The sequence below is a fragment of the Mobula hypostoma genome, chromosome 8 (assembly GCF_963921235.1).
Source record: "Mobula hypostoma chromosome 8, sMobHyp1.1, whole genome shotgun sequence".
Taxonomy (NCBI): domain Eukaryota; kingdom Metazoa; phylum Chordata; class Chondrichthyes; order Myliobatiformes; family Myliobatidae; genus Mobula; species Mobula hypostoma.
In genome coordinates this window covers 72,169,418-72,241,506 of record NC_086104.1, presented here as the reverse complement: position 1 = coordinate 72,241,506, position 72,089 = coordinate 72,169,418, and the positions used below count along the sequence as shown (strand labels likewise).

The 72,089-nt window shown below is 40.1% G+C and overlaps 1 protein-coding gene across 3 annotated transcripts; it reads right to left on the bottom strand.

Moving 5' to 3' along the window:
• Positions 1-25,764: 25,764 nt before the first annotated feature.
• On the bottom strand, positions 25,765-52,758 carry LOC134350633 (ewing's tumor-associated antigen 1 homolog). 3 transcript variants are annotated; one of them, XM_063056114.1, is made up of 6 exons: positions 52,165-52,439; positions 43,288-43,425; positions 42,012-42,088; positions 40,834-40,934; positions 30,124-32,351; positions 25,765-28,028 (listed from the first exon to the last, which is right to left on the bottom strand). In XM_063056114.1, exons 1-6 carry the CDS (start codon positions 52,349-52,351, stop codon positions 27,901-27,903), a joined length of 2,859 nt encoding a protein of 952 aa, XP_062912184.1. In that variant the 5' UTR covers positions 52,352-52,439; the 3' UTR covers positions 25,765-27,900. The 3 variants fall into 3 exon arrangements, with proteins under 3 accessions (XP_062912184.1, XP_062912186.1, XP_062912185.1); XM_063056116.1 differs by lacking the exon at positions 52,165-52,439 and adding an exon at positions 47,176-47,830 and having other exon boundaries at positions 25,766-28,028; XM_063056115.1 differs by lacking the exon at positions 52,165-52,439 and adding an exon at positions 52,475-52,758 and having other exon boundaries at positions 25,767-28,028.
• Positions 52,759-72,089: the final 19,331 nt, after the last annotated feature.

Genomic DNA, 72,089 nt, shown 5'->3' with positions numbered 1-72,089 from the left:
TTGCTTCTGAGGGGTGCTGTAGCAGTGCACTAGAGTGGGCTTATACTGTGGTATTCTACAAAGTATACTGTAGTAGTTTATGTAGAAGCAGATTTTCAAATGAGAGCCCATGTTCAGAAATAATTAACACGCCTTGCTTTGCAGAGTCTAGAGAAGACAGAGTGCCTATCCTTGCAAAGGAATGCCACAATATCCCACTCCTTGCTAGTCTCCACTGCTCTTCCAATAATCCTCCCAAGTCCATCTCTGCTCCTCTCTTTTGGAAAGCAGAAATAACAAAAGATTGCCTAAACTTTTACCTTGTATCTGACAACTAAATGCTTAAATCCTGATGCATGGCTGGTTTACTGAAGGGAGAGGTTCAATAACCCCACAAGGGAGTTGTGTGTGTACAGCTCTTCCCTTACCCTATCAGTCCCAGCCCACTTAGCAATATCCTTCTGTCAATTATATCCTTGAACATTCATGAGGGGATGACAAAGGTTCTTCTTATTCCAAACACTCTGAACTCCATTTTTTACCCCTTCACACTATACATTTTACAACCATGTCTTGGCACATGATACTACCCACACAACCAGCACATCCTCACTTGGAATTCCACACACTCTCCTTCCTTCATTACTGATGCTACTTCCACCTTCCTTTAGCTCAGCTCTTTGCAGTTGCACCATATTTATTCGTCCCTGGTAAGATACTGCAGGGCCGGTAGGAATAATGTTAAAGGCAAAGCTGTTCATTTTTTCATTTGCTTATTGATGTTTGTGAGAGTTTGCTCTGTGCAAATTGGCTATGAGCTTCACCAGTGTTAGGAAAACAACTCCTATTCAGAGACACTACCCTGAAAGTATTGTAAAATAATATGCTGTGTACTTATGCTCGACTTGGGGCTTCTTCCAAGTGCAGCAGATAATGGAGGAGTGCTAGTTCATCAGCTGATAGAAAGCAGTGGGTAATCTAGAGAGAAATTCTTTGTTCCTGCTTGACTTGTTGACATGAGGTCCAAAGTACTTTTGAAGAACATGGGCTACCCCCTCTCAGCAGGTGTGCTGCCAGGTGGGACAGAGAACATCCAAGCATTGTGCAGTAATCTGGGAATGTATTAAATATTTGATGAAGCAAGGGTAGACAATAAATGTTAAAATTCTTCATTAGACAAGCAGAACATTTCTTGTGTCTCTTGTGTCTCTGAACTTCATCATTCAAATAACTGACAAGAAGTTTGCATCTTTGCCCATTTCAGACACACTTCAATTGTTTTACAGTAATGTAAGTGTAATGTAGGAGCCATACATCTGTTCTCTATCTGAATTGTATTTTGTGTTGTGTGTTTATTATGTTTATGTTGGTAAGTTGTCTCCTGAGTGGGGTGGGGGGGAGGATAGCGTGGTAAAAATGAAGGGAATAAGTTACCTCTTCATGCTTTGTTCTAGGCAGTTTGTAGCTTGGGGACTGGCGGATACTGACCACTTGATACACCTCAATAATGCTTAATTATGCTCAGTTTACACCTGGATATGCTTAAGTTTCATTGTTTCAATATTATAAGTTTGCTAATTGCTAATAAAGGATCAAAATACATATCCTCAACATTTGCAGCAATCACTACAAGAGTGAGAGTGCAAGTATAACAAATCCATAAGGTCCCCAGCTGTGGCCATTACTTTGGTTTCGGTTTAGTTTGGCCATTACATGTAAGATATCCTAAATTATCAAATTGCTCTCTCCCTAACCCCAATAGTTCCCCTCAATTCCCTTCCTGCACCACTTATCCTACCACTCTGCAGCTCCTCCACCATTTCCTTATCTGGGCATTGTCTAACACAGGTTATGTTCAATTTAGTATCAGAGAATGTATACAGTATGCAACCTGAAACTTTTACTCTTCGCAGGCATCCCTAAAACAGAGAGAAAAATTAATCCCAAAAAATTAAAGACAGAAAAATGTTAGAAACCCAAAGCCCCCTCCCCCACACACAAGCAGCCCCAAAAGCATTAACCCTCCCCCTTCCCACTCTTGCTCCAGCAAAAGCATTAGCCTCCACACCACCCCCCATGGAAGCAATAGCTGGCCCCCAGAGACCATGGTCTAGAATTCATCAAAAACTACTCTCCATGTCTCTAACATTTCTCCTGAAAGTTATGGGGTTGAACTGTCAAAACTGAGAGTTCAACACGGAGAAAAAAAAGTTGATTTTCTTTCTATAGAATGAATGCAGAATTTCCAGCATTTTCTGGTTTTTCTCTCAAATTGACAACATTTTGTTTTTGTAATAACTTGCAATTTGTTTACAATAAATGAAAGAAAGAAATAAAGGAAAAATTGTGATGAGTGACAATAGCTCTGGCAGTGGGGACATGGAGAAGCCTGTTCATTGTAGTGCTCTTCTCAAGAAAGAAATTTGAACAAAGCCACATTGACAAGTACAAAAAAATTGTGTAATTGACAAGTGATGCAGGCCATCAATCTTACTTGCTGACAGGATCTGGCTCAACTATTGTCTAGGGTAATTTTATCAAAGAAGCAAGAATACACTTGGCTTTAAATATATCCAAAATAACCTATTCTTAGAAAATTATCAGAAAGTGCAAATTTGCCTCAAGGCGAGACAAAATGCAACTGTTATGTTGTCAAGGTTAGCTGATATATTTATACAAAGTCTTAATCTAGCAAAATCATGTATTTTACAGGACAATTATTTAGCAGAATCTATCACTGAATAAAACATGCAATATTTCTGCAGGTGGCTGAAAGTTTGGTCAAATGTATTTATTTTGAGAAAAATTTTAAAGGTGAAAATGAAGTAAAGAGGAGGAAAATATCCAGAGAGAATTCCAGAGCACAGGATGCAGACAAGTGATGACATTAACTTTAAGAATAGATAATGAACTGTCAGCAACACACACAAAATGCTGGAAGAACTCAGCAGGCCAGGCAGCATCTATGGAAAACAATAAACAGTTGACATTTCTGGTCAAGACCTTTCATCTTAGACCTGATGAAGGGTCTCAGCTGAAAAGTCGACTAGTTACTCTTTTCCATAGATGCTGCCTGGCCTGCTGAGTTCCTCCAGCATTTTGTGTGTGTTGCTCGGACTTCCAGCACCTGCACATTTTCTCTTGTCAATGAACTGTGGGATTCATGAAGACAGGAGTGCAAGGTCTGAGTGAGTCAAAAAGATTCAAAGATAGGGATGGAGAAGGTGTAATGGAATTTGAAAATAAAGATTTGAAGTTATATTTTTTCATAAATGAGAAGGTGGATTAAGTTATCTCAGCAGTAAATTTCTCTGACTTTGATAATGTCTCCCAGCTCAGTACCAAAGTGCCAAGCTAGATTTTAATGCACAAGTCTCTGAACTGGGTCTTTAACCTAAATCACAAAAGTGTGTGGGACCTATGGAACAACATTTGCAAAAACTTTGGCTACTACAATTGTCTTTATTTTAATATTGGTATCAATATTGATCTAAAAAGTAAAAAGGTGTATGTGATTTACATGGCTATTTCTCTTGAACCCAGATTATCCATGAGATGTGCATTAAAGAGTCAACATGATTACACGGACATGGAAAAAATAATTTACTAAACAATTATCCCTGGAAGGAAGACTTCATGGTTCAAATTTTCCATCTATATAGAGAATTAAGGAATATGAAAACATAGAACTAGAATAATTGGCAATAATCCAAAATAAGATTATGGATATTGCATACATTTGGTCTTTTGCAAAGTGAAATCTTTCCTTGTGTCTGAAAAGATTTTCCTTTCCTGCCAAAGACCCCTTTCTTTCATTTAGTTCTGTAGGTAAAAACAGAAACAGATGTCAGAAACATGCCATGGAATCCAGGTATTACCTGAGAGAGGAACTTAACAGTGCTATTTAATGTTCCCAGTAGTTACAGTAAGATAGCAGTGAGTACAGTATTCACTTCCTATTGCAACGTATGCAAGATATTCCAAATCTTCTTTTCACTTTGGTTAAACAGATAACATCCTCACATGTTTGGTGGTGCTCAGTGCAATATGGTTATGTTGAAAGATCCATCAAATTTGTCCACTTCCTTTGCTCTTTGCCCCTTGGCTCGTCACATGTTTGCCCTTTAGGTGTTGATAGATATGAATAGTGAAGTTGGAAAAAGGGCAGAGAGCAGCATGAAGATTTTCAGTTGGAAATGGAGACAGAATGGAGGCAGAATTTGTTTTCCTTGGAGTGGAGGAGACCTGATTTGAGGACTTCAAGATTATGAGGATTTTTTCTTAGCAGAGATATCTATGACAGAATGCATGCGTTTAAGATGTATGGGGGGTTTTGAAGAGATTTGAGGAAGAATTTTTACACCCAGAGGATGGTTGAAGCCTTTGGCACACTGCCTATTGTTGTGGGGCAGACAGGTATTCTCACAACATTTTAAAAGTATTTAGATGAGCACTTGAAATGCCATAACCTGGAAGGCTATGTCTGAGTACTGGGAAATGGGATTAGTGTGGATAGGTACCTGATGGCTGGCATGGGCATGGCTGGCCAAAGAAACTGTTATTGTCATGTATGACTCTACAACACTAATTCCGTTCTGAAATTATTAATGATTCTGTTCCCCTACCTTTATTCATTTCGGTTTATCGCACCTACAAACTCCTACATTAAACCCCTGCCCCTCCCAAAAGCACATCCTCAAAGCCAGGTCAAATCAATCAAAGCTGGGAGTTTCTGCTAATTCTGATTTTTTGGAGGCCTTTCAGGAGATTCTGCGTCTTCTTCTTTTTCAGTCCTTGAACATTGACATGTACATTGAATGGTTTTGCATGACTTATTTTTAAATTTACAATAAGATGAAATGTTCAAATGCAGTGTATCTGGATTTCTAATTTTAAAGGGTATCTTCTGTTCTTTAAAATTATGTTATTCGTGGGTGGTAGATTGGCACAAAAATGTGAAAGGTTTATTTTTTTACAAACCTATTTTCATTAATTTTTTTAATCAACTCCAATGCTAAATTCTTGAGTAAATTGAGGGGTACTGGAAAATGATTTTTCATCAAGTTTCAATTAAAACTTTGTTTTGATGTACATTTCCAGTGAGATTGAACAGAAATCCATGGTAAAAAGTGGGACTTCTTTTTTGCCAGAATTCTTAATTCTTTCCAAAGCAAGAAATTCCAAAACAAAAGAGAACTCACTTAAATGGAGCACATATTTCACAAAATCTTTTAACATTCAAAAAAATTCAACATAACAAAACCTTCAATATTGGAAGAGGAAATCTGAAGGGGTGACTGATTTAGAAAGATCTAAAAAGATGCTAAGTTGCTACAGCAACTCATATATCAAGCTGAAAATCTAAAGGCTATCAAGAGATGCCATCAAAGAGGAATTAAATGTTTTCAGAAATCTGAAGCAATTTCTATTGGGTAGCGGGTCAGTCAACTGGACTTTATGATGATAACCAAGTCCTTTGATTTCTGCTTATCTTCCTGAAAGGAGATCTATGAAGAATCAAAACAGTCACTAGTCAATGCAAATAAACTTTACACAGGTGTAGAATGACCTTTTTTAGGTGCTAACATTTTAGCAGTTTACTATCAGAATTGGAAGTGGTTATAAGAAACTCTATTTATTTGTTCCATAGAGATCTGGTTTGAATCACAAGGAAATTTCATTTTTAGCCACCCAAGACTAATTCCTGCAGCTGTTGATATTGGAAAGCAGGAGCCAATGATTGACCAGACTGGCTAATGCAGGAACCCACACATTGAACCAAAATAAGCATCTGTAGCAAAGCAGATTTCAATTCAGGACTTCAATAAAAGAGCAAAGTGCACTCAATAGAGAATATAGTTATGTACCAATAAGTAATCAAGAGCCACTGAAGCCTTGGAATTGCTGTATGAAATAGCCCATGAAATGGTGCCAAAAGAGAAAGCACTGTGATGTGCCATTATAACTTTTATTGCTCTTTCAGCAGCAACATTCCAGCTTCACACCAGGCACATCATAATGGTTGTAAAATAGAAAAGGATGCAATTTTAAACTGCAATGAATAACCCATATATTTGAGGCGGATTAATCTTAAGGTTCTGTTGATATACATAAAATATTCACTTGGGATTTATAACAGTAAGGCAAAAACATTGATGGCCTGCTGTTTTGTGTCTTATTGCCTCCCATCAACAGCCTAATGTAACTCAACGAGCGGTGGCCTTCCACAAGTTCAAAAAAATGTAAAGACCTTGTTTTATGCTCAGATTTACTCACAATTTTTGCGGTATATAGAAGTCTGGATGTGCCTTTAAGAACTGAGCATTCCATATTTTGTGATGTTTGATTCATTGTTGTAAGTTGAGTGCTGTCCATCTTCATAAAAGGAAGCTTTGTTGACAGCCCAACCTTGTCACTGTCAGCCTGCATTGTCGACAATTTTGAGAATGAGGGTAAGGCAGGGCAGTAATTGAGGGTAAAATTGTAGCTGTGCTACAACTAAAGACTGCAGTTTCCTCATTTTAAAAGAAATGCATCAGAATTAAAATATTGTGCCTACTGAATCCACGAAGGCCATCTGTTCCATATTTCAATAATCCCACATTAATTTCAATTTTTATTCTCCCCCTTCACTCCCCCCTCCCCCATTTACACATAATGAGCAATTTACAATGGCCAACTAATCTAACGAGCTGTTAATTTTGAGGATTTTGGAGGAAACCGGAGCACCAGGAGAAAATGCACACACAGAGAATGTGCAAGCTCCATGCAGACCATATCCATGGTCAGGATTGTACCCAAGTCTCCATTACTATGAGGAAGAGGCTCCACTCACTGTCCCACTGCTAAAGCAAAATTTAAGAATCAAAGCGTAAGTGAATATTCTGGAGCCGGTCATGCTTTGTGTCTTTGGTCATGTGGGTTTGACAGATGCCAAGAAGTCTAGAGCTCAACTCAGACCAGACCAGCCCAGATCTGGGGCTCCAACATGGAGAACAGATAATGAGAAATTGATGGCATTTGTTTCACTGCCTCAAAGGTAATTAGGGAAAAGACGATGGGAAAGTTAGATGGCTCCCTCTACGGAAGTAAGTGCAATGATCCAGTTATGAATAGTGATGGACTAGCAGCATTACAGCCAGTGTTTAATGGTAACTCATTTGTAAGGGAAATTAAACCCCAAGGTAAAAGGCTTGCCAAGCAGCTAAAACTGAGTTTCCCAGAAGAAGCAAGCTGGAAGTTGGGCCAACAGCTGTGTGCCAGTTAGTTTGCCAAAGTATTGAGTGATGCTGGAATTGAATTCCTACGATGGAATTGCATATCTATGAATTTAAAGATGAGGATCCTGGAAGTGGGGTAGAACAAGTTGATGTTATCAGTGAAGAATATACCTGGGGAATAAATGAATACTAACTAAGACTGTTTTCAAAACTCAGGGTTTGCAGTGTTGAACTCTTATTTATGTGGCTCTGAGGCAACATGTAAATAAAGAAGCTGTTGTGCGGTTGAATGGTAGCAAGACACCTCAGCAGGAGGTAATCATTGTGGAAATACCTGCTGAGGCGGAAAGGCAAAGTTACAGAGTATCCATCAAGAGAGGCAGAAATTCATGTCAGAGTGAGTATTTTGTGGTGTCAGTCTCTGACAGCCAGGCTGAGTTCAGATAATGGCCTGGATGATGCATGTGGCCCAAGTTCAAGTTTAATTGTCACTCAACCATACATGAATGGTGGTTTGTCCATCGTCGTCAATGAAGACCTCGACACCATCAGTCACTTTGAGACTGGATGCGGTGTGTCCAAAGATGACTGGTCAGACCAATTCGGGCACGGAATGTCCTGGCACATGTTGGGCAGACACGTGTAGGCACTGCAGTTGTCGCGCTGGTGGGTCTGGACTTGCGTAGCTCATGCTTATGTTGTGTTTCAGCAATGCACCTTGCTTGGTAAGCTTGACAGCCCTCGTGGGTGAGGCCGCGCCAGGTAGGGCGGTTTTGTGCCAGCATTTCCCAAGAGGTTGTGCCTATGTCAAATGACTTCAGGGGGGCCTTTAGTGTGTCTTTGTAACGTTTCTTCTGCCTTCCATGCGAGTGTCTTCCAGCAAAGAGTTCCCCAAAAAGGAGCCGCTTGAGTATTTGCTTGTCCGGCATGCGGATGACATGGTCTGTGCTCTCATCAGCAGTGTGTGGACTGATAGTAGACTTGCTCTAGAGAGAACTTCAGTGTCTGGTACTTTGTCTTGCCATCTGATGCCTAATATTCTGCAAAGACAAGTCATGTGGAAGTGGTTGAGCTGTCGAAATAGCGTTCCTCCAGGTCCGAGGTGCAAAACACAATACTGACAGTCACACACAGCACAGGGCGCAGCCTTATAATTACGGCAGCAATAAATATGCAGTGTGGTCTCAAAAAAATATAGCCCGAGTCTTTGAGTGTCATGTCCATTTCGATTGATTGTGCATGGATGATGCCAGTAAAACAAGCCTGCAGTAGACCAGTCATCAGGTGCTAGTGTATCCAGCTTGTCTTCCACTGAGTGAACACTGGAGGGACAGGAGGGGCCAGCCCCCGACCCAGCTTGGACACCTGCTGCTCCACACCGTTGGAGGTCTGCACCAGTGACCCAGGGGCACGAGGGTCTGGACTGCGCAACAGCTGAGGCCATACAGTGAGACCCCCGCTGTCGGTCTCACCAATGAACCAGTGAACCAGACGCAGTAATTACCAATGTCCAACAGGGTCTTGTGATGAAAAGGAAGACGTCCGAGATAATTACTTGCGCTGCTTGTTGGACTGCACATGACCTCCGTGCGCTGCCTCTGACGCCTTTTTGTAGTCCAGCTCCGCTCCTATCAAGCTCCTCGCTAGTGGGGTAGGCCTGCTGTGACTGATGTTTTTAATATCCAGCAGGGTCTTGCGATTGTAAAAACAATTAAAGGGTGAACAATTACATCTTTCTTTGGACCCAGAGAGGCAGCTGTGACTGGGGGTGCCACCATCTTACCAGATGTGATGAGCAATAGATATAGCAATATTTCACAAATCTGTTTTCAAAGCAACCCACTATGTCACTTAATCACATATCATCAGCAAATGGATATATTATGCTGGGTCCCTTCGTCACAAGCATTATTATAACACTATGGTGATTATGAAAAAATAAAGAAATGATGCAAGTGTAATATATTTAGTCTATCAGCAGGTCTTTGATAAAGTCTTACATAAATGTTATTGTACTTAGATGACATACTCCTGTGGATTGAGTATTGGTTAATGAATAGAACACAGGATCAGGAATAAATGGGTGATATTCTGGCTGGGAAATTGTATCACAGAGTTATTCAGCTTTGAACCAATTCCTTCAGATCACCACACTTTCTCTGATCATCAAAAACTCAACTAACCCTACTTAGACCATAAGATATAGGAGCAAAATTAGGCCATTTGGCCCATCGAGTCTGTCCTGCCATTTCATCATGTCTGATCCATTTCCCTCTCAGCCCCAATCTCCTACGTTCTCCCTGTATTCCTTCATGCCCTGACCAATCAAGAATCTATCAATAACTGCCTTAAATATACATAAAGACTTGGCTCCACAGCTGCCTGTGGCAAAAAATTCCACAGATTCACCACTCTCTGGCTAAAGAAATTCCTCGGTGCTTTCATTCTAAAAGGATGCCCCTCTATTCTGATAGAATTATCTGGTCTTAGACTCTCCCACCATACGAAGCATTCTCTCCACATTCATTCTATTAAGACCTTTCACCATAGGTAAGTTTCACTAATGTCACCCCTCATTCTTCTGAATTCTAGTTAATACAGGCCTAGTCCCATCAAATGCTCTTCATATAACAAGCCATTCTATCCTGGAATCATTTTTGTGAACCTTCTTTGAACCTTCTACAGTTTCAGCATCTCCTTTCTTAGACAGAGGACTCAAAACTGCTCATAATACTCTAAGTGAGGCCTCTCCAGTGCTTTATAAAGTTTCAACATTACATCCTTGGTTTTATATTCTAGTCCTCTCGAAACGAATGATAACCTTGCACTTGCCTTCCTCACCACAGACTCAACCTGCAAATTAACCCTTTGGGGAATCCTACACAAGCACTCCCAAGTCCCTTTGCAACTCAGTTTTTTTGTATTTTCTCTCCATTTAGAAAATAATCTAAACTTTCAATTCTTCAACCAAGGTGCAGGACCATACTCTTCCAGACATTGTATTCCATCTGCCATTTCTTTGCCCATTCTTCAAGTCTGTCTAAGTCCTTCTGTAGCCTCGTTACTGCCTCCATCTCTCTCCTCATCACTTGCAAACTTGTTGGCAGTCAGGTGTGGAGCAGTTGAGAAACCAAGCCATTTTGCATCTAGATAGGAAGCTTTCCATTGTGCACCATTAAAAATTGGCGAAGATCGAACAGGACATGCTAAATTTCTTTACCTCCTGTGGAAGTAAAAGCACCAATGGATGTGGGAGGGATATTATAGGAAGGCATAATTTTAATGAGATTGGAGGAAAGTATAGGAGGGATGTCAGAGGTAGACTTTTTCACACCAAGAGTGGTAAAGTGCATTTAATGTGCTTCCAGGGATGGTGGTAGAGGCAGATACATTGGAGATATTTAAGAGACTTTTAAATAGACACATGGATGACAGAAAAATGGAGGAATACAGTATATGGAAGCATTAAGTTGATTCTGAATTAAAAGATTGGCACAATTGTATTAGTCAAAGGGCATGTACTGAGCTGTACTGATAAATGTTTTATTTCTAAAAGATTTAGAAGAATTTGGGTGTCTTTGTACATGAATCAGTGCCAGTTAATATGAAGATAGAGAAAGCAATTAGGAATGTAATTGAATGTTTGTCTTTATGGCCAGAGGGTTTAAATATAAAAATGAAGACATCACTCAGACATATTGTAGGAAAGGCAGATGAACTCAGGGCATGGATCAACACATGGAATTATGATACTTAGCCATTAGTGAGACCTGGTTGCAGGAGGGGCAGGACTGGCATCTTAATATTCTGGGATTATGTTGTTTTAGATGCGACAGAGTGGGAGGGATAAAAGGGGGAGGGGTGGCATTACTAGTCAGGGAAAATGTCACGGCAGAGCTCAATCAGGACAGACTAGAAAACTTATTTAGTGAGGCTTTATGGATAGAACTGAGGAATAAAGAAGATACGACCTCATTAATGGGGCTATATTATAGATCACCCAACAGTCTGCGGTATTTAGAGGACCAAATTTGGAGAGAGATCACCGACTGTTACAAGAAACATTTACTCAGGAGTTGGACACAGAGCCTATAGAAGTAAGGCAAAGCAGCACGTGAGATCATGGACTCTATGAAGATTAGAGAGGAGGAGGTTTTGGCTGTCATGAGGCAAATTAGGGTGATATATCCCCACGGCTGGACAAGGTGTTCCCTCAGATCCTCTGGGAGGAAATTGCAGGGGCTCTAGTAGAAATATTTAAATGATCCTTAGCAAAAGGTGAGGTACTGAAGGATTGCAGGATAGTTAACGTTCTTCCGCTGTTTAAGAAAGGCTGTAAAAGTAAACCAGGAAATTATCGGCTGGTGAGCCTGACATCAGTAGCAGGAAAGTTATTGGAAGGTGTTCTAAGGGACTGGATATATGAGTATTTGGATAGACAGTGCCTAATTAGGGATAGACAACATGGCTTTGTGCGTGGCAACTTATGTCTAACCAATCTTATAAAGATTTTTTGAGGAAGTTACCAGGAATGTGGATGAAGGCAATGCAGTGGATGTTGTCTTTGTGAACTTTAGCAAGGTATTTGACAAGGGAGGTTGGTCAAGAAGGTTCAGTTGCTTGGCATTCAAGATAAGATAGTACACTAGATTAGACATTGGCTTTGTGGGAGAAGACAGAGAGTTGTACTAGATGGTTGCCTCTCTGACTGGAGGCCTGTGACTAATGGAGTACCTTAGCGATCGGTGCTGGGTCCATGTTGCTTGCCATCTGTATCAACAATCTGGATAATAATGTGGTTAACTGGATCAGTAACGTTTGTGGATAACACCAAGACTGGTGGTGTAGTGGACAGTGAGGAGGACTATCAGGGCTTGCAGTGGGAGCTGGACCAGCTAGAAAAATGGGCTGAAAAAATGGGAGATGGAATTTAATACAGACAAGTGTGAGGTGTTGCAATTCAGTAGAACTAACCAGCATAGGCCTTGTACAGTGAATGGTAGGGCACTGTGAGGTGTGGTAGAACAAAGAGATCTGAGAATGTAGGTCCATAATTCATTGAAAGTGGTGGCACAGGTAGATACGGTCATAAAGAAAGCTTTTGGCACACTGACGATCATAAATCAAAAGTACTGAGTACAGGAGGTGGGATGTTATGTTGAAGTTGTTTAAGATGTTGGTGAGGCCTAATTTGGAGTATTGTGTGCAATTTGGTCACCTACCTACCGGAAAAATGTAAATAAGCTTGAACGAGCACAGAGAAAATTTACAAGTATGCTGCTGGGACCGGAGGACCAAAGTTATAAGGAAAGATTGAATAGGTTAGGACTTTATTTCTTGGAACATAGAAGACCGAGAAGAATTTTGATAGAGGTATACAAAATTATGAGGTTTATAGACAGCTTCAAAAATGCAAGCAGGCTTTTTCCCCTGAGATTGGATTGGACTTCAACTAGAGGTCATGTGTCAAGGGGGAAAAGTGAAATGTTTAAAGGGAACATGAGGGACCACTTCTTCACTCAGAAGGTCGTGAAAGTGTGGAATAAGCTACCAGTGCAAGAGGTGCATGCAAGCTCAATTTCAACATTTAAGAGAAGTTTGGGTAGGTACATGGATGGGAGCAGGGCTATTGAGGGCTATAGTCTGGGTGCAGGTCGATGGGACTAAGCACTTTAAATGGTTCGGCCTGGACTAGACGAGCCAGAGGGTCTGTTTCTGTGCTGTACTTTTCTATTATAACTCTGCACTGCAATTGCATGTGGTTCATATAACTGCAGTGAGACTGCAGCTGGAAAATTGTGTACAGATCCCGGCACACTACCTAAGGAAGAATAGATTTTGCAATAGATAGGGTTCACCCGATTGATTTCTGGTAAAGGGTTGGTTTAATGAGAAAGGATTAAGTTAATTGGGTCTACACACTCTGGCTCCTAGAAGAATTGAGTTAATCTCTTTGAAACATTCAAAATTTTCATAGAGATCCTCAGGGAAGAGGCAGGAATGTTTGTCCCCCTGAATGGGTGTTCAGAACATTAGGCACAGCATCAAAATAAGCAGTCACCCATTCAGAAATCTTCATCACAGGGTAGCAAGCTTTTGGAATTCTCTACTCACCAGGAATGTGGAGGCTCAGTTATTGCCTATAATAGAGAAAAAACTGAATTTTATGAGGATCAAAGGGTCTGGAGTTATTCCCGGAAGTTGGCACAAAGATAAAAGGTCAGCCAGCATCTTACTGAATGGCCATTTCATTCAAGTTGGATGCGACTGCACAAGTATTAAGAAACAACATGCTTTCTATCAGGTTTCTGTATTCATGGATTTAGTAATTGGCTGAATCAATCTCAGGTTGCACTGGATGCCCCAAGGGAAGAATGTATTGTGTTGTGTAGGTGAGTCAGGATTTCCATAGGTTCCCAAGAGTGATGTTACTGTAGGCCTGGACTTAGTGATTTTGGCTGGATACTGTGTACCATAGGTACACTGAGAGAGACTGGAAAGAGTTACATTCAAAGTGCAAGCACTGGAAATAATCAAAAGCAGAAAAGTCAGAGCAGATGGTCTTATAAATTCAAAAGGGGCCCAAGTAAAAATATCCATCTTCACCTGGCTGTCCATGGGAAGCCAAACTAGAAGACTCTTAAGTCTGAAGCTGGGGAGACCGAAGAGTTACCTAAGTATCAAATAGTTATTAAATAACAATTATTAGGAGATGCTATTATTGAGTTTATGAAGTTTGGGAATATATTAGAAACAACATACATACAAGATTATATATTGAACAAGCATTATAAGCCGGCATTAAGCTTAATGTTATAGTTGATGTTTGGAAAGTACACGATACACTAACTTCTTTGAACAACAACTGTCATATGGGATGTGAAATTGTTCATGGATAAATCTTTCTTGGAGAAATGATCATATGAAAATTTTCAGTATTTGAAGTGGTTACTAACGAGTTTTAGTTTAACTTATCGGGTATAGTTTATGACTGAAGGACCAAAGAAATAAACTTATGTTTATTTAAGTTTAAGAACATTATATGTGGATCATTATAAACAATTATTCATTTGATTAATTTCATATTTATGTCAATAGTTACCCACATACAGTATGCAGTTTGTGGTTTACTTGAGTTTGCTATTCTTTAAAGGATATTATTATGGTATAAATTACTGTGACTGTGCTTTTATGAAATGTGTGAATCGTCTCGTATAACTTTTGATACTTTGTTGTGTCAGCCACTGGCATTAGTTGAATGTTGCCTGATTTCAATCAAGTATTTTTGGTAACTCTGTCCTTATTAGTTGCATTATTGAATAGCACCACACAAGGGCCATCATGTAATACATTCTTCTTTAATTAGCATGTACACCATTCTCATTTTTCATATCTCTACCTCACTGGCAATTTGTGGGCTCTGGTTCTGTACTATTACTAACTTTAGTCAATACTCTCAAGAAACTTATTACAAAATTCCTTGGGACATTATTTGCTACCAAAATGATAGTGAGCATAATTATATCAATTAAAGGGCATGAAAATAGTGTTTTAAAAAATTCTGAACATCTTTTAAACTTACAAAGAAACTGATCCAACATGACAAGAAAATATTTTTGTGCTTTTAAAAATAATTTTCAGTACATTGATAATACAACTTAAAACACATTTTTGTGATAATTCCATTTAAATATCTCAAGGAATATGACTTAATTTTATTTATTTTAAAGTTCGCTTTAAGTTTAAAAATTACCTCCCAATTACGCCGGCTCATGGCAGATTTTGCTTTTGATATAACACAAATGCAGAAACTGGAAATGGAGAATATTCAAAACAGACAGGATTTGCATTGAAACTGCTGACTGTGCCTATCACAGAAACTCTGCTCTCTAATTCCAAACAGATCCAAAGTCTCTACGCATGTTGAACAGAAGCTGGCCGGCACTCCACCTTTCTAGCAGAAGAAACTTGGTAAAATTTCCTTTCAATACGTTGATCATATTTCTGACTTGGATAACCTTCATTCTATGCCTGGTTGTCACTCAAAATACACTTGCAAATCTAAGTTCATCTTTTAAACTCCAGCTGAGCGGAGCCCTCAAGTCACTGGGTCAGTGAGAAAATGTTTCTTAAACAAATTTTACAGTTTGATTCTTCAAAAATTTTGACCATCTGGAAAGAAAATGGTCTGCAGGTGCTTCACTTAGAGAAATATCTGGCCTGAAGCATCTGCAACATCATTGCTCTCTGCTCAAAACTTGTTTGAGCAGTTTTAAGCCATAACCACCTGAAACTGATTGCACCCACAGTAAGTTTAGTATAAGGTTTTATTAAAAAAAGGTACAGGATTTTTTCCCTTGCACATAGCTGATGTTCTGGATTCCAGCTGTCCCATTATTTGTACTATCTTTAGTCCCAATGTGAATGGGTGAATTGTTGCAGATTGTAGCATATTAACTCTATTATCCATAATACAATCCAAGGCTTGACTTTCAAATCTTCAGGGACTTTCCACATTAATTGACATAGCTAGAATGGGGTACAAAAGAATCTCAGCAAGCCTACAAGTTAACTTTCGGAAACTTTGCTCCTTGTTATGCTTCGTTCAACCTGCACTTTAAACCAGCTGCCAAAGCAAACTAATACATACTAGAAAGTACTACAGAAATGAGCTAATGCAAATAATTAATTGACAACAGAGGTTAAATATATCGTAGTAATTTATAGTCATAGAGAAATATAGCACAGAAACAGACCCTTCTGCCCCCTAAGTTCATACCAACTATCAGAAAAATGTTTTTATACTAATCCTGCTCTCTTCTAATGCATCTCCATTTCCTAGATATCTGCGGTCAACCCATCTTCCCCCTGCCTTAACATAGATGGAGGTCCTTCTGTCCTCACCTACCACTCTCCTGAGCCTCTGCATCCAGCATATCATTCTCCACAACTTTCACTATCTTCGATGGGATCCTACCGCCAGACACATCTTTACCTCTCCTCCACTCTCCACTTTTCACAACTGTGATTTCCTTGTCCGTTTGTCCCTCCTGGCACATGTCCCTGCAAAAGGCAGAAATGCTACACCTGCCCATTCACCTCCTTCCTCACCTCTATTCAGTCCTTCTAAATTATACAACGCGTCACCTGCGAATCCATTGGGGTTCTCTATTGTATCCAGTGCTCCCAGCGCGGCCTCCTCTACATTGGTATGATATGACATGAATCGGGAGACCTCTTTATCGAGCACCTCTGCTCCATCTGCAAAATGCAGAATTTCCTGGTATCCAACCATTTTAATTCCCGTCCCCATTCCTGTTCCGACATGTCAGTCCATGGCCTCCTCAGGGTGGAGGAGCAACACCTCATATTCCATCTAGGTAGACTTAAACTTGATGGCCTGAATGTTGATTTCTCTTTCCGGTAACATTTTTTCTCCCCACCACCCCCCCCCCATTTCATTCCTCACTGGTGCACCTCCTTCTTCCATTTCTCCCACTTTTCTCTCCTATTAGATTAAAAGCCATTGGTGTGGTACAGTAGTTTTGTGCTGTCAACGTCAATCCTGTGGCCATTGTGAGTGTAATGTTCTGCTACCACCAATTTCTCCCAATGTGGCCTCCACTACATTGGTGAGACATGACATAAGTTAGGGGACCACTTTGACGAGCACGGCAGAGCAGCGTATATCAGCCAGAAAGGACGCACAGTGGAAACCCACATCAAGGAACACAGAAGGTGTATCAGTTTACCTTACCTGGAGAAATCGGCAGCAGCAGAACACTGCACTCATGATGGCCATAGGATTATCTTCGACGGCACAAAACTACTGCGCTGTGCCAAAGGTTTTGGGACTGCCTGGTAAAGGAAGCCATTGAAATAAACCTAGAGGAAAAGAATTTTAGCAAAGATGAAGGTCTCGTTCTAAATAAGAACTGGAATTTGATTGTAAATAAGATAGGAGAGCAGAAACCTGATTGGATGAAGACTAACCTATCAGGAGGGGACTTCTACGGTATATAATACAACTGGACTAGACATACCCAGGCATCATCCCTGATGAAGACGGCAGAGTCTGTCATCGAAACATTGGTAATAATCCATACCTGTACCAGGCTGGAAGCCGGAGAAGAGTTTATTCACCTTCTAACTTGTCCTCCCTCCCCTCCTCCCACCTTTTTATTTTGTCATCCTCTCCCTTCCTTTCCAGTCTTGATGAAGGGTCTTGGCCCAAAATATCGACTGTTTATTCATCTTCGTAGATGCTGCCTGACCTCCTGGGTTCCTCCAGCATTTTGTGTGAGTTGCTCTGAACTTCCAGCATTTGCAGAATCTCTTGTATTTAATCCTGTTCAACCTATTTAATCTCCTCATATTTCCATCAAGGCCCCTATACCACTCATCTAGTTGATGGTGTTAACTTAAAATGGTCAGTTAAACAAATGCCCTGTGTATTTTTGGGATGCAGACAGAAAGCAGAGCACCCAGAAGAAACCTACATAGACACAGGGAGAACATGCAAACTGCACAAAGACAACGCCCGAGGTCAGAATTGAACCTCTTTCACTAGAGCCGTGAGGAAGCGATTCTACACTGCACCATAGTTTTGCCTAAATGTGCTTAAACAGGAAACATTCATAAAACCACAACTCAAGATCTTCCAGTTTTTTTTTGCATTACAACCTAAGCCAGAAGCCCATGGACTCAAATCCCATTTTAGAGCATGAACACTCCAATCAATTAGTGAGGGAATTCCAACCATACACAATCCTCTGTTTTGGTTGAAATTTTGAAATAAACACACTGTTACGCCATGGCGTGATTTCTAAAGGGAACTATTCCTGTTCTCCTTACATATATTTATCCCTGAATCAACATTATTGTTATTGAAGCATTCAATTAATCCAATGGCTAACACAACAAATCATTCAATGTCATACCATATGGCTCACACAATTCACAATATCTAGTCATTAGCACATTTCTGGGTTAGAAAGAGAAAATACCAGAAACATCCAAACTATTCTGCAAGTCAGCTGGCAGAAAAATATGAAGGATACTGCCCAACTTAGCTGAGTGTTTCTGTGTGAAGCTAGACCCTGATAATCAATAAGATACAGGAAAACATAAACCTTATCTAATTTTTAGGAGCCTCTATACGGTAGGTGCAGAATTTGATGGATGAAATTCACTATTGCATTCAAAGCAGCCTTAGCTTATCTTAGGAAATGTGTGTTTGAATATCAAGACCAAATCTTTTGCAAAGTTAGAGGGCTTTCAGTCAACAGTGATTTGTCATCCTCCTGAGACTACTTATAGCGAGTACCTCAAAGTCCCGGACACCATTGTCAACAAGATACGTGAATCAATGAATCATGATAGCCAAGTCATCAACAGTGAGACCTCAATTACATTTAGTCAAACAGGCTACATGCATATGCTTAACAACAGATTCCAGTGTTCCAGAGTCATAGCTAGAGGTAGATAGTGAAAAAGAATCTAAGGATATTCTCAAAGTCTCCTATAAGAAAATGCAATATCCACACTGACTCCTGGAAAAATCTGACCCATGATTGTTCAATGTGGAGAGGGAGCATCTGAGTTAAAATTGAGAGAATCCAATATAAAGGACTGAAAGTACAAACTACCTCCAAAACTACTCACATGGAATAGCCTGTCAAGCCACTTGTGCCCCACCTTTAACAGAGTTTGTAGAGCCCACATTGACCTCATCAGTCACCTCTGAACCCATGGAAATAAATCAGAAGCATGTTATTCTTGATTCAGAGGAACTGCGTTAGAAGAAGCAGCTATAAGGAAAATATACTGTATATTTGAATTTGTTTTCCTCCATAGAGCTTACAATTTATTGTAAATTTTATTCTGAGCATATGTGGCTCTACTAGGTATAAATGCATAGGAAAAAGATGCTCTAAGTTGGGCTGGAAAATGTGTATCAAAATACAAAGGATCATTGTTAAAGGACATTATCAGTTCTAGTATTGTGAAATTAGCATGGTGAAACAACATTCATTTCAGTAGAAGAATGATTGTTTTGTGCAGTTACAGTAAATCTATTCACCTTTGTTGTGGCTTTCTTATTTATTGATAGTATAAATGTTTGTTCAGTCATTTTTTAGCCAAGGGTCTGGCAGAATGTCAAATCTGTTTTCCAGCATTTAGGCAATGATAAGTGGGCTTGTGATATACACAGTAAGTTGGCAGCAGTAACTAGGGTTTCTTTTTGACCACCAGCATGCTCCATTGCAGTGAAAGTCTGCTGCTAGGTCTCAGAGTAAAGGACTATCTAAAAGTGCGGAATTATAGATTAATAAGATTAAATTAGGAGGCCAGTACATATAGATTGGATTGGCGTTCCCTTGTTTACCTAAAATTAATGAGTGATATAATTGAGGTGTTTGAAGCAATTAAAGAATTTAAAAGTTTAGATAGAAACATTGTCCTCCAGCAAGAATCCAGAACAAACAGGAATAACAAAACTATAGCCAGACCGTTCAAGTATATCTGAAGCATTTCTCTGCACAAAAAGTAGAGGAAATCTGAACGTTTTCTGCCAAAAACCTGTTGAGATTTGGGCCAAATATAAATTTCAAAATTGACAGAGTGTTCCTTATTGGCTAAGGTTATTAAGAATGATGATTATCAACTAGGTGGATGGAGTTAAGGTACAGATTAATCATGATCTCAGTGAATGGCAATTCAGGTTTGAGGAGCTGTGTGACCTCCTCCTGTTCCCACAAGGGTGATCTTTGCCAACAAGTACAAGGAAATCTTGAATACTAAGATCCAGAATGATAATTATAGTTGGTTTATTGAATGAATACATTATTTGTGAGGCTGGAGTCAAGTTTCATATATTCTTGCTACACCTTCGCTCTACTAAGTATATATTTGTTCAATCCATCATGCACCCATCTTCCACCACCATGACTACCTGTGTTTCTACTATTTTAAATGAGAGTTCTTGTTTGGTATATTGTGTTTCCAGCTTTGCAAAAAAATCATGTTTATTTTGAGCCTGACCTAAAGTTATGATTGCTCTTCCAAAAACATGCTTGGGCAGTGATGTGCAAACTAATATACTTCTCCCATCAGGCAAGGTCATGTTGACCAAAATAAAATTTCTCACTAGTGTTTTCTCTAGAATCTTCACTTGTTCATTAAAAAACAGCAAGGAAAATAAGCTACAACTCTGCATTTAAATTTTTTTGTGATAAAGACAAATATAAATGCATTATTTTCTTGTTGGAAGCCAAAACAGCATTGGAAAGCTTCCCAAAGTAAAGTCAAATTCTGAAAAAAGTGCCTTGGGCTCAAGTTTAAGACATATGATTAATTTCAGCATTTCGTTAAATAGAGACATTTGGATTCATTTCTTTTCATGAAACTGGTTTTTTTTTAGTTTGGCTGGTTATCAAATGGAAATTATTCAATTCCTTTCAGAACTGTTTCAATGAATAAGGCTGTCCATTCATTAATAACCAGTCTTGTTTACTTTACTTTATTGTCGCCAAACAATTGATACTAGAGCGTAAATCATCACAGCGATATTTGATTCTGCGATTCGCACTCCCTGGAGTACAAATCGATAGTAAATAGTAAAAATTTAAATTATAAATCATAAATAGAAAATAGAAAAGGGAAAGTAAGGTTACTGAGATGGGGGCTTTCTAGAACTGAAAGATCTTTTATTAAAATACTTGAAATGTCCTATATTGTACTTTGATAGAACATTAGTATCTTTTGCTGTTTTGAAAGCGCACACTGTCAGCGGACCTAAAAAAGATTTCAAAATCTGTCAAACTAGCACCTTTGTTCTTTTTAATTTAAGTCTTTAACTTGACCTCAATTTATAATATTGTCTCCGCCTCATGAAGAAATAGAAGGAAGTGGGGGAAAAAAATTGCATTTATTAAGTAGTACCTTTCACATCCTCTGGCATGCCTTATATTGAGTGAAATACTGTAAGATTTTGTGGTTATTCTGTAGGAAATGTGGCAACCAATACTTGCATAGCTCACACCCACAAATGACAATCTACAGTAAAATAAAACTGTAAATGTTGGAATGCTAAAATTAAAACAGAATTTGAAGTCATGCAGTATCTGTAAAAACAGAAACAGAGTAAACTTTTCAGGTCTCTGACCTTTCATCTTAATGTGGAAAAGTTAGAAATTTAATGTCTTTTAAGTTAAAGAGGAGGAGGGATGGAAAGAACCAAAATAATGTCTGTGAAAGGGTGGAGTCTGAGGGACATAGTGCTAGTGCCAGTTGAGAGAGGGTCTTAAAGGCTTGTGTGCATAAGACTGCGAGCATATCATATGCTTTCTTCACCACCTTATTGATATGTGTTGCCACTTACAGGGAACTATGCCTTTGATTCCTGGATCTCTCTGTTCATCAACACTCCTCAGTATCTTATCATTCACTGTATATGTCTTACCCATATTTGACTGGCCAAGATGCACCACATTGCACTTCAGATAAATTTCCATCCACCAATGCTCACCCTAACTTTCATTTAAATTATATCCTGCTATAGGCTTAGACAGCTTGCTTGCTATTCACAGCCTGGCCAATTTCTGCATCATTCACAAATTCACTAATAATACCTTCTACAGTCAGATCCAGTTCATTAATATATCCAACAAATGGCAATGATCCCAGTTCCAGTCTTTGTAGTACGAGTCACACACTTACAATAAGAAAAACCTTCTTCCACTATTACATTCTGCCTCCTATCTCCAAGGCAATTTTGATTCCAGTTAGCCAGCTCATCTTGTCACCATGTGCTTTAACCTCAAACACGAGAAAATCTGCAGATGCTGGAAATCTGAGCAACACACACAAAATGCTGGAGGAACTCAGCAGGCCAGTTAGCATCAATGGGAAAATAAAGTAGTACAGTCAATGTTTTGGGCCAAAACCCTTCAGCAGGACTCCTGCTGAAGGTTTCAGCCCGAAACATCAACTGTACTTTTTTTTTCCCCATAGATGCTGCCTGGCCTGTTGAGTTCCTCCACCATTTTGTGTGATGTGCCTTAACCTTCTGGGCCAGCCTACCTGTGGGGCCTTGTCCAATGCCTTTTTAAAGTATATATAGACATTTACCACCTTGTCTTCATCAATCTTTCTTGCTACCTCCTCAGAAAACTCAAGCAAATTAATTAAAGAGTATTTCATCTTCAGAAATCCAAGCTTCCCATCTCTTCCTTTCCAAATATACATAAATCCTATCCCTTAAGATATTCTCCCTATCCCTGATGTAAGTCTAACTGGTTTGCAGTTACCTGGCTTATTCCTGTGGGCTTCTTAAATAAACAAACAACAAGTTATCCTTCAGTCTTCTGGTAACTCAACTGTGGTTAATGAAGATGCAAAAAATCTCTGCACTACCTCATCAATTTCATCTCCTGATTTCCATGGCTATCAGGATAGATTTCATCTGACTCCGGAGATTTATCCAATACTATAATTTCCAAGATATCCAATAACACCACTTTCTTAATACTGGCATTCTCCAAGGTATTAGTGTTTCCAACCCTGAACTCATTTCCTCTACGCCTTTGTCCTTAATGAATATAGACAAGAACCATTGTTTTAGGATATCACCCACATGTTTGGCTCCACACTCATTCCCTACCTACCTTCTTGCTCTTAATATATTTATGAATGACTAGGATTCTCCTGAATCTTCACCACAAAAGATATTTCATGGCCAATTTTTTTGCCCTCTTAATTTCTCTCCAAAATGCTCTAAATTACTGAAGAGACTTGCTTGATTGTAGTTGCCTATATATGAACTATGCTTCTGATTTTTTTCTGATCAAACCTTCATAATCATTGTCATCGAAGTATTCTTAATCTTGCCATCTTTGCCCTTCTCCCTTATTGGAACATTCTGTCCTTGAATTCTTAGGGTCAGATGCTGTATAATTTTTGCCAGGTCCTCTCTTACACTGTCAAATCAGCCATCAACTAATTTAAAATCCTAACATTCTCCTTTTCCAGAAGTACATTGAAACTGACAGGAATATGGTCATTGTTTCAAAATGTCCACCCAATGACTCTTTCATCACTTACCCTATTTAATTTCCTAATATAAGACTTAATACATCCCCTTCTCTTGCAGGATTCTTTAGACCTGAAATATTAACAGCTTCTCTTTCCATAGATGCTGTTTGACCAGCTGAGCTTTTTCAGCATTTTCTGATTTTTATTTTCAACAATGATGACATTGTCAACACTGTAATAAAGTGGAAATTTGATATGAGTAGCAGCACTTAACCAAGAGTTTGAGATCACAGGGAGACAGGAAGTGATGAAAGTTCGAAGTTCAAAGGAAAATTTATCTAAGTACATATATATTACCATATAGTACCTTGAGATTTAATTTTCTTGCATTTACAGGAAAGTAAATAAATACAATAGAATTTATAAAAAACCATACCTAAGCAAAGACTGACAACCAACCAGTATGCAAGGCAAATTATGCAAATAAAAAAAAATTACCTAGAACATGAATTGTAAAGAGTCCTTGAAACTGATTCTGTACATTGTAAAAGAGTGAAGTTATCCATACAGTCTCTGGAGCCTGATGGTTGTAGAGTAATAATTGTTCCTGAACCTGGTAGTGTGGGACCTAAGGCTTCTGTACTTCCTGCCTAATAGCAGCAGCACGAAGAGAACATGGCACAGATGGCAGGAATCTTTGATGATGGATGCTGCTTCTTTTTGGCAGTGCTCCATGTAAATATGCTCAATAGTGAATTTGAAATGAAAAATGTGCCCCTTTTTTGAGTAGAAGACATGATACAATATTATTCCACTATTTGCTATCTCAACTTTATTCCCTCAGGGACCATTTAAGAAGTTTGAAAACAACACAAAAATGTGTAGTCATGGATAATGAAGAACACTATCCAAGGATACAGGATATAGATCATTTGGAAAATTGAGTAGAGCAGTTACAAATGGAAATTAATCCAAACTTATGATGTAATGCACTTTGAGAACTGATATTCTAGTAAAACATATTAAGTAATGGTAGGGACTTCAGAATTTATGTACAGAGGGACCAAGGGTGGAAGTACATAGGTCTCTGAAAATGGTAACACAGCTGGATAGTAAAGAAGACTTTATCACCTTCTACTGAATGCTTCTACCCATGAAGGCAAACAAATTCATAGGTTGAGGCTTTGAGGAGAAGTCCTTTCCAGGATCTATTCTGATTAACTGTTTATAACCTGAACAGCTCACAATCAGAAATGAAGCTGTGAATGGACTGCCTGCAGCCCTGCACTGGCAAATCCATCTCACTGGTCTCCATATGCTCATTCGCGTGTGCAGGCTGTACATAAGCTGAGTGTTCATAAGAAGGAAGAGCTGACACGAGAGCTTGGGGCATCATGTTGCAGCTGAACACAGCATTGATTAGATTGTTGTCAATTCTGGTTTGTGCACTATAGGAAGCTAGTAGTTCAACATAGAGAGCGTGCAGCAGAGATTCACCATCTGTTGCCTGGATTGGAGAACTGTAGTTAGAACTTTGATATGCTATTCTCACTAAAACAAAGGAAACAAAGATAAGAGTTGAAAATGGCATCCACAAGAAGGTTGCTGTGGGTTACAAGGGGCAAATGACAGAATATAGAACGGGTAAAGTGCCAGACGGAGTTCTACCCAGAAAAGTATTAAGTGATTTACTTTGGAAGACTGAATACAGGGTTAATGGCAGGATTCTTAGCAGTGTGGAGGATCAATGTCAATAGATCCCTCAAAGTGGCTGCACAAGGTGTAAGAAGCGGGACTTCATTAGTCAGGAGACTGAGTTCAAAAGATGCAAAGTAACTTTGCAGCTCAATAAAACCATGGTTAGACCACAGTTTGAATACTGAGTTCAGTTCTGGTCAACTCATTATCGGAAGGATGTGGAAACTTTAGGGAGAGTGAGGAGGATATTTACCAAGATGCTGCCTGGATTAGAAAGCATGTCATATGAGGAAAGGTTGAGCAAGCTCAGGCTTTTCTCTTTGGAGCAAAGGAAGATGAGAGGTGACTTGCGAGAGGAGTACAGGATTATAAGGGATCAAATGGCTAATATGAGCGGCATAATTTTAAGGTGATTGTTAAAAAATATAGGGGATGTTAGAGGTAGTTTTTTTTTAAAACAGAGTGATGGTGGTAGAGACAGAAACATTAGGGACATTTAAGGAACTGAGATAGGCAAATAGATGATAGAAAAATGGAGGAGTTAGATTAATCTTAGAGTAGGTTCAAAGGTCAACACAACTTCATGGGCCAAAGGGCCTGTACCATTATTTCTATGTTCAGGTTCATAAAATTATGAGATGCATACTGTATATGAATAGTCCATGTTTTTCCCAATGCTGGGGAGTCACAAACTAGGGGCATCAGTTTAAGATGAGAAAAGAAGAATTTGAAGGAGATCTGTAGGGTTAATAATTCCACTCAAAGGGTGTTGGTTATCTGGAATAAGCTACCAAAGGTGATAAAAGCAGACAGAATTACAGTGGCTACAAGGGATTTGGACAAGTACCTAGACAGGAAGGGCATAGAGAGATAAGGGTCCAATGCAGTGAAATGGAATTAGCAGAGATAGTGTTCACTGTGAAATGGACATTGGGCCGTAAGTGCCCATTTCTATGCTGCATGATTCCATGATAAATTGCAACCACCCAATCTTACTAGCAGTCATATGCTGGTCAATAATGTAAATTGTTCATTATAAATGTGAATCATTAAGATTAAGATCCAAGCAGGAAGATGAGATCGACTCTGCCTATTAGCAAGGTTGCCAAATTCACAGATACTGCAATATTTTCAGAAGCGATTCACGTAAGACTAGTTCCATGTATCTTAAATTTCAAATAAATTTAGTATGGTCCTAGACAACAGCAGTATATGAAAATACACCACAATCTTAACAGAAAATCTTCAGTTTTGCAACATAGTTGATTGCTACAATTTTATCAAGCACTCAGCCAAATACAGAAAGTTAACTAGATTATTCCCTTAAGAATAGTAAATGGAACTGCATATAAGCAAAATGCAAGGTACATTAGTTTGCCATTTTCTAATACTAAATGACTCCTTGAAATTTTTCTTTATTAGATGTCTAGACTCTTGGTTAAAAAGCACCAGGTATACATAAACACTTACATATGTACACTTGCCAAAGCATTAGAGGTCAGCAGAAACCTACTGCAAAGAATAATGCTGCAGAATTGGAACATTACAATTGCTCTCAGACTGCTCTTTAAGTCTTAGACCACAAACATTAACAATGTAGTGCATACAAAACAAAAAAGTATCAAATTTAACTAAAAGGCATATATTTAATAATTGACAAAGTATCACAAATATTTCACCGAATTATTACATTAAATAAACCATTGGACAGGGTCAAGAATAGTTTAATTAAATGTCCATGTTTTGAGGTAGATTATAAGAGATAACAGAGAATGTTTATGATAAAACATTTATGCAGTAAAAGTTATGGAACATTATTGCAGTCATCTATGAACATATTAAAAATGTCACAACAGCTTTATTCACATGACAACATGAACCCAAATGAAACATTTGTCTGGGTCTGAGTTTTGGAACAGACCTTTCATCATACTAAAGAAAAATGGAAAGTGCTTATGTTTTAAGCAACACCAAAGTGGTGACAAATGAACATAAAACTCTATGGTGTAAAATGAAAAAAAAAACTCTGATTTCCATGATTTTGGGCAGCTATCTGGGGCAGCAGTTAATATGTTTAGAAGAAAAGTCAAATGGTGTACAGGAACTTTAAACCAAAACATTTTTAAACCAACTAAAAACAACTTACTTAACAACAATAAGAAAGTAAAACATATACATTAGCAGACTCTCTTTAAGATGGAACATCTACAGCAAGAACGGAACTTCTTGGAAGCACCTCATTTGCAAAGCAAAATACATAAATTAAACTCAGGCAAACTATTTAAATACATAGTGCAGCTCATAATTGTGCAGTTTAATCTGAGAAGTCTGATATAGGTTGCTGGTGTCACTGAGGAACTCAGTTCAAATTTTGATTAGTATTTCATGCATAACCAGTAAGCTGTTTCTGGAAACCTTTCAAATAGGATTCTCAGTGAAACATCTGGTTAAGACTCACCCACGCAGACCACCGCTTAAATTCCCAGTCTTTGCTAAGTGAACTTTTCTCAAATAGGTAGCAGCAGGGAAAATTTAATTAACATCTATGTCCTTGATTTAAAGGAAAAAAATCCTGATTTTTTTTCCCTCCTACTCAATACTGTTGCTGAAATTGTACCCATAAACTGAAACATTGGGCTTAGAGGGCAGGAACAGAGTCAAATCAGTTGAAAGATAAACAAAAATAGAAAAGGCGGCTGTGGGAAAAGCAGACTTTAAGTCATGATATTAGAAATACATTGTGAGATAATACTTCAAATTCCTCTTTAATAAAAGAATCTTCCATAACCTTTAGTTCTGTTGCTCAGCAATGTGCTCCATTAACTTATTGGGCTACATTAGAGGAGGAACAAGATGCAGAACCCGAACATCTGTTTTTACCACAGAAAAGAAAAAGTACACTCCTTTATTCAAGTGCTGATTTCTTCATTACTTTCTTATAATAAAGTCATTTTTTGGATTCATGAAGTCACACAGTTGATGGATGAGTGCAGCTGGCTTGCATTTTCATCTTCCTTCGAGCTAATGCTGCTTGCTTCTTTTTTTCAATCTCTTGCTGAGAACATTTTGCCACTGGCTTCTCCACCATTTCACCAACTGCACAAATGAAAACATAAAAAGCACCAGTCTTTGAGACAAATAACAGTTTAGATGTGCAATCTATGCAGCATTTAGTTTTACTTAAATTTTAACTAATCCAAACTTTGGAATATAGTCCAACAAACAAGATGCTGGAGGAACTCAGCAGGTCATGCAGGCAGCATCTTTGAAGGGAAATGGACAGTTGACGTTTCCAACCAAGGCTCTTCATTGAGACCAGTCAAAGATGCTACCTGGCATGCTGAGTTCCTCTAGCATACTGTTTATTGCTCCAGATTCCAGCATCTAAATCCCTTGTGTTTTTATTTTGAAAAATGGTCAGTTAATGTGGATCACAAGATATGATTATTTAGCAGAAAACACATTTCAAGATCGATGAAGGGTCTTGGCTGGAAACATCAACTGTTTACTCTTTTTCACATAGATGCTACCTGATCTGCTGACTTCCACCAGCATTTTGTGTGTGTTGCTCTGATTTCCAGCATTTGCAGATTTACTCGTTCAAGATAGGTTAAGTTGCTGCGGTTGGTTATTACCATTATACAGAATCCTTGAAGTTAGCTTCACCTGCATAATTGTGCCTTCCTGCAATCTAAACCTGTATACTGTAGCCCACAACTACTTAACTATCATAAACCTGTCTGCCATTTCCACAAAAAGCTAGGTGATAGTGGCACAGCTTGCAGACCTACTGCTTCATAATGCCTGTGTTCAGTCCTGACCATCAGATTTTGTCCATGTGGAACTTGAATGTGTGAGTTGGTAGGTTAGCTGGCTGTTCCAAGTTGTCCCCAGTGTGTGGTAGAAACTGGGGAGAATTACTGAGCAAGTGGTGAGAATAAAAAACATTGGAATAATGGAACAAGTGTAAATGGGTGATTCATGGTCAGCATGGATTTAGTTGGATGAGGGGCTCGTTTCATGCTGTATTCTATACATAACTGTATCCACTTTATCCAGCACCATTACTTCCTTTGGCTGAGCTCATTTCCTTATTTTAAATTGGACACAGATCTGTTGTAACCAAGAGTATTAGGGGCATAATGGGAATATGTAATTATGCCAAAACTCAGCCAAGTCCGAATAGAATGATATGTAACAATCATGGAGGGTGGATGGTTACGTTCTCACAAATGATATTGGCCCCTTATCCTCCCCTGCTTTAACTTTTTCTTTTTAACTTTATTGTATACCCCCCTCTGTGTTCTATACTCAACTTATTCTCTGAAATCTCTTTCGGATTTGCCTTCTCCATCAATGTATCCTCTAAATCTCTCTCCAAACAAACCATGTTCATTTCCCCTTTTAGAATTAAGCCCATTTTTAGTAATTACTTTTCTTGTTTATGTTAAGAATGCCAATATAAAAAGCATAACTTTGCATCTAATCACAAACAAGAGAAATATGCAGATGTTGGAAGTCCAAGCAACACACAAAAAATGCTGGAGGAACTCAGCTGGCCAGGCAGCATCAATGGAAAAAAAGTACAGTCAACGTTTCAGGCCGAGATACTTCGGCAAGACTCACAGGCCCGAAACATCGACTGTACTTTTTTCCATTGATGCTGCCTGGCCTGCTGAGTTCCTCCAGCATTTTGTGTGTGTTACTTTGTATCTAATGGTGGGGCTTGAATGGGAAGGAGAGAATAGTGTAAGTTTGGAAGAATAAAAATCCTTATTTCTGCAGTCACAAAATCAACATAACATCTGTACAGCCTAAGGAACCAAGATATTAATTATTATATTGGGAACTAAACTGGAAGGAATGTTTAAAATACTGACAATATGATCAAGGCAACTTAATCTACCTGGGGGATCATTCAGCTCAATCGGTACTGCTCTGAGAACAAGTCTCAGCGGCTTGGAGTTCACATTATGAATTCAAGTATAGATAAACCCATTCCCTGATCACAATTCATTGGGAAGGCTCCCTGTGTCTGTTGTAAATAAAGGAATGCTCCTTGTTGAATGAGCATTTGAGAACACTATTTCCTGAAAAAAAGACTAGCATGAATAGATATGCCACAAAAGTGTAATAATTACAACTGATTACAAGTGAACGTTAAATGGTGAAAACTAAATAATCTGATCACCTTTGAGCTCTAAAGTAGAGTCTGAGAAATGTCTCTTTAGAGATGCTGTTGGATATTGTATAGTTGCAGTAATTTCGCTTGACTGAACACATCTTTCCATGGAGCTTTTTACACGATCCCTGTTGCCAAAAGCATACTGTGTTGCGTGACTACTTGTGTTCCCTTGAACACCAATCACAGAAGAATTTGTAATTTTACTGAAGGTGAACCTTGGAGTTCTGGTAAGGCCAGCTATACCACATGATTTGGGGACTGGATGACCTGTGGTCACAGTGGATGTGTAAATTTTCTGCCCAGTGCCAAAGTCTGCAGAACCTGGAAGATTTGAAGCATCAACAGTGTTTCTTGAACCAGACCCAGGAGCTATTCTGTTAACATTCAGAGCACACATTTTGGATATATTTGATAAAGATTTACTCTGGAAATTGCTTACAGAATTCAAATGATGGCTTTGTGTAGAGGACGTAGTTATAGTACAGACTGTGCAGATCAAATCTGTTGGCCTAGGTTGAGCCCTCAATGAAGGTAAGACATTTTGTTTTGATGGTTGATTTTGATTTAAATGCTTTTGCTGCCCATTAAGCTGATTGGTACACTGATTTTGATGCATATTTTTGCTTGTTAAACTCTGGTTGCCATTGGCTACCTTCAATTCTATCATTCCAGTGTGTAAAGTCACTTGAGAATTCTGGTTTTCAATCAGCTTTTCTACGTCATCGCACATCCTGTTCAAATCATCATCATCATCACCAGTTTCCCATAAAACGTCAGATTCAGAAAATGCATTTTGAATTTCACTGTAGAACTCTGCATCATTCCAATCATCAAGCACAAACTCAGAAAAAGTACTCTGCATCTCTATATCAGATCCCTTCTCTGTGCCAGCACCACAGGGTCTTTCAGATGTCAGCATACTAACCAAGTTCAATTCAGAATTCTCAGTAGAAGCAAGCTTTTGTAAAACAAGGGAATGCTCTGTTTTTTTCTGTGTACTGCCATCATATCCATTCTCCTGTTTAAAAGATCTTGCACAAGTCAAAGAAGTCAATTCCCTTATGGGTACATTGGACAGGTTGGAATCATGTTGAGGTGTTGAAAAATCAGAATTCTTTTGCTCTTTTTTCTTTACTGTATTAATTGCACGTTTAAAGTCTTTATCTGGCTGACTTATTTTGAAAGATTGCTCCTCAGATATCTTATAGTTTGCTTTGTTTTGCAATGTAAACGTAAACCTTGGCTTTGCTCTTTCAGACTTTTCTCCAAACTGTAAGGTCTTGGTTACAAACTCTTTGTTGTTGGACTTGCTGATAGAACTTTGCATAAATGACACAGATGGTACTACGTCAGAATTATCCTTAGGCTCGCTTGCATCCTTAAACTCCTTTGTAACTTTTTGGCCAGCGGTATCCAAGGACTGGTTTGCAAAGTGTGTGCATTCAGTGGGAGAATCAATCAGTTCTGGGATTTGTGAAATTTGCAATATAAGTGAGTCATCTTCCATCCAGTCATCATTCGTCCAGTCATCAAACCCATTATCAGGGGCGGATTCAAATGAACAAACTGCAGCTGTTTTGCCTTTGGATTGAACATCAATTGTCTCTTGTTGGTGTAAGTTAAAATCAGTAGTGGAATCTTCATAAACCAACTTTTTGTCATGTTTAGAGTTGTCTGGATTCAGTTCAACTAGCGAGGAGACATGGGGAATTGTCTTTTGTTTGAAAGCAGTTGAAAATGAAACCACTTGTTCTCCTATGCTTGTTATATTCGTGCTCCTGTCATGATCAGTGTTGCCTTTTGCAGGTGTTGAAGCTGCTTCGGCAGAATGACAGTCATTTAATTTTGGACTTGAACCGTCATCTCCTGAGAAGCCCTGACTCAAGGGAAGGTTGGTATACTGAGTGGGCCCATCAAACAAGGCATTGACAGCAGCTTCAGCTTCTAGATCCAATGACTTCTGACTACTACTCTGACTGTGCAACATTAGTAAAGGAAGGGTCCTTTTTCCATCATGTTCAACTTGCTCAGTAATTTTAGTCTCGGGCACCTTTTCCAATGCTGAAATGTCACAGTTTGCTTGCTTAGTGCATATTGTTTGTTCTGAATTTCCATCATCCAGAATCTCGTTAAGTTCACTAATTTCTTGACCATAACTGATATCTTGTTCTACCATATTCCGATCAAATTCTTTTGCCAACTTCATTAATTCTTCCTCTGTGCTTCTTTGAAATCTGAAATGAATAAGCATTTGAAAATTTCTCACATTTTCTTTCCTTGGTTTAATACAATATCTTTAGCACAAGGCAAAATGTCTGTAGCTTTTTCCAAAATGTTAACAGCACAAAAGTCGCACCATCAAGAGATTAATAAATGGGTGAAAAATAATTTTAACCTTGGGGGAAAAAAAATCACATGAGACCACCAAATTGAAAATGTTTACCTGCATTAATATTCTTCATTAAAGGGGATCTGATGTACCAAATGAAATTAAAGGCATAAGAGTAAGAGTTGCACAAAAAATAATAATGCAAACATAAAAGGAAGAAACTTCAATAAAGTTTAATTAATATGGAGATGGAAATGCAATCAAAGGTAGTAGCAGCATGCAAATTACTCAGTTTATTAGGGAAAATACCTCAACTTATATCAATACAGATCCACAAATCATTGAAATCTGAGGAACTGAATGAAGGTTTACAAAGAGAAAAATGTACCTTTTAAGAAAAACCATTACGAAATTGACTTTTTCCAATTATGATTATTATTTTACGAAGGTCACAATTGACACAAAGCATAATGATAGAAACAAATCCTTTTCCAAAATGGTCGACACACACAAAATGCTGGAGGAACTCAGCAAGTCAGGCAGCATTTATAGGAAAAAGCAGTCGACGTTTTGGGCCGAAACCCTTTGGCAGGACCCTTCCAAACCTTCCTGCATTTTGTGTGTGTTGTCCGTATTTCCAGCATCTGCAAATTTTCTCTTGTTTCCAAAATGGTCATGTGTTTCAAACAATAATAAACTGCTTGAAGCAGAATTAAATTTGGTAACATCCTGAATAACTGCACCCAAATGTTACAAGTCATAAAGCAGTTAACTTGCAAACAGGTTCAGAGCCTTGTTTTAAATTCAAAGCATCTCCTGGGTTTCTTTAAACTTGATTAGTCACCCAATGATGTCATTATTTTATAAGCGTCCCCAGGAAACTGAAACAAATAAAGGTCAAACTGCCCCAGCAAGAAATGAAATCCAAAAGTTCACAATGATTTATATGACATGAAGAATTTTTGGGTCAGTGTTGTGAATGGGCTTTTTCAGACTATTACTCAAGTGCTCTGCAAGGTTTGACGTTAATTTATAATGTTATCAGTTCTGAGTGTTACATGCATTGAAACATGTGAAAGCCAAGCCCGAATATTTTCAACAGGTTTTGGCACAAATTCTTAATAGCTCTCAAATGCAAATGAACCATGAAAGCTATTTTAACAGTAAATTTTACATTTCCTGGTTAGAGATTCTGTTTATATCTTGAACATAATACTCAACAGGAAACAATGGATAGTTTTGTTTTCAATGGATTACATTGACTTGTCTTTTTTTTAAACCTGTGATTAAAAAGTTATATTTCCATTATAATCCATCTTTCTATAAAAGCTTCCGTCTGTAAAACATAATATTATCCATTCTGGACCCTGGGAGTCAATGCCTTCCTCAGCATCTGGATCGTTGATTCCCTGACCAGCAGACATTAATCAGTAAAGGCAGGCAGCACACTCTCCACCATGATTACTCTAGGCACTGATGCTCACAAGGTTGCGTCCTTACTCTCTAATGTGTCCCTATACACTTGTGACTGTGGCCAGATTCTGCTCTAACTCCATCTACATATTTGCAGACGATACCACTGATACCATCATAGTGGGCCACTTCTCAAATAATGATGAGTCAGAGTACAGGAAGGAATTAGAGTAGCTCAGTAACATGGTATCATGACAACAATCTTGACCTCAATGTCAACAAAAAAGCTGGTCATTAACCAGGAATGGGGAGAAGGGGGCAAATGCTCCTGTCTACATCAATGGGGTTGAGGTAGAGAAGGTTGACAGCTTCAAGTTCCTAGATGAGAACATGATCGATTGTCTATCTTGGTCCAACCACATTGATGGCTCGGTCAATAAAGCTCACCTATGCCTCTAATTCCTCAGGATACTAAAGAAATTTGCCATGTCTCCATCGACCTTTGCCAATTTTTATTGAATCACCATAGAAAGTATTTTGTCTAAATGCATAACAGCTTGGTATTGTAACTACCCTGCACATGACAACAAAAAACTGTAGAACTGAGTCTGAAGTTAGGCACGTCGTGGGAATCAACCTCCCCTCCGTGACCTTTGCCTGTACTTCTCACTGCCTCACTAAAGCAGCTAGCATAGTCAAAGTTCCCACTCATCCTGGGCATTCTCTCTTCTCTCCCAGCAAGCAGAAGATACAAGAGCCTGAAATCATGTACCACCAAGCTCAAGAGCAGCTTCTATCCCACTGTTATCAGATTCTTCAACAGAGCTCTTGTATGATAATATGGACTTTGGGTCTCATAATCTACCTGGTTATGACCTTGCACTTTATTGTTTACCTGCACTTTACTTCTTCAGTAGCTTTTATACTTCATTCTGCTTAGTTATTATTTTACCTCACATTGACGAGTACTTCTTGCGAAGTCAATCAACTAACTTGAGTGAAGTCGACCGGACACAAGCCAAAGTTCGCAGAGCATCAGCACCCCCGTCACTGAGGAGGTTAGAACAGAAATCAACCTACCACCCACCAACACCTCCAAAGGATGAAAGATCAAAGGGCATAGACCACTCATGAAGTGGCCCAAAACTGCTGAAAAGAGTAGGAAATCATCAACTTGATGAAAGTTTTGGAGCAATTAAAAGAAACAGCGGAAAAGAAGTTGTATGCAATGGGAGTCATTTTCTATTGCTGCGGGGAAGAGTGGATTGAAGTCAGCGCAATAAAGAGCGGAAAGGCATCATCACCACCAATAAAATCCAGAAGAAAGGAGATTGAGCGACTGGTTCAAGAAATAAGATAGCAGAGGAAACAGTGGAAGAAAGCCCCAGATAGTGAGAGGAAAGTTCTCAACCAACTTCAAGTGGATATTAAGAGCTGGCTGACAAAGTTGAAGATCTGAGAATCTAAGGAAGCTGCGCAGAAAGAAAGAAGAAACAAGAACACATTTCTACAAAGACCCCTTTAAGTTCGTTAAAGGTCTCTTCACACCAGAAAAAAAGTGGAACTTTGTAAAAAGTTCCTGGGAAAAAAAGGAACTAGAAGAGCACCTGGAAAAGATTCACACCAACTTGAAAAGGTAGGAACATATGATCATTCCATCTGACATCCTGCCAATTCAGCCTCCCCTCCCCACCTACCACCTAGATTTTGACCCTCTAAAATGGAGAGAAGTGGAGAAGGCATTCTGATGGGCAAGGGTGGCATCTGCTCCCGGGCCAAGTGGAGTACCATACAGACTTTGCAAGAATGCATTGGACGTCTTGTGGTTTCTCTGGAGGGTCATGAGGGTAATGCGAATAATACCCAAAAGCATGGCGAAGGACTGGCACTGTCCTGATTCCAAAAGAAAAGGATGCAGAAAACATCAGTCAGTTTTGTCTTATCTGCCTTTTGAGCACAGAGGGGAAAATCTTCTTCCCTGTAATAGCAGACAGGCTGGCCACCTGCCTGGAGAGAAACAAGTAAATTGATATATCTGTACAGAAAGCAGGAATTTCAGGGTTCTCCAGGTGTTGGAACATATAAACATGATATGGCACCAGATCCAAGCAGCTAGGAAGGGCAAAGGAAATCTCTATGTGATCTTCCTGGACCTCGCCAATGCATGCGGCTCAATTCCCCATACTCTCCTCTGGGAAACATTGGACTTCTTCCAGATACCAGAGTCCTTCACAATGCTGGTGAAGTTGTACTTTCAAGACCTGCAATTGTGCTTTACAACTGCAGATTTTACCACAACATGGCAGAGACTGGAATTAGGCATTATGGCCTCCTCACCTTCATAATGGTCATGGAGGTCATTATTAGAGCTTCAATATGAGTGGTAGGTGATGAAAGAACAAATGCTGGACTTCGTCTTCCCCAATTAGGGCGTAAATGGACGATATAACAACATTGACCATTACTGCAGCATGCACCAAGCGACTACTTGGAAAGTTATAGGAAAACATGAAGTACGCTAGAATGAAAATCAAACCCAGCAAGTCATGAAGTATCTCCATAGTCAAGAGAATGCTGAAAGACAAAGTTCTTCAAAGGTGATGACCCAATTCTAACAGTGCCTGAACAGCCTGTCAAAAGCCTGGGTAGATGGTAACACACCAGCCTCACGGACAAAGAGAAGCTGCAGCAACTAAAGCAACACATCATCAACAGCCTGGATAACATCGACAAGAACATGCTGCCTGGAAAACTGAAGCTCTGGTGCTTACAGTTTGGACTCCTACCCTGGGTGATGTGGCCACTCACTGTCTATGAGATCCCACTAACAATCGTGAAGAAGCTCAAGTAAACCATCACATCGTTCATAAACAAGTGGCTCAGTGCCCCAAGGTGTATTAGTCTCCATAGTACAGGGTCCTTAAACTATCCTTCACTGCCTTACAGAGGAATTCAAATGTTCCAAGGTGTGCCTACAGATAGCACTCAAAGACTCTCATGCCAAGACCATCAGTAACGCTGCACAGACCTTCGTAACTGAGCAGAAATGGACCCCAGCAGCAAGCAAGAGCAGCCCTTAGGCATAGAGACATTATGGGGCAAGTCTAACAGGGCAGGGGCGGCATTGGTCTGGCAGCAAGTGGACCCAACTGGCACAAGGCCACAATTCCGGAGCGAAGGAAGATGGTTGCCGAGGAAATACAGTGACAGGAAGAGTCAGACAAAGGCTGTCTCCCTGGCTAAGCAGGAACAATGGATGCAGTGGGTAAACATTGAGAGGAGTAGTATCAGCTGGAAGGACATGCGAGATGAAGTGCTTCCCTCACACAAAAAATCCTCCAGTGGTTCAGTGAGGACCCAGCTTGTACCCTGTGCCCGATTCCAGCAACCCTCAGCATATCTTGGCAAGCTGCAAATCCAGCCTCACACAAGGCAGATACATGAAGTGTCAAAACTAGGTCTTGAGGAGTCTGGCAGCGGCAATCGAGACCAACCACGAGGATAGCAACCAACTCCTTTTTCATTATTAATCTTTTTATTGATTTAAAAGGTGCATGAATACAATCAAGAGGAGAATTATTTTAAATATATATATATCAGTAACAATATAAACCAAGATTAAGATAGACATTGTCACAATCATAGATATTGTTAAACTAGTATAAAATATATAATAAAAAATGAAAATAACAATTCTCATCTTATCAGTTCATGAAGAGAAAAGAAAAAACATTGGGTTTTAAATGAAAAGGAAAAAAACACATTACACTATAGAAAAAAACAAAAAAAAAGGGACTGGGCAGTCCATTTTGAGGATACGACCAAAAAAAAGAAAGACATTCTGACCAAATCCAAAACTTCAAAAAAAGATTAAAAGAGTAATAAATCAAATTAAATGAAAATATTGGATAAAAGGTCACCATATTTGCTCAAATTTAAAGGATGTATCAAATGTCTGACTTCTTATTTTCTCTAAACTTAAACAGAACATAATGGAGGAGAGCCAATAAAAGACCATAGGTGGATTAGAATCCTTCCACTTCAATAGAATGGCTCTCCTAGCCAGGAAGGTCAAAAAGTCTATCATACGTTGAGCGGAAACAGGAGTATTTCCTGCTTCCGATGGGATAATCCCAAAAATTGCCATAAGCAAATTAGGTTGTAGATTCAGATCCAAAACTTTTTGATAGCATTTTAAAAACATCTCTCTAAAAGTTATCTAACCTTATACAAGACCAATACATATGAGTTAAAGTAGCCAGCTCAGTATTACATCTGTCACAAATAGGATTGATATTGGAGAAAATATGAGCTAGCTTATCCTTTGACACATGGGCCCGATGCACTACCTTGAAACCAACTCCTTGTCACCTAGAATGACCAATGCTCTGAAACCAGCAGCATTCATCCTGGAGGGACGAAAAAACCAACTAATCTCCCTCCTAAGCCAAAATCATGAAAGATGAACACGGCCAGTGGCTGAAAAATGCTAGTGGATGTCGATAAACAACTCACCTTTCCACCAGATATTGCTACCACCAGCTTTAGGTCTGAGTTGGTTCTTTGGTCCTATTCATTACAGGTTATCTACATCATAGAACTCACAGTCCCACGGGAGGATTCAGCGGCTGAAGCATATGAGCACAAGGAGCTATGCTGTACAGATCTAGCAGCTGAAGCTCAGCAACAGGGCTGGAAAACCTGTTTGTCCTGTAGAAGTGGGTTTTGGGGATTTATAGACACATTCACCATCAAATTGCTAAAGGAGCTAGGGATCCATGGTCAGACTCTATGGCAAACCATCAGAGCCACTTCAGAGGCGGAGGAAAGAAGCAATGGCTTTGGATCAAGTGAAAAGACCTCTCCAGGGCTCCTGGATAGCATCAAGAGAATGGAAGGACACAACAAGGGGTGACTCTGGGATGAGCCTTCTAGAGATGTAGTGGTCTAATCGATGAAACATCGAGGAAGGAGGATGCCACTTGAAAACCACTGCGTGTCAACCCTGCACCACTCCCAACATCAAGGCAGTCTTGAACAGGTGCTCACAACTCATTGGCACAAGGGATATTAACATCTTTTCCTGTGTTTCTTGATTTTACCTTATTCTAGTTCAATGCACTGTGTAATGATTTAATCTGTACGAACAATGTGCAAGACAAGCTTTTCATTGTATCTTGGTACACGTGACAATAATAAACTAATGCCAGTAAAATGCAGAAAATCTTATTTGCAACTCCTCGGCAAATGATGTTGCCCAAGCCTGCACAAAGTAAGACCGAGACAACATTTAGGTTCAAAGGCTCATTTTATTATCAAAGTATGTATGAGTATACAACTTTGAGATTCATCTTCTCCAGATAGCCACAAAACAAAGAAAAACATCAACACCCCCCACACGAAAAACAAGTCATGGAAAAGTACAGCAACACGAGCACCCCCCCATGCTAAAAAATAAATTGTGCAACTGTAAGAACATCAAACCCAACCTCCCCCTGCACAAAAAAAACTTGCAAAATCATGCCAAAATTAAATCACAATTAGAAAGAACGGGCAAATAACACAGAATATAAAAGACATAAAATTGAAATGTCTATCCAATCCATAAATTACAGAACTTCGGTAACATCCTCCAACAGCCTCAAAAAAGGAAGACTACTCGAATGCAGAGGCAGAGCAGCAAGACAGATAGGCCGTCACACACAGTCACCGTATCCGCTAGCAGCAAGTGATAGGCAGCCACACACAGACATTTTATCTGGCAGCAGCAAGCGATACTCGTCTCCTACAGACTCCTTATCCAGCTGAGATCTGTCACAGCACAGCAGGAGGCAGGCAGTTGGCGCTGAATACTCGTACACCTTCCGCATTCGACTTGATGTTTCAATCCTCAACGCTTTAATCAATTAATGGATGCTTCAGTCAGTGAAATGGAGTCGATCATGTGCTGTAAGCTTCGCCTTGAGGCCTGCACTACTTTCCTGGAATTTTCTCAGAGACAGCAGAGCACTAGATCACTCAGTCAATATCCAAACTGTAAATCACAGGATCCAACAGCTCCAGAAACATATTTAAGATTTTGAAAAAAAAAGCATACAAGAAGTAGAATAAGCAGTTTCATGGACTATCTGGTAGACGTTGCTCAAGGAATTGGTGTTCCCTTCGCCATCTTGATCAGAAGGTACCAATAAATAAGTGGTGAGTAACACTGTACCAAGCAGTGACTAGCCTTGACATTTAATAGTATTACCATCACTGGCTCCACTTTCATCAGCATCTTTTGTGTGGGGAGGGATCACCATAGACAGAGTTGCAACATAAATATTGTTTCAACAAGTGCAGGTCAGAGGCTGGGTTGCTGCTGCAATTGACTTGCCCAATTTGAAACTTTTCCAGCATCTACAAGACACCGTCAAGTGTGTAGCAGAATACTTACCACTTGCCAAAATGAGTACATCTCTAAAAAATCTTTAAATACTCAATTCCATCCAATACAAACAGCCCACTTGATTAACAACCCAATCAACCACCCTGCACATTTATTCTGTCTATCCTGATGCAGTGGCTGCACCATCTACAACTGGCTGATCTGAAAGAACTGCCAGAACTTGAGATGAAGCTCAAGGCAACACCACCATTTGCAGTTTCCCGTCCATAGTGCAAACCATTGTCATTTTGAAATATATTCCCAGTCCATCATTATTGCTCCATCTGAAAATCCTGAAACTTTCTATCTAACAGTATTCTGGGAGTACCTTCACCAGAAGGAATACAATTGTTTAAGGCAATGGCTCAGAAGTCCTCTAAGGTAGTAAATGCTTGCTGTGAGGCAACTTTCCAATTCCATCCCCTCAAGAAAAGTAAGAATTCGATATTTCATTAATAATGCCTGTTAATATCAACAGAATTTGCTTTAAAATAAAATTCTACAAGAAGTCTCAAGTTATCTTCAAATACTATAAAATTGTACATACCTTGAATTATTTGTTTTGATTCTTTCTCGAAAAGAGACAGCAGGGCTGCACTGGATTGCATCTTCTCCTAGCCAGATGTTCAAAGGTACTTCGGAAGATTGCTGATTATGCCAAACAGAAGACTGATTATTAAGATATTTCACTTAAACAATAATGTTAAGCAATTAAAGCACTCAAATATGAATTCCACTTAGGAGCCACTCTTGCTAATGGAAAGATGCCTTAAAAAATAATTTAAGGTCCCAAATGCTACAAGTAATTATTTTGGGCAGCGTGTGTGGATGCAGAAACATGAGTGAATGTTCCAGGACGGAACTGAAAATCAAAGATGAAAAAAGGTTTTCAAATCTTGTATATAATTACCATTTTATAGTTCTGATGAAAAGTGATGAAATATTAATTCTGCTTCTCTTCAATATACTGGGCATTCTCAGCATTATATTTTATATTTTGAGAATTTGTATGATACTGACTTTATGCTTCTTTTTCTCAATTATTTACCTTTTTACTTACAAACATGCATAAACAAAAAATAATGCTTTTTGAGACATAATGAAGTACACATTCTCAGCTGCACAACTTTTTAATCAAATGCCATATTAGTTTATTTAATAATTATTAGTAGCCTGTGCATCCATTGGTAAAACGACAAATTTAAAACAAGCAATTAAGGTTTCTATTTTAAAATAGGTTGTTGATAATATCTAACTTTAATGAATTAACTTGTCAAAAATACAACAACGTTCTCTCCAGCTCATTCTCTGGATGACTAAATATCACCAGCAACCACTGGACATTAATCATTCAATATCTTTACAACTACATTCAAAATTATGAAAGGACTTCAGAAAGTACATGTGGTAAAATAGCTTGCATGAACCTAAATTTAGGAATCAGTAAGTATAATAGCCATCAATAAACATTCCAAAGAATTCCACAGAAAGTTCTTTAACCAGAGAATGGAAGTACTTCATAAATATGAAACAAAAATTTAATAGATTATGTTGGTAGACAGACATAGGGCATTATGAAGAAGATGCCGACATAGAAGGGCTGAATGGCTTATTTCTATTCACTGAGTCTAAAAATAAAAAAAAACACATGCAAATTGTGGATGTGTTAATTTCATATTTACTCAATCACACTTTGAAAACAGCTAAGGGTTCCTACATTGTTACCTGAGGAGCAATACGGTTAACTATATCAGATATTTCTACCACATGCGGACAAGTTCCGGATGACTTCTTTCCATTACCTGCAAGACAACAGGTGAGAGGCTAAATTAACTTAATAGCATTCTATAAAAATATTTATTTTCAATATAAATTGACACCATTCATTTTTAAGGAAATAACTATTGGTTACTTCTTTCAAGCAATTTAATGGTAGGTTTTTCTGTTTTCTGAAGTTTTAGAAACAGGCCTCATTTTTAATTTGAATGCCTTGATATTACACAACATATGGCGGCGTAGTGGCATCAGTGCCGGACTTCGGGACGAAAGGTCCCGAGTTCGAATCCAGCTGGCTCCCCTGCACGCTTTCCATCCATGCTGGGTTACAAGCTGGTGATCTCTTTGGAAACTCACCCCGCAGAAGGCAATGGCAAATCACTGCTGTAACTTACCTCGTATGCGGTTGCCCACTACGTCAGAGGTGTGGAGGGAAATCATCTGCTAACCGGAGAATCCGGATGCGACGTACCTTTCCTTTTATTATATGAAGGCAAATGCTTAATAACTCAGTACTGCTATCAAGTATTTCAGCAGAGGTGTCAGTCATTTCAAAAAAATGCAAGACAATGGTTTTACATTGTACAAATAAAGAACAAACATTTCCAGCCTGAAATGGAATGTCACATTAACATCCTCTTTTCTTCAGTAAAGCTTGTTAATAGCTAACCACAAAAAGAGAGTTTAAAACGTATGCAATAAATTCTAGCCAGAAGAAGAAGAAGAGAGCCCTTAACTCCGAGTGGAGTCATCGGAATGCCATCATGATGGCGTTTTTTTAGCAGGCTTTCTAATTTTTTACGAGGCCGAGTTGCTAGCTCGGTGCTCAACCCAGCACGGCTGGAAAGCGCTGAAGGGAGCCTTTGCTCCGAAGTCTGGCGCTGATGCCACTATGCCACCAGCCGGCGTAAATTCTAGCCAGCTTAATGTTAATATTTAAAATATAAGAATAATTTTAACATTTATATTGCACGATTTTTGATATTTAACAAGACAGATATTAAGGTATGATGAGCAATTTGGGCAGATTTGTTATGATGAATGATCCAAAATATACGAATGCTGAAACTGGAGCCAGTTAGGAGTAGGAAGCTAGACAATGAGAAAAAAAGATCTTAAAAAACCTGAGCAAATGCACAACATTGATAAAAAGGAACAACAATGAGAAAAGGAAATGCAGCATTTCTTAAGTCCAAATCATTCAATTGATAACTTGCTACTTTACCCAATTTAAATGTGGTAGGTGAATGCTGATCCCAATAAATATCCTGTTGCAACTCCGAATCATTGACTGGTGATTCTTGATTGGCAGTGAACTGCTGCTTTCTGAATATCCTCTTAGGTGTTTTATATGACAATACTTCTGGAAGATGAAATATTACTGGATTTGAATATCACAAATAAGTATTTTTAGGAAGTTATGTCTATCCAACTCAGACAATGCCACACAAATATAAGATATAAAACAAATCCCTCGAAGGGAATTACTTTGAACTACAGATTAACAAAGTAGCATCTGAAATGAATAAGTACTATACTTTTCTTTACAAGTCTTTCTTAATATGGTGGATTTAGTTAATTCCTAACTGATATAAAACAAATATAAATAAAAATAGTGGTAGCTTTATGGAATGAGCTGTTAGAGGAAGTTATAGAGGGGGATACAATTACAACAATTAAAAGGTAGGCTGGTATACGTTCAGGAAAGTTTTAGATGGACAAACACATGCAAATGGAACAAACAACCATAAACAACTTGGTCTGCTTAGAAACATAGAAAACCTACAACACAATACAGGCCCCTTGGCCCACAAAGTTGTGCCGAACATGACCCTACCTTAGAAATTACTAGGCTTCCCCATAGCCCTCCAAGCTCCATGTACCTATCTAAAAGTCTCTTAAAGACCCTATCGTATCCGCCTCCACCACCGTTGCTGGCAGCCGATTCTATGCACTCACCACTCTCTGAGTAAAAAAACTTACCCCTGACATCTCCTCCGCACCTACTCCCCAGCACCTTAAACTTGTGTCCTCTTGTGGCAACCACCACAGCCCTGGGAAAAAGCCTCTGACTATCCACATGATCAATGCATCTCATCATCTTATACACCTCTATCAGGTCACCTCTCATCCTCCGTCGCTCCAAGGAGAAAAGGCCGAGTTCACTCAACCTGTTTTCAGAAGGCATGCTCCCCAATCCAGGCAACATCCTTGTAAATCTCCTCTGCACCCTTTTTCTATGGCTTCCACATCCTTCCTGTAGCGAGGCGACCAGAAGTAAGCACAGTACTCCAAGTGGGGTCTGACCAGGATCCTATATAGCTGCAACATTACCTCTCGGCTCCTAAATTCAATTTCACAATTAATGAAGGCCAACACACTGTATGCCTTCTTAACTACAGCGTCAACCAGCACAGCTGCTTTGAGTGTCCTATGGACTTGGACCCCAAGATCCCTCTGATCCTCCACACTGCCAAGAGTCTTACCATTCATACTATATACTGCCATCATATTTGACCTAGCAAAATGAACCACTTCACACTTACCTGGGTTGAACTCCATCTAGACTTCTCAGCCCAGTTTTGCATCCTATCAATGTCCCGCTGTAACCTCTGACAACCCTCCACGCTATCCACACTTCCAACCTTTATGTCATCAGCATACTTACTAACACATCCCTCCACTTCCTCATCCAGGTCATTTATAAAAATCACGAAGAGTAAGGGTCCCAGAACAGATCCTTGAGGCACACCACTGGTCACCAACCTCCATGCAGAATATGACTCGTCTACAACCACTCTTTGCCTTCTGTGGGCGAGCCAGTTCTGGATCCACAAAGCAATGTCCCCTTGGATTCCATGCATCCTTACTTTCTCAATAAGTCTTGCATGGGGTACCCTATCAAATGTCTTGCTGAAATTAATATACACTACATCTACTGCTCTTCCTTCATCAACGTGTTTAGTCACATCCTCAAAAAATTAAATCAGGCTCCTAAGGCACGACCTACCCTTGACAAAGCCATGCTGACTATTCCTAATCATATTATACCTCTCCAAATGTTCATAAATCCTGCCTCTCAGTATTTTCTCCATCAACTTACTAACCACTATAATTTCCTGGGCTATCTCTACTCCCTTTCTTGAATAAAGGGACAACATCCGCAACCCTCCAATCCTCCAGAACCTCTCTCGTCCCCATTGATGATGCAAAGATCATTGCCAGAGGATCAGCAATCCCCTCCCTCGCCTCCCTCAGTAGCCTGGGTACATCTCATCCGGTCCCGGCGACTTATCCAACTTGATACTTTCCAAAAGCTCCAGTGCATCCTCCTTTTTAATATCTACATGCTCAAGCTTTTCAGTCTGCTACAAGTCAGCACTACAATCACCAAGATCCTTTTCCATAGTGAATACTGAAGTAAATTATTCATTAGTACCCCTGCTCTTTCCTCCTGTTCCATACACACTTTCCCACTGTCACACTTGATTGGTCCTATTCTTTCACGTCTTATCCTCTTGCTCTTCACATACTTTTAGAATGCCTTGGGGTTTTCCTTAATCCTGCCTGCCAAGGCCTTCTCATGGCCCCTTCTGGCTCTCCTAATTTCCTTTTTGCTCCTTCCTGTTAGCCTTATAATCTTCTGGATCCTTAAAATTACCTAACTCCCTGAACCTTTTGTAAGCTTTTCTTTTCTTCTTGACTAGATTTATTACAGCCTTTGTACACCACGGTTACCATAACTTCCCTGTCTCATTGGAACGTACCTAGGCAGAACTCCACACAAATATCCCCTGAACATTTGCCACATTTCTTCCGTACTTTTCCCTGAGAACATTTGTTCCCAATTTTAGCTTCCAATTTCCTGCCTAATAATTCCCCTTACTCCAATTAAACGCTTTCCTAACTTGTCTGTTCCTACCTCTCTCCAATGCTATTGTAAAGGAGATAGAATTATGATCACTATCTCCAAAATGCTCTCCCACTGTGAGATCTGACACCAGACCAGGTTCATTTCCCAATACCAAATCAAGTACAGTCTCTCCTCTTGTAGGCTTATCTACATATTGTGTCAAGAAACCTTCCTAAACTCTACCCCATCTACACCCCTTGCTCCAGGGAGACGCTAATCGATATTTGGGAAATTAAAATCTCCAATCACGACAACTCTGTTATTATTACACCTTCCCAGGATCTGTTTCCCAATCTGCTCCTCGATATCCCTGTTACTATTGGGCAGCCTATAAAGAACACCCAGTAAAGTTACTGACCCCTTCCTGTTCCTCACCTCCACCCACAGAGATTCCGTAGACAATCCCTCCATGATGTCCACCTTTTCTGCAGCCGTGACACTATCTCTGATCAACAGTGCCAGACCCCCACCTCATTTGCCTCCCTCCCTGTCTTTTCTGAATCATCTAAAACCCGGCACTTGAAGTAACCATTCCTGTCCCTGAGCCATCCAAGTCTCTGTAATGGCCAACACATCATAGCTCCAAGTACTGCTTGAACAAGTTGGGTTGAAGGACCGTTTTCCAATGCTATATAGTCATAGAATTATGATGCTATTGCCAAATACTGCCCCAGTACTAACCAGGCAAGGATTATTATGTTACTACTCCTCACCCATACCTATTGGCCATTGCAAGGGAGAGGTCTATCCTGCACATAGTCCCTCTCTCACTTGCTGTGTCCATTACAGTTCAAGTATATGGTCTGGGATACAAAACTGATGTAGTGCTGGGAAGAATTTAGCAAGCGGACAGTCCCTCTTACGGACAGGAATTACAGTTCCTGTTGAAATGGTCCAGAGTCTAATACTAGCATGGTGCAGGAGAAGTGATTAGGGAGAAAGAGGAGATGGCCCTATCATCTGAACATTCCTATGCTTTAAATTCTAAATAATTCTTTACAAATCCTATTTTAAAGATCAAGTTCAATTGTCATTCAACTATACACATGAATACAGCCAAACAAAACAGCATTCCTCCTGTGCAAAACACAATACGTAAAGTCACAGGCAGCACAAGGCACATATAGCACACAGAATTATGATAGAAATGAAAATGCATAGTCCAAAAAAATACTATAACCAAAGTCCCTGAGTCAGGACCTGTAGTTTGATAGTGCATGGGATGTTGTCCTGGAGCCAAGTTTCTGCAAGAACAAGGATGCAGCAGTCCTGATCATACGTGAGCGCAGCTGAAGAGGAATTCAATCCAGCTTGTCTTCCACCTATGAACACTGCAGGGAAGCAACGACAAGAAGAGCCAGCATCCAACCCAGAATTGTGTCCGCTGCATCCCTGCTCTCTGCCACATTGCCTTCAGCATCTCCTCCCCTGGGCGACTGCAACAGATGACCTTGTGACATGAGGGCCTAGTTTGTGCAACAACCAAGGCTACGCAACTCCCTCAAGTACAGATAAAAATACTATATACAAATATTTGGTAGAATAGAGGAATTAAAGGCAACCAACTAATCCACGTTTATTCATCAGTCAACACCGATGTAACAGACTACATGAACATTACTGAAAGTTAATTGCAAGGCCTGACTGCCTAAACCAGCACTCACACTTATTTGCTTTATGACCATACATCTAAAAGATCCTAACTCTCTGCAAAACATTTTGGTATGGCCTTAGATTGTGAAAGACATGTTTTTTCTTTCCTTTAATTAGGATTATTTCCTTAACTTTCTGTGTTTATATCACTTCTTTATCCAGGTTGGATCTATTAAAGGCTTCAAATTACTTTCTTAACCCTTGCTCAATCATATACTTATCTTTTTCCTCCAGAGCATTAACAAATCAAATTAAATGTTGGGAAAATTCTCAAAGTACTTTACTGAGGTAATTATCAAACAAAATTTGATACTGAGCCACTCGTGAAATAATAGGCCATTTTGCCCATTGACTCTGGTCCACAGTTCAATAAAATCACAGCTGTGCTTCTATCTCAACACCAATTTCCTGTTCTGTCCTGCACCCTCTAGAAATCTGTTGATCTCAGTTTTGAATACAAATGGTGATCAAGGTCCTCTGGGAAAGTGAATTCTAAAGTCACCACACCAAAAGTAAAAGCATTTCTCCTCATTTCAACTGTAAATGAAATATGTTTAATCTCTTACTTTGAGGTTGTTGTACCTAGTTTCAGACTCCTCAGCTAGAGAAAACAATATCAATTTACCCAGCTTTACTTCCCTCTCACAATATTGTATCTTTCAATGAAGTTGCTTTCCATGAGTCAAAATCCTACAGAATAAGCGTCCTGCCTTACTCAGTCTTACAGATCTGCCACTGGGGAACCTTAGCTGCACTCCCTCTTGATTTAACCCATCAGGTCCATGTCAGTTCCCAGCCAGTGGTAACCAGAACACTCACTATCTTCATAGCAAACAGTTTCCAAATACTGAAATAAGGATAATCAGGTATTTAATATTTATAAAGCTCATTAACTTCTATATTAATATTTATTTACCAATACAATTTTCTCTTATCCCTCAGATACAAGCTTTCCAGGATCGTTGGAAGATATTCCTGAGCCGCCTTCTGTCAATAGAGACAGAGAATTTATCAATTTCTTTGCCATTTCCTTAACTGATTTTATAAGTTCGCCTGTCCTTGTTAGCAGGGTACTCTATTGCACATTTGTTTGCTAAGGGTGTCTTTACAATAAAATAATGAATTAACACTTTCTTAATGCACTGTGCAAGATCTAAAATAGCCCGCTTCTTAAATGACCTAGTTCAACATACTGAATTAGAAATCCATTTCATATACTCTCTAGGAATCTTTTTCTATATAATTTTACTAATTTGATTTGCCCAGTGTAAACATACATTCAAGATCTTACAACTACTTATTGGTAAATAAAGAGAACACACTTGACGCCTTAGTGGATTTATAGGTAGATAAATCCCTAAACTGGATGGGATTTACCCCAGTCTGTTACAGGAAAGAAAGGGAAGAGACTGCTAGGATTCTGGCTGACATTTTCAAATTTTTGAGGCACCTGAACGTTGAAGGAGAGCAAATATATTTCACTCTTAAAGAAAGGCAGCAGGGAAAAGATGGGTAACTGTAGACCCGTGAGCCCAACAGCAGTGGTACAGGATACAGGAAAAGATGCTGAGGGAAAGGATTAATAATCATTTGGAATAGCAGGAACTATCCAACATGGCTTTGTCAAGGGCAGATACTGTCTGACCAATTTGAATGAACTCTTTGTAGAGGTAACGAGGTGTATTGGAAGTAGGGCAGTAGATGTGATTTGTTGTGGAATTTAGTAAGGCCCTTGACAAGCTTCCATGGTCCATTATTGGATTGGCAAAAGGAGACAAAGTCTGATAATAGAAGTTGTTTTTGCAATTGAGTGTCCGTGCCTTGTGTCCCATAAGAATCGATACTGGGTTCCTTGCTGTTTGTAATATACAGTGCCTATAAAAAGAATTCACCCTCTTGGAAGTTTTCATTTTTTTTTGTTTTACTACATTGAATCACAGTGGATTTAATTTGGCTTTTTTGACACTGAAATAGACTCTTTTGTATCAAAGTGAAACAGATCTCTACAAAGTGATCTAAATTAATTACAAATATAAAACACAAAGTAATTGATTGCATAAGCATTTACCCACCCTCCTTTAATATGATGCACCAAATCATCACTGGTGCCTAGCCAATAGGTTTGAGAAGTCACATAATTGGTTAAATGGAGATTTGTTTTTGTAGACCTATAAGCAGTCAAGATGTTTCAAATGACTATAGTAAAAATACACCTGAATCTGGAAAGTCCAAATGCTGGTAAGTCAGTATCCTGGAAAAAAACTACACCATGAAGATAAAAGAACATTCCAAGCACCTCTGTGAAAAAATTATTGAAAACCACAAGTCAGGAGATGGATACAAAAACATTTCCATGTCACTGAATATCTCTTGGAGTACAGTTAAGTCGTCATCAAGTAATGGAAAGAATATGGCACAGCAGTAAAACTGGCTAGAGCAGGCCATCCTCAAAAACTGAATGACCATGCAAGAAGGGACCAGTGAGGAAGGACACTAAGAAACCCATGACAACTCTGGAGGAGTTACAAGCTTCAGTGGCTGAGGTGGGAGAGACTGTGCATACAACTGGGACAGTGGAAAAAAACTCACATGAAATCTCAGCTAGAGCTTGCCAGAAGCATGTGGGAGACTCTGAAGAAGGTTCTATGGTCTGTTGAAGCCAAAATTGAGCCTTTCGGCCATAAAACTAAATGCTATGCACATAATCAAAAACATACCATCCCTACCATGAAGCATGGTGATGGCTGCATCATGCTGTGGGGATGCTTCACTGCAGCATGCCCTGGAAGGTAGAGGGTATAATGAATGCAGCAAAATACACAGAAATCCTGGAGGAAAACCTGACGCAGTCTGCGAGAGAACTGCGACTTGGGAGATTTGTTTTCCAGCAAGAAAATGACCCCAAGCATAAAGCCAAAGCTACACTGTAATGGCTTAAAAACAACAAAGCTAATATCCTGGAGTGGCCAAGTCAAGAGTCCAGACCTCAATCCAATTGAGTATTTGTGGACAGACTTGGAGAGGACTGTTCACTCACAATCCCCATGCAACCTGACAGAACTTGAGCAGTTTTATAAAAACGGGGAAAATTTGCAGTGTCTGGATGTCCAATGCTGGTAGAGACCTATCCACACAGACTAAAGGCTGCAATTGGTGCCAAAGGTGTATCTACTAAATACTGACTTGAAGGAGGTGAATACTTATGCAATCAATTATTTTGTTTTATATTTGTAATTAATTTAGATCATTTTGTAGAGATGTTTTCACTTTGACATGAAAGAGTCTTTTTCTGTTGATCAGTGTCAAAAATGCCAAATTTAATCCACTGTGATTCAATGTTGTAAAACAAAAAAAAAAGAAAACTTTTTATAGGCACTGTACATGAATATCTTGGTTGTGGGCAGCAAGCTTACAGATGACATAAAGATTGGCAGCGTTGTTGATAGTTTGGAAGCTAGTCTTTGACTGCAGAGTGATACTGATGTGTTGATGAAATGGGTTGAAAAATGAGTTTAATCCAGACAAATGTGAAGTGATACAATTTTGGGAGCATTAATAAGGTTAGGCCAAAAGTGGGAGGGCCTTATAGATCATTGAGAAACAGAAGTAATTTGGACTACAAGTCCTTAGATCTTTGAAAGTGGCATCACAGGTAGATAATACATTTAGGAAGTTGTATCACAGGGGTACGCAACCTTAAGCACAAAAGATTTTCTAGCATGTATTATTCATTAATTTGAGGCAAAACATAACTAGATGTACCAAAATGGATAATTCCCATATTTCAAGTTTTTATGGCATTTATCTGGCCCATTGTCCGCTCATTAATACGCAATCTGGCCCACAGAGCAAAAAGGTTGCCGACCCCCGTTGTATCAGACCCTGATTAGTTGGCATGTTGAATACAAAATCAGGAAGGTAAAATGTTGAAAGGCATAAAGATAAATCTTCTCCATAACAAGGCACAGATTGGGTATGGGGAAAAGAGATTTACAGCGAATATGAAGGAGACTTTCTTCACCCAGGCAGTGACAAGTACCGCCCGAATCTCGATTTCTGACAGTATTTAAGTGGCCAGATGAGCACTTGAATCACCTAGCCATAGTAGGCAATGTAGTACTATCAAGTACCACAAAAAGGGATTAATAGGAATGGATACCCACTGGTCAACTTTCCAAGTTGAGCCAAGCTGACTCTTTTAATGTAGGATTCTAAGATTCTTATTACACAATTCATAAATAAATATCCTTATTAATTGCTTACACTATGTCATTTCTACTATTCAGAAGCATAGATACAACTGATATCAAAGATTGTTGAAACATGCTTCTACTAACTTCACCCAGACTGATTATAATTCTATTCCACATTTTACCAATCCAAGAATCTTCATAACTAATTATTAAATCAGCTTGATTAAAAGTAGGTTTTATGGAATGACAAACGAGCATAATGTAAGACTTTACAGCTTCAGTAGCTGGAGCGACAGCTGGCAATGTTAGATCAAAAGATGAGAACTGAAGGCATTTGAGATACCTGAGGGGTTAGAAGAGGGTCCTGGGATAGGGAGGGTCAGACCGTGTTGGGATTGAACAACCAAGGCAAGAAATCTATTGAACCAGTTTGGGAGTAGGAAGTCCAGCAGTGAGGGTGCAGGGGGTTTGGTGCAAGTTAGGAACCAGGGCAGCAGAGGAAATGCAGTTGATGGGAGGGTGTGAACCATCTTCCTCCACCGGCAGAGAGATGACAGAAGAGCAAGTGGCTGCAGTAGTCTCGCTGGTTAGTGGTAAGGAGGTGGTTAGTCTGGGAAAGGTGGAGAAGGTTCCAAATGACAGCGTGCTTTCACCTTCAGCCGTCCCGGGCCTAGCTGCAGGCCTGCAGCTTCGGCTCAGCCTGTTGCCCCCGGCCCGGGGAGTGCGCCGGGCGTTTCTTATGCCCGCATTCTCGGGTGTGACAGGTGGGTTTGGGAGCGGCTCTGGCCTTCTCCTGCCGCTCCCGCTACCGCCGCCCGCCTCCCCTTTCATTCTTCACACCGTCGCTTGACACTGTCTCCCCTCCGACATCTTTGTTTCGCCTACGGAAAGCTGCCGATGCTTTAAGGCCTCGGCTTCTCCGATTGGTTGCGGCCGCTCCCGCTTCTCACAGCGTCAGGCAGTGGGGGGGGGGTGCTGTTGCTATGGCTACCAGTTTCGCTGTCAATCAAACTGGATAGGCATTTTCCCGCATTTTAAAATTTCTGTCTTGCCAGATTAAGGTGATAACAGAAGTTTCCGAAGTAAGGTACCGAAAGTCCTTTATGAAACGAAATTTGGAAATCGGGTCTACCCTTCTGTAGTTATCTTGCCATTTAGAGTATTGTGCACAATTTTGATCTTCTAACCTAAAGTCCCGTTTGGTATCTGAGAATACAGCAAAGATTCGCCTTACTGGTTCCTACCATGGCGGGTATGTTTACTTGTAGAGAGTGAGAAGCCGTTGCCTCTGTTTATGAGAATGAGAGGTGACCTCATTGAAACATACAGAATTCTTCAATTAGTGTGTATTTATGCGGAGGATATTTCCCCCTGCTGAGAATCCTAGAACTAGAGGTCACTGTTAATCCAAACCATTGCCTCACAATATGGGGCTGACAATTTGGGACTGAAATAACCAATTTCCCCCGGAATCAATAAAGTTGGACTATGACTATGAAATGGGAGAAATATCTTACTGAGGGTGTCAACTCCAGAACTTACTATCCCAAAAGTTTTTGGCTATTATATTGATTGGTTGTATTTGACTGGTTGATTGTACTTAAATGTAATATCTGTAGCTTTTTGACTCTTAATGAATCAAGACATATGGGGATAGGGTAGGAATACAGTATTGAGGCTGATGATCAGCCAGTCTTGTTCAATGGCACAAAAGGCTTGAGGGGCTGAAAGGCCTCCTCCTGATCCTTTGGGTAATTTTTAAAAATTGGTACACATGAGCCAGGACCTCTGTAGAAAACTCATCTAATCATCTTCAAAATCTTACCCTAACATCCCTTGCCTATATGAGGGGACAAGCAAAATCTCAGTGTAATGCTTTACAGCTTAATAGGGCATGTTTGCAACCTGTTCACATCCACCAGAATAACTGTCTTTAGTGGGGTTCTCAACATAAAAGACTTGGTCTCACAGTCTTGTGGGCCCTTCATGGAGTCACAGAAGAAAACTGTGATGTGTGGGAGTACATGGACACAGTGTATTCTTTAATTATTAAAATGTGTATTATCTGTCCTGCTAAAGAGATTAAGATTAGCTTTATCGTCACAGGTACGTTGAAATATACAGTGAAATGCATTGTTTGTATCAAATCAAATCAGTGAAGTTTAGCCCACAGGTTTCACCAAGCTGCCAGTGCCAACATAGCATGCCCACAACATGCCTAACCCTAACCATACATCTGTTTGGCATCACATCCCCATCTACATCAACGGAACTGTAGTGGAGCATGTATCAAGCTTCAAATTCCTTGGTGTCCACATCTCTGAGGATCTCACCTGGTCCCTGAACTCCTCCATCCTGATCAAAAAGGTGCAACAGCGCCTTTATTTCCTGCGGAGCATGAAGAAAGCTCACCTCTGTCCCAGGATACTGACGGACTTTTACCACTGTACCATTGAGAGCATGCTTGCCAACTGCATCTCAGTGTGGTCTGCAATTGTCCCGTATTGGACCACAAAGCACTCCAGCGTGTGGTGAAAACTGCCCAGTGGATTATCGGCATCCAATTGCCCACCATTGAGAACATCTACCATAAACGCTGCCTGGGCAGGGCAAAAAGCATTATCAGGGATGCATCTCACCCTAACCATGGACTTTTTACTCTCCTCCCATCTGGTAGGTGCCACAGGAGCCTCCGCTCCCGCACCAGCAGGCACAGGAAGAGCTTCTTCCCTGAGGCTGTGACACTGCTGAACCTCACATCACAGCGCTAAGCAGTATTGCATCCGTATTGTACTGTTTCAGTACTTTTATATTTGTGTGCTGTAGCAATTTCTTTTTTCGCAGTTATTTTGTAAATAACACTATTCTTTGCATTTCTGGTCAGATGCTAACTGCATTTCATTGGCTTTGTATCTGTACTCGGCACAATGACAATAAAGTTGAATCTAATCTAAAAGTTACAATATTGTTTGCCATTACTCAAAAGAACTTTCACCCACCCAGCTACATCTAACCATATCAGTTTATTTTAGTTTATGGAATTGTAAACTAAGAACCTATTTGCTCTCATATTGCTGATGTTAACTCATCTCCCGCAGAAAGTCCTACAGAACTTTTCTTTGTTATTGTATCATCATTGATGTAAGAAATAATAAGTTTATAATATTTAGTATATACTTACCTATCCTCTGAAACATACAACTTCGAATTCCAGACCTGTCAAATTACAAATCCATAAAACCAGAAAACATAGGAGCAAAATTAGACCATTCAGCCCATCAAGTCTGCTTCGCCATTCCACTCTGGCTGATCTCAGATCCCACTCAACCCCATACACTGCCTTCTCGCCATATCCTTTGATGCTCTGACTGACCAAGAAACAATCAAGTTCCGTCTTAAATACTGTATACCCACGGATCTGGCCTCCACTGCAGTCTGTGGCAGAGCATTCCACAGATTCAGCACTCTCTGGTTAAAAAAATTCCTCCTTCCCTCTGTTCTAAAAGGTTACCCCTCAATTTTGAGCCTGTGCCCTTTAGTTCTGGATACCCCCACCATAGAAAAGATCCTCTCCACGTCCATCCTATCTAGTCCTTTCAACGTTCAGTAGGTTTCAATGAGATCCCCATGCATTCTTCTAAATTCCAGTGACTACAGGTGCAAAGCTGCCAAACACTCCTCATAAGTTAACCCCTTCATTCCTGGAATCATCCTTGTGAACATTCTCTGGACTCTCTCCAATGACACCACACCTTTTCTGACACATGGGGCCCAAAACTGTTGACAATACCTCAAGCGCAGCCTGACTAGAGTAAAGCCTTGGCATTATCTCCTTGCTTTTGTATTCTATTCTCTTTTAAATAAATGCCAACATTGCATTGCCTTCTTTACCACAGACTCAACCTGTAAAATAACCTTCTGGGATTCTTGCATGAGGACTCATAAGTCCCTCTGTACCTCTGATGTTTGAACCTTCTCCCCATTTAAATAATAGCCTGCACTATTGGTTTTTTTTTACCAAAATGCATTATCCTAGATTTCCCAACACTGTATTCCATCTGCCACTTTTTGCCCATTCTTCCAATTTGTCCAAATCCTGCTGCAATTGCATTGCTTCCTCAGCACTATCTACCCCTCCACCTATTTTTGTATCATCCGCAAACTTTGCCACAAAGCCATCAGTTCATTATCTAAATCATTGACAAACAATGTGAAAAGTAGCGGTCCCAATACTGACACCTGAGGAGCATCACTAGTCATTGGCAGCCAACCAGAAAAGGCCTCCTTATTCCCCCTCGTTGCCTTCTGCCTGTCAGCTATTCCTCTATCTATGTCAGTATTTTTCCTGTAATGCCATAGGATTTTATCTTGTTAAGCAGCCTCGTGTGGCACCTTATCAAAAGCCTTCTGAAAATCTAAGTAAATGACATCCACTACCTCTCCTTTGTACTCCCTGCTTGCCAGAACCATGCCAGAATCAAGTGATTCTTGAAAGATCATCATCAGTGCACCCATTATCTCTTCAGCAATATCTCTCAGGACTCTGGGATGTAGTCCATCTGGTCCAGATGACTTATCCACCTTAATGCCTTTCTGTTTGCCTAGCACTTTCTCCCTTTGTAATAGCAATGGTGCTCACTCATGCCCCCTGACACACATGGACTTCTGACACACTGCTAGTGTCTTCCACAGTGAGGACAGATGCAAAGTACCCATTAAGTTCATATGCCATTTCTTTGTCCCCAATTACTACCTCACCAACATCATTTTCTAGTGATCCAATATCAACTCTCACCTTCCTTTTACTCTCTATATAACTGGAAAAAACCTTTTGGTGTCCTGCTGTATATTATTGGCTAGTGTGCCCTCATATTTCATCTTTTCTCTTCTTTAGCTTTTTTAGTTTCCTTTTGTTGGATTTTGAAAGCTTCCCAAACATCCAACTTCTGACTTATTTTGCTACATTATATTTCCTTTCCTTGGCTGTTATGCAGTGCTTAACTTCCTTTGTCAGCTACGGTTGCCTACCCCTGCCGTTTGAGAACATCTTCCTCTGTGGAATGTAGATTGGTAAAGGTGCTGAGGAAGAGGATTTCTTGGAATGTATGCGGGATGGTTTTTTGAACCAACATGTCGAGGAACCAACTAGAGAGCAGGCTATTCTGGACTGGGTTTTGATCAATGAGGAAGGGTTAATTAGCGATCTTGTTGTGAGAGGCCCCTTGGGTAAGAGTGACCATAATATGGTGGAATTCTTCATTAAGATGGAGAGTGACATAGTTAATTCAGAAACAAAGGTTCTGAACTTAAAGAGGGGTAACTTTGAAGGTATGAGACGTGAATTCGCTAAGATAGACTGGCAAATGACACTTAAAGGATTGACGGTGGATATGCAATGGCAAGCATTTAAAGGTTGCATGGATGAACTACAACAATTGTTCATCCCAGTTTGGCAAAAGAATAAATCAAGGAAGGTAGTGCACCCGTGGCTGACAAGAGAAATTAGGGATAGTATCAATTCCAAAGAGGAAGCATACAAATTAGCCAGAGAAAATGGCTCACCTGAGGACTGGGAGAAATTCAGAGTTCAGCAGAGGAGGACAAAGGGCTTAATTAGGAAGGGGAAAAAAGATTATGAGAGAAAACTGGCAGGGAACATAAAAACTGACTGTAAAAGCTTTTATAGATATGTAAAAAGGAAAAGACTGGTAAAGACAAATGTAGGTCCCCTGCAGACAGAAACAGGTGAATTGATTATGGGGAGCAAGGACATGGCAGACCAATTGAATAATTACTTTGGTTCTGTCTTCACTAAGGAAGATATAAATTATCTTCCAGAAATAGTAGGGGACAGAGGGTCCAGTGAGATGGAGGGACTGAGCGAAATACATGTTAGTAGGGAAGTGGTGTTAGGTAAGTTGAAGGGATTGAAGGCAGATAAATCCCCAGGGCCTGATGGTCTGCATCCTAGAGTGCTTAAGGAAGTAGCCCAAGAAATAGTGGATGCATTAGTGATAATTTTTCAAAACTCGTTAGATTCTGGACTAGTTCCTGAGGATTGGAGAGTGGCTAATGTTACCCCACGTTTTAAAAAAGGAGGGAGCGAGAAACCGGGGAATTATAGACTGGTTAGCCTAACGTCAGTGGTGGGGAAACTGCTGGAGTCAGTTATCAAAGATGTGATAACAGCACATTTGGAAAGCGGTGAAATCATCGGACAAAGTCAGCATGGATTTGTGAAAGGAAGATCATGTCTGACGAATCTCATAGAATCTTTTGAGGATGTAACTAGTAGAGTGGATAGGGGAGAACCAGTGGATGTGGTATATTTGGATTTTCAAAAGGCTTTTGACAAGGTCCCACACAGGAGATTAGTGTGCAAACTTAAAGCACACGGTATTGGGGGTAAGGTATTGATGTGGATGGAGAATTGGTTAGCAGACAGGAAGCAAAGAGTGGGAATAAACGGGACCTTTTCAGAATGGCAGGCGGTGACTAGTGGGGTACCGCAAGGCTCAGTGCTGGGACCCCAGTTGTTTACAATATATATCAATGACTTGGATGAGGGAATTAAATGCAGCATCTCCAAGTTTGCAGGTGACACGAAGCTGGGTGGCAGTGTTAGCTGTGAGGAGGATGCTAAGAGGATGCAGAGTGACTTGGATAGGTTGGGTGAGTGGGCAAATTCATGGCAGATGCAATTTAATGTGGATAAATGTGAAGTTATCCACTTTGGTGGCAAAAATAGGAAAACAGATTATTGTCTGAATGGTGGCCGATTAGGAAAAGGGGAGGTGCAATGAGACCTGGGTGTCATTATACACCAGTCATTGAAAGTGGGCATGCAGGTACAGCAGGCGGTGAAAAAGGCGAATGGTATGCTGGCATTTATAGCGAGAGGATTCGAGTACAGGAGGAGGGAGGTACTACTGCAGTTGTACAAGGCCTTGGTGAGACCACACCTGGAGTATTGTGTGCAGTTTTGGTCCCCTAATCTGAGGAAAGACATCCTTGCCATAGAGGGAGTACAAAGAAGGTTCACCAGATTGATTCCTGGGATGGCAGGTCTTTCATATGAAGAAAGACTGGATGAACTGGGCTTGTACTCGTTGGAATTTAGAAGACTGAGGGGGGATCTGATTGAAACGTATAAAATCCTAAAGGGATTGGTCAGGCTAGATGCAGGAAGATTGTTCCCCATGTTGGGGAAGTCCAGAACAAGGGGTCGCAGTTTGAGCATAAAGGGGAAGCCTTTTAGGACCGAGATTAGGAAAAACTTCTTCACACAGAGAGTGGTGAATCTGTGGAATTCTCTGCCACAGGAAACAGTTGAGGCCAGTTCATTGGCTATATTTAAGAGGGAGTTAGATATGGCCCTTGTGGCTACGGGGATCAGTGGGTATGGAGGGAAGGCTGGGGCGGGGTTCTGAGTTGGATGATCAGCCATGATCATAATAAATGGCGGTGCAGGCTCGAAGGGCCGAATGGCCTACTCCTGCACCTATTTTCTATGTTTCTATGTTTCTATCTATCCTTCACCTTGTGAAGTATTCCCAAAAACTTCAGCCTCGCCAGTATCCTCCTCCAATCCACCAGGGCAAGCTCCTTTCTCATGCCTCTGCAATTCCCTTTATTCCATTGCAATACTGATAAATGTAACCCATGCTTCTCCCTCTCAGATTGCAGTACGAATTCAATCATATTTATGATCACTGACTCCAAAGGGTTCATTTACATTAAGCTCCAAAATAAGATCTGGGTTATTACACAACACCCAGACTAAGTTAGCCTTTCCCTGAGTAGGCTCAAGCACAAGCTGCTCTAAAAAGCCATCTCATATGCATTCAACAAATTCCTTCTCTTGTGATCCGACACCAATCTGCTTTTCCCAATCCTCTTGCATATTGAAGTCTCCCATTGCAATTGTGTCATTACCCTCATTACATGCCTTTTCCAGCTCCCTTTGCAATATCAAACCCACATTTTGGCTACTATTTAGAGGCCTATAAATGATTTCCATAATGGTTTTTTGCCCTTGCAGTTTCTTAACTATGCCTACAAAGATCCAACATTCTCTGACCCTATGTCACCTCTTTCTAAAGCTGTAATTCCATCTGTTACCAACAGGGCCACACCACCCTCTATGTCTTCCTGCCTGTCCTTTTGATACAAAATACATCCTTTGATGTTAAGCTCTCAACTCTGGCCTCCCTTCAGCCACGACTCAGTGATGTCTACAAAGTCATACCAATCAATCTGTAATTGCACCACAAGTTCATCGACCTTATTCCGAATGCTACGTGCATTTAAATACAGCACCTTCAGTCCTGCATTCTTTTCCCTTTTGAATTTTGCCTCTGTGGTACAATTTAACTATTTGCTCTGTCTGCATTTGTATCCATTTATTGGCTTGTCCTTCCTTACATTAATGTTACACCCATCAACTACTTGTAAACCCGCTGGCTCATCCTCAGCTCTATCATACTGGTTCCCATCCCTCTGCCATATTGGTTTAAACCACTCCCAACAGTTCTAGTAAACTTGCCTGTAAGAATATTTCCCCCTCCCAAGGATTCAAGTGCAACTCATCCCTTTTGTACAGATCCCACCTGCCCCAGAAGAGATCCCAATCATCCAGCAATATGAATCCCTGTCCCCTGCTCCAATTGTTCAGCCACACATTTATCTGCCACCTCATTCTATTCCTATCCTCACTGTTGTGTGGCACAGGCAGCAATCCCAAGATTACTACCTTTGAGGTCTTGCTTCTCAGCTTCCTTCTTAACTCCCTGTATTCTTTTTTCAGGACCTCCTCTCTTTTTCTACCTATGTTGTTGGTACCGATATGTACAACAACTTCTGGGCGCTCACCCTCTCTTTTCAGGATATTGTAGACACATTCAGAAACATCTCAGATCCTGACACCTGGGAGGCAAGCTATCATCCGTGTATCCTTTTCGCATACACAGAACCACCTATCTGTCCCCCTAACTATAGAGTCTCATATTACTGCTGCTATCCTCTTCTGTTCCCTACCTTTATGAGCTACCTTTATGAGGCACAGCCTCTGTTGCTTTCCCCAGGTAGGTCGTCCCCCTAACAGTACTCAAAATGGGGAATGGCCACAGGGGGTGCTCTCCATTATCTGACGTTCACCCTTCCCTCTCCTGACAGTCACCCATTTATCTGTTTCCTGTAGCCTTGGGGTAACTACCTCCCTGTAACTCCTGTCTATCACCTCCCCACTTTCCCTAACAAGACGAAGGTTATCAAGCTGCAGCTCTTCCCTAACACGGTCACTGAGGAGCTGTATCTCGATGCACCTGGTGCAGATCTGGTTATCGGGGAGGCTAGTAGTCTCCTGGAAATCCCAGATTTGACACCCAGATCACTGGTTCTGTGGACATACCCCCTATTCTCTCAAGATTTAGATAAAAAATAAGGAATGAACTCAACTACTTACTTGCTGAAGCTTTGTTAAGCCAAAGCCTTACTACTGTGAAGACGACCATTCCCACGATGACCACTCCACTAGGTGGTACCTCCCTTTTATAGAGACTGGGTTTTTAAAACTTCACTGGACTAATGAGTGGTGAAAAGTGCAGGAATGCTTCTTTTGCAGCTGCAGGGTATTCCAATCATTTGAGTTCAAAAAGTATCACCCATTGTGATCCATCTCACTTAAAATTACACATAATTCTGTGCTTGATGTGTTAACTCCTTGGTGAGTCTTTTTGAATCATAAATCTGAGTGAATTCTTTATCATGACAAGTCAGGTACCAAAATTTAGTTATTTTCTATAAATAATTTTAACCTCCAGTGCTCTATAATTACTCTAGTTTCGCACTGCATTTAAAATTTCAAGTAAGCCTTATTGTTATTGGCACACTGTTCTACAGAAAATCTTAAAAAATATAAATTTGACATTAAGAAATGGATTTTTGTTTTATGTAATTTCCTTCCTTTCTACCATAGTTATAAAATCTTAGTATCTGACATCACATAATAGTTGTCTACATAGAACACCAGTCAAGCGTTGTGTAGGATTTAGTAGATTTGTACACTAAACTCCTTGAACTAAACAAGCAAAGGGTACATAATGTATTGAATATATTTCCTGCACAGGGCAAAGGCAGTACTCACTTGTCATGGACTCTTCCTGTTATAATTTGAACTTCTCCAAAAATCAGAGCAAGTAAAATTCAACTCTAAAATCAATAGTATTTATTGCACAGATATATACGTAAATGTACTACAATATAGATGATATGATCATATTTCTCTTTACCCTGTTCTTCAATAACTATACACCTCCCTATTCACAAAGGATTTAACCTTTAATTGTTTTTAGAATTTAAGAAATAAAAGCACTTGTTGGCTGTTTGAATCTTCAAGCCTGTTCTATCATTCTTAAAAGATCGTAGATAATTTCCTACCTCAGCACTATTTTCAAAGTCCTTTCAGTTCCCCTTATAGCCAGTGAACTATCAATCTCTGCTTTGAATACGTACAAATAGTGATTGAGTTTTCATAGCCTTCTGGGATAGAGAATTCTGAAGATTCACTACCTTCACTGAAGAACTTTCTCCCTATCTCAGTACAAAGCAGCCTACCTCTTATTCTGATGCTGTGCACCAAACTACTCTCAAATTTTGCATCAGTCTGTCATCCCTCTTAGGACTTTTGTTAATGTCAGTGAGATCTCTTAATCTTCGACACTCTGAAGAATACCATCCTAGTCAACTCAATCTCTTATTATATGGCAAATCTGTCATCCCGGGGATCAGTTTAGTACATCCATGTTATACTCTATGATAAATATAGGGAAGGAGGCAGAGATTACACACAATTCTACAACTGTGGTCTAACAAACGCATGTGTAATTACCATAGGATATCTTTGCTCTGTACTTAAAATCTCCCGTAATAAAGACCGATAAACTACTTCCAATCCTAATAACTTGCCCTACAAGTATGTTGGCCCCAGTATGTCTGCATTGACATCTCAGTACTTTGTATGTCAACAGTACCCGTCTCTAAATGTTAAAAAAAAAATCTTTTCATTTTATGCACTAAAATACATTTTTCTCAATTATATTGCATCTACCATGTTTTTGTCGATTCAGTCAGTTTGTCTATATCCCTTGATGCCAATCTACAACTCCCTTCCTCCTCCAATGATTTACAATCTCACCTAGTTTTGTATAAACAACACATGTGTGAATAGGACATTTGGTTCCCCGACAGAATTGTTATAGCAGATCCCTGCGATACCCTACTGCTCAAAGCCTGCCAACCTGTGAATAATCTTTATGTTCCCACTTTACTTTCTGTCTGATAATTAATTCTCCATCCAAGTCAGTATAATATTTTCAACTCTTGTATTGTAATCTTGTTGACCAACTTTCTGCTAGAGTCCTTCTGCACAAGACTTATGAAAATCCAAATGCACAATGTCCAGTAGTTCCCACTCATCTATTCTCTTGGCCAAAGAATTCCACTGCATCAATCAAACATGAATTTCTTTTCATAAATCTACACTGTCTGTCCTCATTCCTATTACAGTATTCCTTCCAAAGTATTCTGTTACTGTATCTTTCACTCAAGATTTCATCAATTTCCCTCCTACTGATTTTAAGCTAACAGGTGGGAAGTTCTCTATTTTCTATGTTTATCAGGGCATTCAATAATTCTGTAGCCAGCTCTTTTACTGAAAGATGGCTGCACATATCTAAAATGAGAGACAGACTTTTTCAAATCTAATATATCCTAAAGGACTTTTCCATGAATTAATTACTTTTTGTAACAGAAAATGTTGGAAATAACAGGAATTCTGCAGATGCTGGAAATTCAAGCAACACACATCAAAGTTGCTGGTGAACGCAGCAGGCCAGGCAGCATCTCTAGGTAGAGGTACAGTCGACGTTTCAGGCCGAGACCCTTCGTCAGGACTAACTGAAGGAAGAGTTAGTAAGAGATTTGAATTTTCACCAGCAACTTTGATGTGTGTTGCTTGATGTTGGAAATACTCAGCTAGTCAAGCAGCATGTTCAATGAGTAATAGGGTTAATGCCGAGGATTTGTAAAGTTTCCTGTTTTTATTCCACGTATTGACCACGTGTAGTATTTTGGCTCTGAGTACCTCTTGTAGTGCATTCATTGCTGTAAAGGCTACACTTCAGTCAATTTCTAATAGTAAGTTTCTATAAAAAAGCAGAATCTTTTTAACCTCAGCACTAGATATTATCTTTTCAATCCTTTTTGCAATTATGCTATGGGAAAACGTTTGCTCATCTAGGACAGCAAAAATTGGGGTCATATTTCACAGGTAATGTGGAACTTTACAAGCAGCAGTACTCCCAAAAATCTACTAAGGTTTGTATGTACCTGTATAAATAAAAGGTAAAGATGCAAGTGCAGGGAGCCTTAGTTTTCAAGAGATGTTGAGGTCCTGGTTAAGAGAAAATAGGAGGTGGATAGCAGGTATAAACAAGTTGGACCAAAAGAGGTGCTTATGGAGTACAAGAAATGCAGATGACACTTAAGAAAGAAATTAGGAAGGCTAAAAGAAGGTATAAAGTTGCTCTAGCAGACAAGGTGAAGGAGAATCCTAAGGGATTCTACAGATATGTTAAGAGGAAAAGAATTGCTAGGGACAAAATTGGTCCTCTGGAAGACATGTGTGGAGCCAAAACAGATGGTGGGGGGGGGGGGTAGTGGAGATCAATATAGAGTCTATTGAAGTGTGGCAAAACGGCATCAACTTCATGGACCCTGTACAGATTACAGAGGATGAGGTGTTTGCTACTCTGAAGCAAATCAGGGTGGATAAATCCCTAAGGCCTGACAAGTTGTTCCCCCAGACCCTACAGGAGGTAAGTGCAGAAATTGCTGGGCCCTAGCAGAAATATTTAAAATATCCTTAGCGACAGGAGAGGTATCAGAGGATTGGAGAATAACCAATGTTGTTCCACTGTTTAAAAAAGCTCTAAACAGAAACCAGGAACTTATAGACCAGTGAGTCTGACATTAGTTGTGGGAAAGTTATTGGAAGGTGTTCTAAGGGACCATATATATAAGTATTTGGATAGAGACAGACTGATTAAGGATAGTCAGCATGGCTTCATGTGTGATAGGTCATGTCTAACCAGTCTTATAGAGCTTTTCAAGGAAGATACCAGGAAAGTGGATGAGGTCAAGGTAGTGGATGTTGTCTACATGGACTTTAGTAAGGCATTTGACAAGGTCCCACATGGGAGCCTGGTCAAGAAGGTTCAGTTGTTCAGCATTCAGGATGAGGTAGTAAATGGGATTAGACATTGACTTTGTGAGAGAAGCCAGAGAGTGGTCGTAGGGGGTTGCCTCTCTGACTGGAGACCTGTGACTACTGGTGTTCCACAGAGGTGACACCAAGATTGGTGGTGTAGTGGACAGCGAGGAAGGCTATCATGGCTTGCACGGAATCTGCATCAACTGGAAAAATGGCAGATGGAATTTAATGCAGACAAGTGTGAGGTTTTACAACCCATGGTAGGGGAGTCCAGGACAAGAGGGCACAACTTTAGGATTGAAGGATGTCCACTTAGAACAGAGATGCGGAGAAATTACTTTAGTCAGAGGGTGGTAAATCTGTGGAATTTGTTGCCACGAGTGGCTGTGGAGGCCAAGTCATTGGGTGCATTTAAGGCAGAGATAGATAGGTTCTTGATTATCCAGGGCATCAAAGTGCATGGGGAGAAGGCAGGGGAGTAGGGATGACTGGAAGAATTAGATCAGCCCATGATTGAATAGTGGAGCAGACTCGATGGGCTGAATAGCCTACTTCTGCTCCTATATCTTATGGTCTTATGGTTTTGAACTTCAGTAGGACCAGAATCAAAATCGGAATCAGGTTTATTATCACTAGCATGTGACGTGAAATGATAACTTAGCAGCAGCAGTTCAATGCAACACATAATATAGAAGAAAAAAACAAAATAAAATAATAATAATAATAAATAAATAAGTAAATCAATTACAGTATACATATATTGAATAGATTAAAAATCATGCAAAAACAAAAATAGTATATATTAAAAAAGTGAGGTAGTGTACAAGGGTTCAATGTCCATTTAGGAATCGGATAGTAGAGGGGAAGAAGCTGTTCCTGAATCGCTGAGTGTGTGCCTTCAGGCTTCTGTACCTCCTACCTAATGGTAACAGTGAGAAAAGGGCAGGTCCTGGGTGCTGGAGGTCCTTCATAATGGATGTTGCCTTTCTGAAACACTGCTCCTTGAAGATGTCCTGGGTACTTTGTAAGCTAGTGCCCAAGATGAGACAACTAAATTTACAACCTTCTGCAGCTTCTTTTGGTCCTGTGCAGCAGCCCCCCCTCCCCCATACCAGACAGTGGTGCAGCCTGTCAGAATGTTCTCCACGGTACATCTATTGAAGTTTTAGAGTGTATTTGTTGACATACTAAATCTCTTCAAACTCCTAATGAAGTATAGCAGTTGCCTTGTCTTCTTTATAACTGCATCAATATGTTGGGGCCACGTTGGATTCTCAGAGATCTTGACACCCAGGAACTTGAAACTACAGAACCATATAACCATATAACAATTACAGCACGGAAACAGGCCATCTCGGCCCTCCTACTCTGTGCCAAACTCTTACACTCACCTAGTCCCACCAACCTGCACTCAGCCCATAACCCTCCATTCCTTTCCTGTCCATATAGCTGTCCAATTTAACTTTAAACAACAACATTGAACCTGCCTTAACCACTTCTGCTGGAAGCTCATTCCACACAGCTACCACTCTCTGAGTAAAGAAGTTCCCCCTCATGTTACCCATAAACTTTTGCCCTTTAACTCTCAACTCATGTCCTTTTGTTTTAATCTCTCCCACTCTCAATGGAAAAAGCTTATCCATGTCAACTCTATCTATCCCCCTCATAATTTTAAATACCTCTATCAAGTCCCCCCTCAACCTTCTACGCTCCAAAGAATAAAGACCCAACGTGTTCAACCTTTCTCTGTAACTTAGGAGATGAAACCCAGGCAACTTTCTAGTAAATCTCCTCTGTACTCTCTCAATTTTATTGACATCTTTCCTATAATTCGGTGACCAGAACTGTACACAATACTCCAAATTTGGCCTTACCAATGCCTTATACAATTTCAACATTGCATCCCAACTCCTATACTCAATGCTCTGATTAATAAAGGCCAGCATACCAAACGCTTACTTCACTACCCTTTCCACATGAGATTCCACTTTCAGGGAATTATGCACCATTATTCCTAGATCCCTCTGTTCTACTGCATTCTTCAATGCCCTACCATTTACCATGTATGTCCTATTTTGATTAGTCCTACCAAAACGTAGCACCTCACATTTGTCAGCATTAAACTCCATCTGCCATCTTTCAGCCCACTCTTCTAAGTGGTCTAAATCTCTCTGCAAGCTTTGAAACCTACTTCATTATCCAGAACTCCACCTATCTTAGTATCATCTGCATACTTACTAATCCAATTTACAACCCCATCATCCAGATCATTAATATATATGACAAACAACATTGGGCCCAGTACAGATCCCTGAGGCACACCACTGGACACCGTCCTTCAATCTGACACACAGTTATCCACCACTACTCTCTGGCATCTCCCATCCAGCCACTGCTGATTCCATTTCACTACTTCGATGTTAGTACCTAACGAATGAACCTTCTTAAACTGCTCTCTCTCTCCACTTCTGATCCCTCTATGAGGATTGGTACATCTTACCCTTCCGGAAGTCCACAATCAAGTCTTTCGTCTTACTGACGGTGAGTACCAGGTTGTTGCTGAGGCACCACTCCATTAGTTGGCATATCTCACTCCTGTACGCCCTCTCGTCACCACCTGAGATTCTGCCAACAATGGTTGTATCATCAGCAAATTTATAAATGGAATTTGAGCTATGCCTAGCTCCACAGTCATGGGTTTAGAGAGAGTAGAGCAGTGGGCTAAGCACACATCCTTGAGGTGCACCAGTGTTGATCGTCAGCGAGGAGGAGATGTTGTCACCAATCCGCACAGGTTGTGGTCTTCTAGTTAGGAAGTCAAGTATCCAATTGTAGATGGAGGTACAGAGGCCCAGGTTCTGCAACTTCTCAATTAGGATTTTGGGAATGATAGTATTAAGTGCTGAGCTATAGTTGATGAACAGCATCCTGACATAGATGTTTGTGTTGTCCAGGTGGTCTAAAGCTGCATGGAGAGCCATTGAGATTGTGTCTGCCATTGACCTATTGTGGCAATAGGTAAATTGCAATGGGTCCAGGTCCTTGCTGAGGCAGGAGTTCAGTCTAGTCATGATCAACTTCTCAAAGCATATTATCACTGTAGATGTGAGTGCTACTGGGCAATAGCCATTAAGGCAGCTCACATTATTCTTCTTAGGCACTGGTATAATTGTTGCCTTTTTGAAGCAAGTGGGTACTTCTACCCGTAGCAGTGAGAGGTTGAAAATGTCCTTGAATACTCCTGCTAGTTGGTTGGCACAGGTATTCGGAGCCTTACCAGGTATTCCATCGGGATCTTCCGCCTTGCGAGGGTTCACTCTCTTTAAAGACAGCCTAACGTCGGCCTCTGAGACAGAGATCACAGGGTCATCAGATACAGCAGAGATCTTCACAGCTGTAGCTGTATTCTCCCTTTCAAAGCGGGCGTAGAAGGCATTGAATTCTTCTGGTAGTGAAGCTTCACTGCCATTCATGCTATTGGGTTTCGCTTTGTAGGAAGTAATGTCTTGCAAGCCCTGTCAGAGTTGTTGTGCATCTGATGTTGCCTCCAACCTCGTTTGAAATTGTCTCTTCGCCCTTGAAATAGCCCTCCGCAAATCATACCTAATTTTCTGGTACAGGCTTGAGTCGCGAGACTTGAATGCCACAGATCTAGCCTTCAGCAGACGACGTACCTCCTGGTTCATCCACAGCTTCTGGTTTGGCAATGTGCAGTAAGTCGTTGTGGGCACGCACTCATCCACACAGGTTTAATGAAGTTGGTAACAACTGCAACATACTCATCCAGGTTCGAAGGTAAATCCCTGAATACAGTCCAGTCCAACGATTCAAAACAGTCCTGTAGACGCTCCTATGCTTTCCTTGTCCATACCTTCTTGGTCCTCACTACTGGTGCTGAGTCTTCAGTCTCTGCCAATACTCAGGGAGTAGAATTACAGCCAGGTGATCAGACTCCCTGAAGTGAAGGCGTGAAATAGCATGGTAGGCATTCTTGATGGTGCTGTAGCAATTGTCCAGTGTGTTGTTTCCTCTGGAATTGCAAGTGATCTGTTGATGGTAGTTGCTTAGTGATTTTTTTCAGACTGGCCTGGTTAATATCTCCCAAGACGATGATGAAGGCGTTAGGGTGCGCTGTTTCGTGCATGTTGATCCCATTGCTCAGATTCTCTAAAGCCTGATTGACATTGGCCTGAGGTGAATGTATACTGCTACCAAACTTAACCGCTTACCTGCTAGATATTCCAGATCTGGTGAGCAGAATTGGGACAGTACTGATATATTTGTGCACCAAGAAGAGTTGATCATGAGGCATACTCCTCCACCTCTGCTTTTGAGATAACTCTATAGATCCAGGGAAGATACTCTATAGATCCAGGGAAGTTTAGCTAGGTGGATTCAGAATTGGCTTGCCTGCAGAAGGCAGAGGGTCGTGGTGGAGGGAGTACATTCAGATTGGAGGATTGTGACTAGTGGTGTCCCACAAGGATCTGTTCTGGGACTTCTACTTCTTGTGATTTTTATTAACGACCTGGATGTGGGGGTAGAAGGGTGGGCTAGCAAGTTTGCAGACAACACAAAGGTTGGTGGTGTTGTAGATAGTGTAGAGGTTTGTCAAAGATTGCAGAGAGACATTGATAGGTTGTAGAAGTGGGCTGAGAAGTGGTAGATGGAGTAGAACCCGGAGAAGTGTGAGCTGGTATACTTTGGAAGGACAAACTCCAAGGCAGAGTACAAAGTAAATGGCAGGATACTTGGTAGTGTGGAGGAGCAGAGGGATCTGGGGGTACATGTCCACAGATCCCTGAAAGTTGCCTCACAGGTGGATAGGGTAGTTAAGAAAGCTTCTGGGGTGTTAGCTTTCATAAGTCGAGGGATAGAGTTTAAGAGTCGCGATGTAATGATGCAGCTACATAAAACTCTGGCTAGGCCACACTTGGAGTACCGTGTCCCGTTCTGGTCGCCTCACTATAGGAAGGATGTGGAAGCATTGGAAAGGGTACAGAGGAGATTTACCAGGTTGCTGCCTGGTTTAGAGAGTATGCATTATGATCAGAGATTAAAGGAGCTAGGGCTTTACTCTTTGGAGAGAAGGAAGATGAGAGGAGACATGATAGAGGTGTACAAGATAATAAGAGGAATAGGTAGGTTAGATAGCCAGCGCCTCTTCCCCAGGGCACCACTGCTCAATACAAGAGGACATGGTTTTAAGGTAAAGGGTGGGAAGTTCAAGGGGGATATTAGAGGAAGGTTTTTTACTCAGAGAGTGGTTGGTGCATGGAATGCACTGCCTGAGTCAGTGGTGGAGGCAGATACACTAGTGAAGTTTAAGAGACTACTAGACAGGTATATGGAGGAATTTAAGTTGGGAGCTTATATGGGAGGCAGGGTTTGAGGGTTGGCACAACATTGTGGGCCGAAGGGCCTATACTCTGCTGTACTATTCTATGTTCTATGCTCTATGTTCTAGATCTATCCTGACGATGTACAGTAAACCCGTCAACCTGAATCGCTGTGTCCGGTACGGAAGGAGTTAACCAGGATTCCATGAAATAAAGGATACACGTGGTCCTAATGTCCCTCTGATTCAGCACCCTAGCTCTGAGATCATCTTTTTTTTTTCACCAGAGACTGCACGCTTGCACCAACCAGGATAGGTTTTACGAAGGGTCTCGGCCCAAAACGACTGTATCTCTTCCTATGGATGCTGCCTGGCCTGCTGCATTCACTAGCAATTTTTGTGTGTGTTGCTTGTAGGTTTTACACAGTTAACTGTAGGGCTCTGAGGAGTGTGTAGAGCAGAGGAATCTGGGAATATAGGTCCATAATTCATTGAACGTGGTGTCACAAATAGATAGGGTTGTAAAGAAAGTTTTTGACACATTGACCTTCATAAGTCAATGTATTGAGTACAGAAGATGGGAAGTTATGTTGAAGTTGTATTAGACATTGATGAGCCCTAACTTGGAGTATTATATACAGTTATGCTCACCTACATACAGGGAAAATGTAAACAAAGTTGAAACAGCACAGAGAAAATTTACAAGGATATTGCAGGGTCTGGAGTCCCTGAGTTATAAGGGAAGATTGAAAAGGTTAGGACAGTATTCTTTAGAACGTAGAAGATTGAGAGGAGATTTGATAGAGGTATACAAAATTATGAGGGTTATAGATAAGATAAATGCAAGCAGGTTTTTCCACTGAGGTTGGATGGAAGGTAAAAATTTTAAAGAGTACATGAGGAAAAACTTCTTCACTGAGAGGGTTGTGTGAGTGTGGAATGACCTGCTAGCACATTGGTTCATTCAAGCTCAATTTCAATGATTAAGAGAAGTTTGGAGAGGTACATGGATAGTAGGGATACGGAGGGCTATGGTCCTAGTGCAAGTTGTTGCGAGTAGGCAGTTTAAAAGGTTTTTGGCATGGACCAGATGGGTTGATGGGCCTGTTTCTGTGCAGCAAGCTATGACTCTATAACTCTAGATTGGTTACACTAGCTTAGACTTCTTTGATTCTGTCTATGGAGTGGAATATAAATACACAAATATTAACTACTAAGCTACAGATGAAGACTCGGTGAAGTTAAGTCTTCAAATTGCTGACCATGCTGGAGGTCTTGTAATTTATGTGCAATCATAGTGTGTTAAACAGGATGTTCAATCAGATTAAACACAAAATTTCTCCACTGAGGTATACACAAACTGCAGAACTCTTTTCATAACCATAAGCCTTTTGTCTCAAATTTATCTTTGTCATTCTGCTATGCACCTCCCAATACTTAAACATGACAGATTATTTTTATGTACTTACAGGAGTTCGCCTTAAATTAATTTAAGTACTAATTCTGATTTCTGCTCTAAAGTGATGCAACTTGTCCCAATCACTTAAATGTCACATTATAATTTTTTAAACAGTGTCACAATAACTTGCAGTTTGTAACCTTTTCTACACGGAAGTGTACTGTCACAGTCTGTAGGTTCAAGTAATTAAAACATCAGTTA

Excerpts from the sequence above, each read along its gene's own strand:
- LOC134350633 (XM_063056114.1), bottom strand. The coding sequence starts at position 52,351 with ATGGTTCACACCCTCCCATCAACTGCATTTCCTCTGCTGCCCTGGTTC. Across the intron at positions 32,352-40,833 it reads ATCAAAACAAATAATTCAAG|ATTTCAAAGAAGCACAGAGG; the intron begins GTATGTACAATT and ends TATTCATTTCAG. Across the intron at positions 28,029-30,123 it reads CTCTACTTTAGAGCTCAAAG|TTGGTGAAATGGTGGAGAAG; the intron begins GTGATCAGATTA and ends TCATTTGTGCAG.